Consider the following 62092-nt stretch of genomic DNA (forward strand, 5'->3'; position numbering starts at 1 on the left):
TTGTATGAAAAGGATTTTATGTTTGTTAGAAAAACTTTTTTGGGAACTAAATTGAATTCAAGACATGCGGTAAGATGTATATATTATGAATCAGGTGAAAAAGGTCTTTCGAATGAAAAACTAGTCAAACAGATATGGTTTAGTCCCAAAATATAGTATCTGACCCTTAGATATTTCCTCTGCTGCGAACTAGTTTTGTTAAAGTATTTTTAATAGTTCTTTAAGTTACTGGAGACAAAATGCGGCAACACTAATCAATTTGAAAGATTAGCAGATCGGCAAAGAGTCTTTTCTTCAAAATTTGGCCACACTGAACTTACGGCGATGGCTAGGCCAAAAGGCAATGAGCTATTATTTCAGGCTAGTTTAATTTATGTGCCAGCTTGAATGAGCAGCTCAGAAACACCAATGTTTCATCTTTCTATAGTAAAGTGCAAGGGTGTGAAACCATTCCAAGTAATCTCAACATTTGTCTCAACATTTTAATTACGTCAATTTTCTAGAACAGGGCTTCTTAAACTTTTGTAATTCCCGGCCCCATTTATGATTGCGAGTTTCTTAGCGACCCCAACAAAGATAAAAGAAAAATAAAATAATATTTTTTATGATATATTTATTAGGTAACAGTATACATAGGCTATGCATAGGAAAATATATAAATTTAGAATTCGTTTTGAAACATATAAAAATCTAAAATTGAAATTATAGCAATGTTTTCATTATAGTTTCAAAAACAAAAGTGGATTCTGACCGTCTTAATTAAACAGTTCGTCCTCCTACGAATTGTAGGAGGACCAGGCTCAATAGTAACCGAAACTCTAAAAAACGGAATTTTGATACCAATAGTTACATCAAAAGAATGACATTTTAATGCTGATTTTAAAATATATAAGTTTCATCGAGATTAGTCTTACCCATCAAAAGCTACGAGCCTGAGAAAATTTGTCTCATTTTAGAAAATAGGGGGTAAAACCCCCTAAAAATCCTACAATTTTGACAAAAATCAGACCATCAGATTCAACGTAACAGAGAACCTTAGTGTAGAAGTTTCAAGCCCCTATCTACAAAAATATGGAATTTCGCATTTTTTGCCAGAAGACACATCACGGATGCGTGTTTATTTGTTTTTTTTTTGTTTTTTCCCCAGGGGTGATCGCATCGACTCAGTGGCCCTAGAATGTCGCAAAACGGCTAATTCTAACGGAAATTAAAAGTTCTAGTGCCTATTTTAAGTGACCAAAAAAATTGGAGGGCACCTAGGCCCCCTCCCACGCTCATTTTTCCCCCAAAGTCACTGGATCAAAATTCTGAGATAGCCATTTTATTCACCATAGTCAAAAAACTCAATAACTATGTCTTTGGGGACGACTTACTTCTCCGCAGTCCCCGTGGGAGGGGCTACAAGTTACAAACTTTGACCTGTGTTTACATATAGTAGGCTAATGGTTACTGGGAAGTGTAGAGATGTTTTAAGGGGGATTTTTTTTTGATTTTGGGGGATATTTGAGGAAGGAGGGTTACCGGGGAGGATCTTCCCATGGAGGAACTTCTCATGGGGGAAGAGACTTTCAATGGAGGGGGCGTAGGATTTTCTAGCATTATTTAAAAAAAAAATGAAAAAATAAATAAGAAAAGTTTTTTCTACTGAAAGTGAGGAGCAGCATTAAAACTTAAAACGAAAAAAATTATTATTATAAAAAAGTATTACCTCCTCTATACTTTAATACTCAATACTTTACGCTAAAGTATTTTTAGTAATTTCAACTATTTATTCTACGGCCTTTGTGATTCAGGGGTCATTCTTAAGGTATTGGGACAACATTTAAGCTTTAATGTAAAGAGCGAGGTATCGACGAGGGGTGAGCCCCCTCATATACGCAATAAAAACATACGGATATAGAAGTTCGCTACGTAATTTAATTCGTTAGTTACGTACATTTTTACTTATGAAAACGTTCGTAAAAAAATATGTTATAGTTGCCTTTTTAAGTAATCAAGGAATTGGAGGGCAACCAGGCCTCCTCCTCCTTTTTTCTCAAAGTCTTCCGATTAAAACTATGAAAAAGCTATTTAGCCCCAAGAAAGTAATATGCAAATTTTGTTTTAATTATTTATGTGCGGAGAGCCAAGATCAAACCATGCATTAATTCAAAAACGTCCAGAAATTAAACAAAAAAAACAAGTTTTTTTAAATGAAAGTAAGGAGCGACATTAAAAGTTAAAACGAACAGAAATTACTCCGTATTTGAAAGGGGCTTTTCCTCCTCAACGCCCCACTCTTTACACTAAAGTTTTTTACTGTTTTAAAATTACTGTTTTAAAATGAGAGTTAAGAAAAAGAGTCAAAGTTTAGCGTAAAGAGCGGGGCGTTGAGGAGGAAAAGCCCTTTCACATACGAAGTAATTTCTGTTCGTTTTAAGTTTTAATGTCGCTTCTTACTTTAATTAAATTTTTTTTTTTTTTAATTTTCTCGAATATATCCAAGTAATGCGTGGTAAATATTAAATTAAAGTTTACGTTAAAAATTTAATGAGATGTATGTGCCTATTTTTTATTGGATAAGAAATCAAATCTTGGTGTAATGTTTTAAACTGCTGGACGTAAGACCTCTTCAACATTTTTTATCGCTGAACGATATTAAATAAAAAAAACAAGTGTTTTTAAATGAATGAACTTAATTATTAAATAATATATAAATAAATTATCTTAAAATTTCTTATATAAATAAATAAACTTATATATTTAAAATCAGCTTAAAAATGCGATTTTTTTGATGTAGCTATTGGTACCAAAATTCCATTTTTTAGAAGATGGAAAAAAATTCCATTTTTTTTTCCATTTTTGATTACTATTGAGCCGGGTCGCTCCTAGCTACAGATCGTTACCACGAACTGTTTAATTGGGATTTAATGTGTGTTAAAGCTGAGAAAGTAACGTCACATAAATATGTGGTATTGAATGGCAAAAGTACATTTAACTCCATATCAGCTTTGACATAAGCTTTGAAGATAACAGGTCTTTACCAGGAGACGGGCTTCATTCTTTTTTGGAGGAGAGGAAGGCATTTCCACAATAGAAAGACTAGGGCAGAGATATGGACACCATAGATCACTAATTATGGTCTCATTTATAAACTGATTTTTACATTTTACTGTTTTTTTTTAATTTGACTAGATAAGTAAATTATGAAGTACATAATGATAGCCCTAAAGTACTCTGTGTAGTTTTTCTAATATTTTTTTTCGTATAAGAAAACTAAAAAAGGATTTTTCCAATGAAAAAATCTCTCCGCAGACAAATTTCGCTTTGAATTTTCAAACTTCCGAATTCACTTTATCACATTTACACCAAAAATAGCACCAGAAAATACGAAGATAAATCTACGAACCAGGATTAGAATTTTGGAAGCTACAGGGACGACAATTGTCAATTATGGCTCTACTCTTAGCACACAAACCTTTTGACAATGAAGTTCAGTTTAGATTTTTAACCATGAACATGTTGTGTAGAACTAGTAAAGGCAATTTAAGTGCCACAAAAGCTGTTCTGCATTTTTGCGGGCTTTCATTGGCTGGTTCTTGTTTATAAGCGTTCCTTTACAAATATGTCTTAACAAGCTATCGCAAGCCAAGTACCTTTTCACCGTTTTTGGGATTTTTAGCTTGTTTATTTTTCCAAATGTTTGAACTCGCCCTAGATTTTTTCTTATATTATTTCGACACACGTCTGTCAGTCCAGAGTTAGTTTCTCCAAAGGTAGGATGAATGTTGCTTAAAGATAGGAGAAATTGAAGCTTCTTATGTGTTTTATCCTTCAGGATTGTATTTCTTATTTTTTTACAAATCCATTCACGGTCCAATGGAGAATTCTCACATCTTATCAAAAATTGTAACATTTCTATATCTTGCTTCTGTACGGCTTTGTCAGCTATATAGAGAAAGTTTTCCGCTTGTTCAACATTAAACTTTGCGCTTTTGTTGAACAGGTATTTGATTATATTGTACCGTTTAAAATGAAAAGCCATTACTAAAGGTGATTTTTGCCAATATTCACCAATTTTATAGGTGTCATCAACATCAGCTCCAAATGAAACAAGTAACTGACAAACTTTCGGCAAATTGTGTAAAACAGCCTGATGTAATGGTTTCCGACCATCCCGACTCTTATAATTTGCATTTGCTCCATTTTTCAGAAGGTATTCTACCACAGAAAAGTAGTTTGTGTAATATTCACGTCTTGACTTCAATTTGGGTCTCAGCTCTATCATATACAATAAAGGTGATTCGTCACATCCATCCACACCATTTATCTGTGCACCTGCCAGAACAAACAGCTCACAAATACCAATGCTACCTAGATTTTTTCTTATATCATTTCGACACATGTCAGTCAGTCCAGAATTAGTTTCTCCAAAGATAGGATGAATGTTGCTTAAAGATAGGAAAAATTGAAGCTTCTTATGTGTTCTATCCTTCAGGATTGTATTCCTTATTTTTTTACAAATCCATTCACGGTCTACTGGAGAATTCTCACATCTTATCAAATATTGTAACATTTCTATATCTTCCTTCTCTACGGCTTTGTCAGCTATATAGAGAAAGTTTTCCGCTTGTTCAACTTCAAACTTTGCGCTTTTTTTGAACAGGTATTTGATTATATTGTACCGTTTAAAATGAAAAGCCATTACTAAAGGTGATTTTTGCCAATATTCACCAATTGTATAGGTGTTATCAACATCAGCTCCAAATGATACAAGTAACTGACAAACTTTAGGCAAATTGTGTAAAACAGCCTGATGTAATGGTTTCCGACCATCCCGACTCTTATAATTTGCATTTGCTCCATTTTTCAGAAGGTATTCAACCACAGGAAAGTAGAATAAGTAATAATCACGTCTTGATTGCAATTTGTGTCTCAGCTCTATGATAGACAGTAGAGGTGATTCGTCACATCCGTCCACGCCATTTATCTGTGCACCTGCCTGAACAAGCAGCTCACAAATACCAATGGCACCTCCTCCAATGGCACCTCTTACGGCAGCTATTTGCAAGGGAGTCTTATTGAAGCCACCCCAAAAATTCCTTACATATTTCGTACAATATTCTATACTTCTAGATGTCGTCGCACTATCTACATTGCAAACTGGATCTATTTCAGCGCCGGCTTTAATGAGCAACTCACATCTATCAATGGCACCTGATAGTGCAGCTATATGCAAGGCTGTCGTAAAGTATCCACCACAAGAAGTCCTAACATTTGGGCTGGCTCCATTTTCTAGAAGGTATTTAACAACATTATCGCAATCAATAGATGTACAGCATGCTACAGCTATCCATAAAGCTGTTGCCCCATCTATCTTGCGTACTGAATTTATTTGTGCGCCAGCTTTAATGAGCAGCTCACAAATACCAATGTCGCCTATTTTTGCAGCTATTTGCAAGGGTGTCCACCAAAACCCAAACGAAAAAAAATGGGAATTTGAATTTGCTCCATTGTCTAAAAGGTACTTAACAACGTCATAATGACCATTTATTATAGCTATGTGTAAAGCTGTCTTATTTTTTCTGTCAAAAATATCTATTGGTGTTCCGGCTTGAATTAACCGCTTACAAATACTCACGCTACCATCTTTTGCCGCTTTATGTAAGTATGTAAAGTTAATTCTCCTCTTTTTAACACGCGTTTTTGACACCATTGTATTTTCACGAACGATCTACTTAAACTGTTCAGTTGACTTGACCAGAATACCTTTTATATTATTACAGACGTCATTACAACTGACGTCATCGTTTAGTTTTACTATAACATCTCTTATGGTGGTAACGTACGATTAAGACGTGATGCACCATTTTGTCCAACATTTTTTTATTTGTGTCTATAATGGGTTTTACTTTAAATGTTAGGATTTGGTACTTACAAAAGGAACTAGATATAAATTATGTTTATAACCTAACAACAAAATATCCTAGGCGTTGAAACCAGGACCCAAGGAACTGTAGCTGTCCTATAGCCTAAATGGGATTCAGCCATGGAAATTTTAAAGGGTATACCTTTCATTTAGTCCAACAGCATTCTTAGCGGTTTCAGGCTATTTATCTAAATTTGCTTAAAAACCTTTTCAAAGCAATCTTAATCCTTATATTTCAAAATGTCTAGGCTAATATAAATTTATTTATTACAGCTAAGCTATCTTTCATTGGAAGTGTCGCATTTTACGTTAAAGATTCTTCAATTTTAAAAATTTTAATAATTCGAACTAAACAGCCCTGATGTTTCAGGGCTTGCTCTTAAAAAGTTCTGACAAATATCAAGCTTTAATGAATTAAATAAAAAAGAACTAATTTTTTTAGCTGAAAGTAAGGAGCGACATTAAAACTTAAAACGATCAGAAATTACTCCGTATATAAAATGGGTTGTCCCCTCCGCAATCGCTCGCTCTTTACGCTAAAGCTTTTAATTGTTTTAAAAAGTAGAATTGTGGCAAAAAGTCAAACTTTTTGAATAAAAAAAAGAACTTGTGAATAAAAAACTTTTTGAATAAAAAAAAACTTTGAATAAACTTGTTGAATAAAAACGCATATAAGCAACTAGCTGTTGAGGTTTACTGACTTTTGAACATGCAACATAGAATTGTCCATTGGAAAAACAATCCGTATTCGGATCTATGCCTCATTATTCTAATGATTACTCTTGAGCTTGAATTTTTTTTTATTTAGTGATTCGACTTACAAAAAGTATTTCACTTTCTATTCTAAAGCTAAGCACTATGGACAAAAAAAAAAAAAAAGAAGAAAAACATGAAAGCAACATAATTCATTTACCACACATAGATATAAAATACACGAAACATATTATTGAGTTCAAAATTCCATGGTTCTAAAAGTCTAGGCGACCAATTTTATTAATAAAATTCATGAATAAACGACGTACATCCTTCGTATGCCACACCAAGTTTAGATCAAATGGGAAGCTTACTCTATAAAAAGTTAAATTTACTTGTAATGAAAATCTAGCTCGTATGTACAAGGGACAATCAAAAATGACATGATCCATAGTTTCATCTTTACCACAGACACATAAAGGGGAATCAATTTTCTTGATTTTATATAAAAATGAATTTAATCTAGAATGACATGTAATAACTTGTGTAAGCTTAAAAGATGGGGTTGTCTTTGCCGCTGCTTTAAAATCATTGACTGTTTTAAAAAAGTGTTTTGTCCACGGTTTGGCTGCGATTTGGAAGGCTGAAAACCATAGAGATAAAATTATATCATGTAATTTTTTCCTATCAAAGTTAGTAAATTGGTCACTTATATTTTCACAACTCGTAAATAATAATAATGCTTCTTCATCTATAAAAACACTATGCATGTTTGACCTGAAACAAATGCCAGAATGCCAGTTTTCTTGAATAGGCCAATAATTTGGTCTACCTTTTTTAAAATTGCACGTTGATCGAGAGGAAGACATCCGGCAATAGCTGTCACTGTATCTGTTTTCGCAGATCGAAAACCTGTTGAAATGGCTATCATTGACATTCTTTGTACGGATCTTAGTGCATTTTGAATAAATTTTTTCTTCACGGCTACTACCCATACAGGCGCGGCGTATGATATAGTGCTTTCAATGACACCTTTATATAAACTTCTTAAAGCTAGTGGTTTTAAACCCCATGTGGTTTTTGCCGCTGACATAAGTCGCAAGGAATACTGTTTAGCTGCATTAACTCTGGTAGTGACATGTTCGCTCCACGACAGCTTTCGATCCAAAATAACACCGAGGTACCTGACTTTTTCTTTAATTTCTACACGGGTATTCATAAACATTAGCGTTATATCTGGTACTTTATGTTTTCTTGTGAACAACAGCGCTTCTGTTTTATTTTCATCAAACTTAAGCTTATTATTGCCTGCCCATTCACAAAACCTCATAAATACTCCATTTGCCATATGAATGAGTTTCTGGGGAGTATCTGCAGAAATTGTAGCACAAATGTCATCAGGATAGGCCTGTATTACACAATGTCTCCCGAAATTGACACGCAGCAGGTCATCTATATTAATTAACTAAAGAAAAGGGGATAAAATACCTCCTTGTGGACAGGATTTTTCTAAGGACGTATTGAAAAAATCAGAACTATTACCATACATAGCACACCTATCGCTCAAATAACTTTCAATAATCTTAATCAACGATAAATCGAAACCTTTATCCACCAATTTATACAAAATTCCGGGGTGCCACGCGTTATCGAAAGCACCTTTAATATCAAAAAACAAACTTAATGTGTAACGCTTTGATTTTTGATCATTTTCAACTATCGTTACCAGTTTATCTAAAGCGTCTATTGTTGATCTATTTTTAACAAATCCAAACTGTTCATTTGATACCCATTCACTCTCAAGGTTTGTCTCAAAAACTCTATTCAATATTATTTTCTCTAAAACTTTTCCAAGGTGTGACAAAAGGCTAATAGGCCTATACTATGAAGATATACCATCATTTGATTTTCCTCTTTTTAAAAGAACGATTACATTCGCCTCCTTCCATGCTCTTGGAAAATACTTCAATGACAAACATGCAGTATAGATTTTTAACAGCGTTGGAGATAATACTCCAAAATTTTTCTGTATGACTAAACTTACAATTCCATCCGGGCCAGGAGCTTTTAATGGTTTTAAAGATTTTATTATATCCTCTAGTGAATCTAGCGCAATAGGTTCAGGAGCTCCTTCACATAAGTCTAATTTTTCTTTCACTTCATTTCTTATATTTTTATGATAGAAACTCTCGCTTTGCAAATCATCACTCGGAAACCACTTCTTTAACAGTTCTTCGCCAGCTTCAGCATACGAAGAGGTCTGAGACCCGTCAGTTTTTTGTATATGAATAGGTAATACAGGGGGAGGTTTTGAGCTACAAACTTTATGAATTGTATTCCAAGGGTCTACACTTGCCTGTTCAGCACAAAATCGTTTCCAATCATCAAATTTGGCTATTCTGATTGCATTTCCATATTTTTTTTTTGCATCTAACAATTTCGTTTCTAATTCGGGACTTCTAAATTTTTTGTAAGCTCTATCTGTTCTACGACAATTTCTACGGAGTTGGGTTAGGTCATAATTCCACCATCGTTTATAATTAGAAAATTTACAATAGCTCTTTCTGGGGGTTGAACTTTCTGTGAATTGTTGTATTAAATTTGTCAGGTTGGAAACTATAACATCTATATCTTCCCGTGAACAAACGGGTAAACTGTAAATACCATCTATATCTTGTAATAATACTGTGCTAAAAATATTCCAATCAGTCTTTTTATAATTATAGCGAACAGGGCCTGAATTATGTTGAAACTCAGCTTCTCCAAAATCGAGTGAGAATGCTATATAACTATGATCGGATAGTGAGGGGTAATCTAACACATTCCAATCACACAATTTTGACAACAGCCGAGATCCCAACACTGTGATATCTGGACTGGTACTACCAGTACGTCTATACGTAGCAACAGAAGGATTATTTATCACGACCAAATTATTACGAACTAAAAATTGTTCCATATCTCTACCCCTTTTATCGGCATTGTTAACTTCCAACCACAAGGGGCTGCGCGCATTGACGTCGGCACCAATCACTAAAGATGAACGGTTCTTCAACTTGTCAATTGATGAAACACTGTCACAGGGGGAGGCTCCTGACGGAGGACAATAGGCAGAACACACAGTTATTTTTTTCTTGCTTCTAAAATATATCGTCGCAATAACACATTCATTTGAAGATAAATGGGCACAAATATCAGATTTCAGATTTTTCTTAATTAATATAGCAGCACTAAAAAACTTTTTTTCTAAATCTATTTTATCGTAGCATATATAATTTTCAGGCACAGAAATAATTTTGGACTGCTTATTGACATATGGTTCTTGGATGAGTACCACATCGGGGTCCAATTCATCCATGATATTATATAATTCTAAAAGTGCTGCATATGAATGTTGTAGATTTATCTGCAAGAACTTCAAATGGCCAGTTGTCGAAGGAGTGTTAGTCATAAGAATAATCTATGCGGTTTTGCAAAATCTCTTTTAATTTTTGAGCAGTGGGACATTTTTTTATATCATAGGATGTATGGCCATCCGCTTTCAAACCCTTCACGTGACAAGAATGGCAGTATGGACGATTTGAATCGCATGTTCCGTACTCGTGGTTCCCCATACAATAAGAACAGACAGTAGTTCCTTTACATTTGGCACTTTTATGTCCATACTAGCTGTTGGGGTGGCGCTTCGCAGCACCCCAACACCTAGTTGGTGGGGGCGCTTCGCGCCCCCCCAAGCCCCCCCGCGCGTGTAAGTCGTTACGCGCCATATTAGTTACGCGCCATTGTAGTTGTGTCCCTATGTCCCACCTGTGAATATAGATATATATATATATATATATATATATATATATATATATATATATATATATATATATATATATATATATGTTTTTAACTACGTAAAACTTGCGAATATACAACATTCTTTGCTGTCCCATTGTCTGTGCATATAAATAGATTGTCAGGTTTACCGACTCTTGAACATGCAACATATAATGGTCAATGGGAAAACAATCCGTATTCAGATCTATACCTCATGATTCTAATGATTGCCCTTGAGCTTTGTTGATGGTGATTGCTAATCGACCATTCCCTGAGTCACCATCGTCATTTATATATCCCCCTGTGCACCCCGGCGTCCCCTTTGTAGTTATGTCCCTGTGTCCCGGTCGTCATTTATATTCCCTGTGTCCCGGTCGTCATTTGTGTCCCGGTGTCCCAGTCTCTGATTTCTCTTTGAGTGTCCCGGGCGTCATTTATATTCCTTGTGTCCCGGTGTCCCGGTCGTCATTTATATCCCCCTGTGCCCCCCACGTCCCCGTTGTAGTTGTGTCATTTATATTCCCTGTGTCCCGGTCGTCATCCCGGTATACATTCGTTTTTGAATTGGTATATGATGAAATAAATTTTTAATTTTTTCTCTTTTTTTCCTTTTAGTTTTTTTTATTGGTTTTGACCTTTTTTTAGGTTTTTAGTTTTTTCTTTTTTCTTTTTAGTTTTTTTTGAAGTTTTTATCTTTTTAGTTTTTTTATTTTTATTTATCTATATATATAAAAATAAGTTGTCTGTCTGTGGATGGATGGATGGATCAGGTGACGTCACCTGAAAAAACTGGATCAGGTGACGTCAAAACTGAAAAAACTAAAAAAAGGCAAAAACTACAAAAAAAACTAAAAACTAATAAAAAAAATAAAAAAGCTAAAAAACTAAAAAAACTATAAAGGTAAAAACCAATAAAAAACTAAAAAAAAAAAACTGAAAAAACTAAAAAAAGGCAAAAACTACAAAAAAAAACTAAAAACTAATAAAAAAAGTAAAAAAGCTAAAAAACTAAAAAAACTAAAAAAACTAAAAAAAGGTAAAAAACTAAAAAAAAATAAAAAATAAAAAAAAACTAAAAAAAAGGAAAAAACTGAAAAATAAGCTAAAATAAAGGTAAAAACCAATAAAAAACTAAAAAAAAAAAAGGAAAAAACTAATAAATGACGACACTCAAAGAGAAAGCGACCAGGACAAAAGGAATGTTCGATTAGCAATCAACAAAGCACCGGGACACAGGGAGTATAAATGACGACCAGGACATAAGTAAAAAAAAAAAAAATATCTATATATATAAAAATAAGTTGTCTGTGGATCTGTGGATCGTGGATCAGGTGACGTCACCTGAAAAAACTGGATCAGGTGACGTCAAAACTGAAAAAACTAAAAAAAGGCAAAAACTACAAAAAAAACTATAAAAAACTAAAAAAACTAAAAAAAAGGCAAAAACTACAAAAAAACTAAAAACTAATAAAAAAAATAAAAAAGCTAAAAAACTAAAAAAACTAAAAAAACTAAAAAAAGGTAAAAAACTAAAAAAACTAAAAACTAAAAAAAACTAAAAAAGGTAAAAACTAAAAGAACTAAAAAAGAAAAAAATAAATGACGACACTCAAAGAGAAAGCGACCAGGACAAAAGGAATGTTCGATTAGCAATCAACAAAGCACCGGGACACAGGGAGTATAAATGACGACCAGGACACAAGTAAAAAAAAAAATTAACAAAACTAAAAAGAAGGTAAAAACTACAAAAAAACTAAAAAGAAAAAAAAACTAAAAACTAATAAAAAAACTAAAAAATCTAAAAATCTAAATAAACTAAAAAAGAAAAAAAAAAGGAAAAAAATAAAGGAGAAAAACAAAACTAAAAAACGAATGTATATACAGACCGGTACACCGGGATACAAATGACGACCGGGACACAGGGAATATAAATGACGACCGGGACACAGGGACACAACTACAACGGGGACACCGGGGGAAACAGGGGGATATAAATGACGACCGGGACAAAAAAACTAAAAAGAAAAAAAAACTAAAAACTAATAAAAAAACTAAAAAATCTAAAAATCTAAATAAGCTAAAAAAGGAAAAAAAAGGAAAAAAATAAAGGAGAAAAACAAAACTAAAAAACGAATGTATATACAGACCGGGACACCGGGATACAAATGACGACCGGGACCCGGGACACAGGGAATATAAATGACGACCGGGACACAGGGACACAACTACAACGGGGACACCGGGGGAAACAGGGGGATGTAAATGACGACCGGGACACCGGGACAGGGAATGGTCGATTAGCAATCACCATCAACAAAGCTCAAGGGCAATCATTAGAATCATGAGGTATAGATCTGAATACAGATTGTTTTCCCATGGACCATTATATGTTGCATGTTCAAGAGTCGGTAAACCTGACAATCTATTTATATGCAAAGACAATGGGACAGCAAAGAATGTTGTATATTCGCAAGTTTTACGTAGTTAAAACCATATATATATATCTATCTATATTCACAGGTGGGACATAGGGACACAACTACAATGGCGCGTAACTATTATGGCGCGTAACGACTTACGCGCGCGGGGGGGCTTGGGGGGGGCGCGAAGCGCCCCCACCAACTAGGTGTTGGGGTGGCGCGAAGCGCCACCCCAACAGCTAGTATTTTTTTAATTTTCTTTTTCTCCTTTATTTTTCAGTTTTTTTCCTTTTTTTGTTTTTTTTTTCTTTTTAGTTCTTTTAGTTTTTACCTTTTTTAGTTTTTTTAGTTTTTTAGATGAAAATTTTTTTAGTTTTATTCCTTTTTTTCTTTTCAGTTTTTTATTGGTTTTTACCTTTTTTTTAGCGTTTTTAGTTTTTTTTCGTTTTTTCTTTTTACTTTTTTTTTAGTTTTTATCTTTTTATTTTTTTTTATTTTTATTCTTAATTTTTTTTTTATTAGTTTTTAGTTTTTTTTTGTAGTTTTTGCCTTTTTTAGTTTTTTCAGTTTTTTTTTAGTTTTTAGATTTTTACCTTTTTTAGCCTAACCAGGATTTGAACCTGGGACCTTCATTCTCCGTTCTGACACCCTCTCTCACCGAGTGACTACTCCAGCATGTTCATTTTGGTGTTTTAAATGGTATATTATTAACCAAATTAATGTGTTTTACAATATACTAAGCATCGTCATAACAAAAATGACGACAACTAATTTCATGACGTCAGTCAACACAGAAATTAAGTTCTGAAATTAAGTCATGAAATTAGTTGCCGTCATTTTTGCTTTGACGGTGACGTCATTTAAGTTATATAAGACATATGTTCACGTAGAAATCTATTAATGTTTAAGTTTACAATGACTGATGAAGATGCTCAAAGAGTCTATGCCAAAAAACTTGCTGCTGATAGAGAAAGTCAGAAAAGAAAGCGTGCCGAGGAACTATCAGCAGCAAGTTTTTTGGCATAGACTCTTTGAGCATCTTCATCAGTCATTGTAAACTTAAACATTAATAGATTTCTACGTGAACATGCGTCTTATATAACTTGAATGACGTCACCGTCAAAGCAAAAATGACGACAACTAATTTCATGACGTCAGCCGACACAGAAACATGACGTCACCTGACAACTAATTTCATGACGTCAGCCGACACAGAAACATGACGTCACCTGATCCACAGATCCACAGACAGACAACTTATTTTTATATATATAGATAGATAGATAGATAAGCAGCACCTACCACATCTCTGCAAATATATATAATCAGTACAATCATTATCATAAACCCGGTTTTGACACCTCTTTGATTTTTTATTTGATTCCTTATCTTCGGGGAAACTTCTAGTACAACGTCGGACGAGTCTTCACTTTTTCGAAGCAACGTAATTACTTTGAAAAATTCTCCTCGACTTTCCAATTCAGCTATAATTGTGTTGCTATTTAAAACACAGGTTCTTACTGGTTCAATATCTTTTGAACAAGAAAGATTTCTAACTATCATCCTTGGTCTTTTCTTTATTAGTTGCTTGGGGTTGTATCTGGTCAGTTCCGATTTCTCCTCAAATACTTGAACTGCTTTTTTTGCATCCTCTTGTGAGGATAATTCAAGGATTATTTTCCCATTCCTTCCAGGCATAGCATTCAAAACAGAAAAGCTTTTTCCACTATCCTGGATCTTTTTCCCCAGGTCAGAAACAATTTTTCTTACCTCACTTTTCGCAACTTTTTTTACACGATGGTTTTGACTCGCATTACATATCAGGGGCTCGAGAATAACCGAATACTTCTCTGGACCTTCAACAGAGCTCGCATATGAAGTGATATGCGATCTTAGTGCAATGGGTGAAGAAAAAGGAAGGGGATTTGACTTGAGAAGTAGGTTTTCTTTCTCTAGCCTTAAAATTTCAGAAAGTCTGTCATTATCTCTTCGCAGTAATGTTGCATTCTCTTCTATTAGAAAAGTATAAAGTTCACCGATCCTATCACAGGCAATGGAAGCATTTCTTTTACCGCCACTGACTCTATGCTCTTTGATTGCCTCTTTCAGATAGGCAAGCAATTTAGACACATTGTTTTCTTGAGTGAAAGTGATTTCGTCTGGGTCAGCCATACTTCCAACGGTCGTCTCAATTTCTAAAGATAGTCATTCACATTTAAGTCATCGAGATCATTTTAATCCTGGTCAAATTTTACATATTTTAACTTTTTCTTCAAATTTGATTTGGTCTTAACAACGACGTAAGCTATAGCAATTATGGTATATCCAATTATAACGGGTTTATCCTCAGGGTTTAGATGTTCACACTTTCACGCCGAGAATGAGACTCGCTCTTGAGCTTTGTTGATGATGATTTCTAATCGAACATTCCCTGTGTCCCCGTCGTCATTTAAATATCCCCTGTGTCCCCCGGCGTCCCTGTTGTAGTTGTTTCCCTGTGTCCCGGTAGTCATGTATATTCCCTGTGTCGCGGTCGTCATTTGTGTCCCGGTGTCCCAGTCTGCAATTTCTCTTTGTGTGTCCCGGTCGTCATTTATATTCCCTGTGTCCCGGTGTCCCGGTCTGTAATTTCTCTTCGAATATTCCCTGTGTCCCGGTCGTCATTTATTTATCCCCCTGTGTCCCCGTTGTAGTTGTGTCCCTGTGTCCCGGTCGTTATTTATATTCCCTGCGTCCCGGTCGTGATTTGTGTCCCGGTGTCCTAGTCTGTAATTTCTCTTTGAGTGTCCCGGTGTTCCGGTCGTCATTTGTGTCCCGGTGTCCCAGTCTGTAATTTCATCAGTTGACAAATATGACGTCAGTCGACAAACAACTTCATGACGACATACAGCTCAATCCTTATAATGACGTCAGTCGACACACAAACATGACGTCAGTCAACAGACAACCCCAACTAATATGGCGCGTAAGTCCTTACGCGCCATATTAGTTATACGCCATTGTAGTTGTGTCCCTGTGTACCACCTATGAATATAGATAGATTTATATATGTATTTTGAACTACGTAAAACTTGCGAATATACAACATTCTTGGCTTTCCCATTGTCTGTGCATATACAAAGCCTTATGTACTTATAATGACGTCATATACAAACGCTCTTTTTAAAAATATACACACAACTCGTTTTTATATAGATAGATAGATAGATAGATACAATACAAATTAACTGCGTAAAACTTGCTAATATACAACATTCTTCGCTGTCCAATTGTCGCTGTATATAAATAGATTGTCAGGTTTACCAACCCTCGAACATGCAATGTACAATTGTCCATAGGAAAAACAATCAGTACTAAAATCTATACCACATTTTTCTAATGATTGACCTTGAGCTTTGTTGATGGTGATTGCAAATGCTAATCGAATTGGGAATTGCAATCTTTTAAATGGAAAAGGCAGATCCGTTGGAATCATGGGAATGCGAGGAATGAGAACAGCCTCACCCTTAAAAGGCCCTGTCAAGACTGTGGCCTCTATTACGTTTTCAATTGTTTTTTTTTATGGCGAGTCGCGTGCCATTGCAAAGCTTTGGTGGGTTGATATTTCTTAAAAGTATTATTGGTACGCCTATTTTTAGCTGTAGCACGTGTGGTGGAAACCCTGAAAGATCCACGGAATTTAAAAATTCAGATGGATAATTAGCCGCCTCATTTGGTTCCTAAACTGTGTCGACTGACTTGTAAAGGACTGCCTGGTCTCGAATCTTGGTTAAAACAATATTGTTGATTTCGTGGACGTCTATATTTTTGGGTGCAAGAATCGCTCTTTCACTTAGCCATTTATTATTTTTATAATTGTTTAGAATATTCGGAAATACTTTTTCAATCAATTCATTTTTGGACGTCACTAAATTACAGAATTCAGCAGGTAGTTGTATACGTCCTGAAATTGAGTCTACTGGGAGCTTTCCGTTTCCAATTGTCAGCAGTTGATCTGAAAACGTTTGACCAGAGTCATCGTTATGCAATCGGACACTCATATTTGTAGTTAATTTTAATGTTTTTACGTGTGTCCATAAATTAGAATTTTTCAGGCAAGCATTCATTTCGTCTGCAGGGGTTGATCTAGGTATTATAGGTAATGTTTGCCTGAAATCTCCCGCAATGCCAGAATCAGTTTTATCACAAACGTTTTACCAGTACCTCTTGGCGCATCCAAAAAGAAAATTTCTCCAACGTTGTTATCGACACAATGTATTATCGTATTATAAATGTCTTTTTGTTCCAACTTTAACTTGGAAATGTTATCTTGTACATACAAAAATAGATCACTCGTACTGTAACTTTGTTCACGATCCAATTCTACGCATGTCGAAACAGCAGCGGTACGATTAGGTGAAGGCATTCCCAAATCCTGAAGAGGTTTGTTTGCCATACATACGCACAAATCTTCTATAATAACTATAGTGTAATTATAAATTTCTGATGTAAAATTAAAAGTCACATCTTTAAAAAAAATTAAAAAAAAGGAAAAAATGAGCGCGGGAGGGGGCCTAGATGCCCTCCAATTTTTTTGGTCACTTAAAAAGGGAACTAGAACTTTTCATTTCCGTTAGAATGAGCCCTCTTGAGACATTCTAGGACCACTTGGTCGATACGATGTCCCCTGGGGAAAAAAAACAAAAACAAACAAACAAATAAACACGCACCCGTGATTTGTCTTCTGGCAAAAAACACAAAATTCCACATTTTTGTAGATAGGAGCTTGAAACTTCTACAGTAGGGTTCTCTGATATGCTGAATCTAATGGTGTGATTATCGTTAAGATTATATGACTTTTAGGGGGTGTTTCCCCCTATTTTCTTAAATAAGGCAAATTTTCTCAGGCTCGTAACTTTTGATGGGTAACACTAAACTTGATGAAACTTATATATTTAAAATCAGCATTAAAATGCGATTCTTTTGGTGTACTTACAATCTCCTCTGCTCTGAGCTAACTGTCTTTGTGCTTCAACTTGTAGTGAATAACAGCTCATTTCGAATTTCTCATTTGTCTGGTGATAACACTCCAAGTAGTTCCAAGAATAGGAGCCTTTTTCCATTTCTTTGACCTTAAAGATAGGATTTTAAGTCCAGGGTGATAAAAAATGGGTTTGTTAAATAAGAAAATCACTAAGAACTGTAACAATGGATAATTTTTGGAGAATTTTAACTTAATAAAAGAACTATAGAGGTCATAATAAGCCAAAAAAGCCATTGCCCTTTTATTGTAATACAAGGATTTTGGATTTGTCAGAGAACCTTTAGTTCGGAACTAAAATAAATTCAAGATGTAAAACGATAAGATGTATATATTATGAATCAAAGAAAAAAGGGCTTTTAAATGAACAACTAGTCAAAAGGATCTGATCTATTCCCAAAAAATAGTTTATACCTCTTACTATCACCTTTGCTCTGAGCTATTTGTGTTTTTCCTCTGACTTGTCGTGAGTGACAGCTCATTCAAAGTGTCTTATCTGTCTGATAATAACCCTCCCCTTTTTCCCCTTTATGACAAAGAGCCTTGATCTCATTCTTTGACCTTAAAGATGGAGTTTTAAGTCCAGGGCAGCAAAAGACATGGTATTGATATATAAGAAAATCACAAACACCTGTAACAATGGTATATATATATATCTTCTATATATATAAAAATAAGTTGTCTGTCTGTGGATGGATGGATGGATGGATCAGGTGACGTCACCTGAAAAAACTGGATCAGGTGACGTCAAAACTGAAAAAACTAAAAAAAGGCAAAAACTACAAAAAAAACTAAAAACTAATAAAAAAAAAACAAAAAGCTAAAAAACTAAAAAAACTATAAAGGTAAAAACCAATAAAAAACTAAAAAAAAACTGAAAAAACTAAAAAAAGGCAAAAACTATAAAAAAAAATCTATATATATAAAAATAAGTTGTCTGTCTGTGGATGGATGGATGGATGGATCAGGTGACGTCACCTGAAAAAACTGGATCAGGTGACGTCAAAACTGAAAAAACTAAAAAAAGGCAAAAACTACAAAAAAAACTAAAAACTAATAAAAAAAAAATAAAAAAGCTAAAAAACTAAAAAAACTATAAAGGTAAAAACCAATAAAAAACTAAAAAAAAACTGAAAAAACTAAAAAAAGGCAAAAACTATAAAAAAAAACTAAAAACTAATAAAAAAAGTAAAAAAGCTAAAAAACTAAAAAAACTAAAAAAACTAAAAAAAGGTAAAAAACTAAAAAAAATAAAAAATAAAAAAAAAACTAAAAAAAAGGAAAAAACTGAAAAATAAGCTAAAATAAAGGTAAAAACCAATAAAAAACTAAAAAAAAAAAGGAAAAAACTAATAAATGACGACACTCAAAGAGAAAGCGACCAGGACAAAAGGAATGTTCGATTAGCAATCAACAAAGCACCGGGACACAGGGAGTATAAATGACGACCAGGACATAAGTAAAAAAAAAAAACTATCTATATATATAAAAATAAGTTGTCTGTGGATCTGTGGATCGTGGATCAGGTGACGTCACCTGAAAAAACTGGATCAGGTGACGTCAAAACTGAAAAAACTAAAAAAAGGCAAAAACTACAAAAAAAACTAAAAACTAATAAAAATAAACTAAAAACTAATAAAAAAGCTAAAAAACTAAAAAAACTAAAAAAACGGCAAAAACTACAAAAAAACTAAAAACTAATAAAAAAAATAAAAAAGCTAAAAAACTAAAAAAACTAAAAAAACTAAAAAAAGGTAAAAAACTAAAAAAACTAAAAACTAAAAAAAACTAAAAAAGGTAAAAACTAAAAGAACTAAAAAAGAAAAAAATAAATGACGACACTCAAAGAGAAAGCGACCAGGACAAAAGGAATGTTCGATTAGCAATCAACAAAGCACCGGGACACAGGGAGTATAAATGACGACCAGGACACAAGTAAAAAAAAAATTAACAAAACTAAAAAGAAGGTACAAACTACAAAAAAACTAAAAAGAAAAAAAACTAAAAACTAATAAAAAAACTAAAAAATCTAAAAATCTAAATAAACTAAAAAAGAAAAAAAAAGGAAAAAAATAAAGGAGAAAAACAAAACTAAAAAACGAATGTATATACAGACCGGTACACCGGGATACAAATGACGACCGGGACACAGGGAATATAAATGACGACCGGGACACAGGGACACAACTACAACGGGGACACCGGGGGAAACAGGGGGATATAAATGACGACCGGGACAAAAAAACTAAAAAGAAAAAAAAAACTAAAAAATCTAAAAATCTAAATAAGCTAAAAAAGAAAAAAAAAGGAAAAAAATAAAGGAGAAAAAATAAACTAAAAAACGAATGTATATACAGACCGGGACACCGGGATATTATATGTTGCATGTTCAAGAGTCGGTAAACCTGACAATCTATTTATATGCAAAGACAATGGGACAGCAAAGAATGTTGTATATTCGCAAGTTTTACGTAGTTAAAACCATATATATATATCTATCTATATTCACAGGTGGGACATAGGGACACAACTACAATGGCGCGTAACTATTATGGCGCGTAACGACTTACGCGCGCGGGGGGGCTTGGGGGGGGCGCGAAGCACCCCCACCAACTAGGTGTTGGGGTGGCGCGAAGCGCCACCCCAACAGCTAGTATATATATATATATATATATATATATATATATATATATATATATATATATATATATATATATATATATATATATATATATATATATATATATAGAAGAAAATCACAAAGACCTGTAACAATTGAGAACATATTGAATTATTTCCCACTTAAGTGTTTCTCAGTCTCACTCTTGTTTCCGACTTAATAAAAGCACTTTATAGGGCATAAGAATCCAAAGCAAGACCATAGCCCGCTTTTTTCTATGAAAAGGATTTTATGTTTGTTAGAAAAACTTTTTTGGGGACTAAATTAAATTTAAGACTTTTAAATGCGGTAAGATGTATATATTATGAATCAGGCGAAAAAGGTCTTTTAAATGAAAAACTAGTAAAACAGATATGGTTAAGTCCCAAAATATAGTATCTGACCCTTAAATATTTCCTCTGCTGTGAACTAGTTTTGTTAAAGTATTTTTAATAGTTCTTTAAGTTACTGGAGACAAAATGTGGCAACACTAATCAATTTGAAAGATTAGTAGATCGGCAAAGAGTCTTTTCTTCAAAATTTGGCCACACTGAACTTACGGCGATGGCTAGGCCAAAAGGCAATGAGCTATTATTTCAGGCTAGTTTAATTTATGTGCCAGCTTGAATGAGCAGCTCAGAAATACCAATCTTTCTATAGAAAAGTGCAAGGGTGTGAAACCATTCCAAGTAATCTCAACATTTGTCTCAACATTTGGATTACGTCAATTTTCTAGAACAGGGCTTCTTAAACTTTTGTAATTCCCGACCCCATTTATGATTGCAAGTTTCTTAGTGACCCCAACAAAGATAAAAGAAAAATAAATTAATATTTTTTATGATATATTTATTAGGTAACAGTATACATATGCGTATGGAAATATATAAATTTAGAATTCGTTTTGAAACATATAAAAATCTAAATTGAAATTATAGCAATGTTTTTATTATAGTTTCAAAAACAAAAGTGGATTCTGACCGTCTTAATCAAACAGTTCGTGGTAACGAATTGTAGGAAAAACAGGCTCAATAGTTACCGAAACTCTAAAAAACGGAATTTTGATACCAATAGTTAAGTGAAAAGAATGGCATTTTAATGCGGATTTTAAATATATAAGTTTTTGTATGAAAAGGATTTTATGTTTGTTAGAAAAACTTTTTTGGGAACTAAATTGAATTCAAGACATGCGGTAAGATGTATATATTATGAATCAGGCGAAAAAGGTCTTTCGAATGAAAAACTAGTCAAACAGATATGGTTTAGTCCCAAAATATAGTATCTGACCCTTAAATATTTCCTCTGCTGTGAACTAGTTTTGTTAAAGTATTTTTAATAGTTCTTTAAGTTACTGGAGACAAAATGTGGCAACACTAATCAATTTGAAAGATTAGAAGATCGGCAAAGAGTCTTTTCTTCAAAATTTGGCCACACTGAACTTACGGCGATGGCTAGGCCAAAAGGCAATGAGCTATTATTTCAGGCTAGTTTAATTTATGTGCCAGCTTGAATGAGCAGCTCAGAAACACCAATGTTACATCTTTCTATAGAAAAGTGCAAGGGTGTGAAACCATTCCAAGTAATCTCAACATTTGTCTCAACATTTTAATTACGTCAATTTTCTAGAACAGGGCTTCTTAAACTTTTGTAATTCCCCACCCCATTTATGATTGCGAGTTTCTTAGCGACCCCAACAAAGATAAAAGAAAAATAAAATAATATTTTTTGATGATATATTTATTAGGTAACAGTATACATATGCATATGAAAATATATAAATTTAGAATTCGTTTCGAAACATATAAAAATCTAAAATTGAAATTATAGCAATGTTTTCATTATAGTTTCAAAAACAAAAGTGGATTCTGACCGTCTTAATCAAACAGTTCGTGGTAACGAATTGTAGGAGGACCAGGCTCAATAGTAACCGAAACTCCAAAAAACGGAATTTTGATACCAATAGTTACATCAAAAGAATGACATTTTAATGCTGATTTTAAATATATAAGTTTCATCAAGATTAGTCTTACCCATCAAAAGCTAAGAGACTGAGAAAATTTGTCTCATTTTAGAAAATAGAGGGAAACACCCCCTAAAAATCATACAATCTTAACAAAAATCAGACTATCAGATTCAACGTAACAGAGAACCTTATTGTAGAAGTTTCAAGCCCCTATCTACAAAAATGTGGAATTTTGCATTTTTTGCCAGAAGACACATCACGGATGCGTGTTTATTTGTTTTTTTGTTGTTTTTTTTTTCCCCCAGGGGTGATCGCATCGACTCAGTAGTCCTAGAATGTCACGAAAGGGCTTATTCTAACGGAAATTAAAAGTTCTAGTGGCTATTTTAAGTGACCAAAAAAATTGGAGGGCACCTAGACCCCCTACCACGCTCATTTTCCCCCCAAAGTCACTGGATCAAAATTCTGAGATAGCCATTTTATTCACCATAGTCGAAAAACCCAATAACTATGTCTTTGGGGACGACTTACTTCCCCGCAGTCCCCGTGGGAGGGGCTGCAAGTTACAAACTTTGACCTGTGTTTACATATAGTAATGGTTACTGGGAAGTGTAGAGATGTTTTAAGGGGGATTTTTTTTTATTTGGGGGGATATTTGAGGAAGGAGGGTTACCGGGGAGGATCTTCCCATGGTGGAACTTCTCAAGGGGAAACAAACTTTCAATGGAGGGGGCGTAGGATTTTCTAGCATTATTTTAAAAAAAATGAAAAAATAAATATGAAAAGTTTTTTCTACTGAAAGTGAGGAGCAGCATTAAAACTTATAACGAATAAAAATTATTATGCATATGAGGGGTTTACCTCCTCGTAATACTTTACTCTAAAGTATTTTTAGTAATTTCAACTATTTATTCTACGGCCTTTGTGATTCAGGGGTCATTCTTAAGGAATTGGGACAACATTTAAGCTTTAATGTAAAGAGCGAGGTATCGACGAGGGGTGAGCCCCCTCATATACGCAATAAAAACATACGGATATAGAAGTTCGCTACGTAATTTAATTCGTAAGTTACGTACATTTTTTACTTATGAAAACGTTCGTAAAAAATTATGTTATAGTTGCCTTTTTAAGTAATCAAGGAATTGGAGGGCAACTAGGCCTCCTCTCTCACTCCTTTTTTCTCAAAGTCTTCCGATTAAAACTATGAAAAAGCTATTTAGCCCCAAGAAAGTAATATGCAAATTACGTTTTAATTATTTATGTGCGGAGAGCCAAGATCAAACCATGCATTAATTCAAAAACGTCCAGAAATTAAACAAAAAAAACAAGTTTTTTTAAATGAAAGTAAGGAGCGACATTAAAAGTTAAAACGAACAGAAATTACTCCGTATTTGAAAGGGGCTTTTCCTCCTCAACGCCCCGCTCTTTACACTAAAGTTTTTTACTGTTTTAAAATTACTGTTTTAAAATGAGAGTTAAGAAAAAGAGTCAAAGTTTAGTGTAAAGAGCGGGGCGTTGAGGAGGAAAAGCCCATTCACATACGGAGTAATTTCTGTTCGTTTTAAGTTTTAATGTCGCTCCTTACTTTAATTAAAAAAATTTTTTGTTTAATTTTCTCGAATATATCCAAGTAATGCGTGGTAAATATTAAATTAAAGTTTACGTTAAAAATTTAATGAGATTTATGTGCCTATTTTTTATTGGATAAGAAATCAAATCTTGGTGTAATGTTTTAAACTGCTGGACCTAAGACCTCTTCAACATTTTTTATCGCTGAACAATATTAAATAAAAAAAACAAGTGTTTTTAAATGAATGAACTTATATATTAAATAATATATAAATAAATTATCTTAAAATTTCTTATATAAATAAATAAAATTTATATATGTAAAATCAGCTTAAAAATGTGATTTTTTTTATGTAGCTATTGGTACCAAAATTCCATTTTTTAGAGTTTTGGTTACTATTGAGCCGCTCCTTGCTACAGTTCGTTACCACGAACTGTTTGATTGGGAATTAATGTGTGTACGCCATATCAGCGATTGTGGGAAATTCAGTTCTAGTTCAGATCCAGAATTCAGTCAAGGGTTTTTTTTTGGAATTGTAGTTTTAAGTGTGAGTCACACGAAAGCTCAGCAAATTCCTCTTGAGCTTAAGTTTTTGTAAATCAATATTTAATATAAAATATTTCCGGAACTGTATTTCTAGCAATTTTAAGTGATCTACAATAGTTTTTGCAATAAAAGTTTTACGATGAATTTTCTCAATTACAAAATTATCGACACCGGAAAACATTTCGAACGACTTTTTTTCGACCCTACTTTTCCAAATGCTGATCTTTTTAATAATTAAATAAAAAAAACTAATTTTATTAGCTGAAAGTAAGGAGCGACATTAAAACTTAAAACGAACAGAAATTACTCCGTATATGAAATGGGTTGTCCCCTCCGCAATCCCTCGCTCTTTACGCTAAAGCTTTTAATTGTTTGAAAAAGTAAAATTGTGGCAAAGTCAAACTTTAGCGTAAAGAGCGAGGGATTGCGGATGGGACAACCCATTTCATATACAGAGTAATTTCTGTTCGTTTTAAGTTTTAATGTCGCTCCTTACTTTCAGCTAAAAAAATTAGTTTTTTTAAATTTAATTTCTGAAAGTTTTTGAATTAATGCATGTTTGGTTTTGGCTCTCCGCACATAAATTATTAAAATGAAATTTGTATATTAATTCTTTTTTTGGCTAAATGGCTTTCTCTTAGTTTTGATCAGAGGATTTTGAGAAATAAGGGGTGGAGAAGGAGGCCTAGTTGCACTCCAATTTTCCGGTTACTTAAAAAGGCAACTAGAACTTTTAAGTTTTAAAGAACGTTTTTATTAGTAAAAAATATACGTAACTTAAGAATTAACTTACGTAACAAACTTTCATAGTCTTATATTTTTATTATATATACGAGGGGGTTTGTACCCTCGTTAATACCTCGTTCTTTACAGTAAATCGTAAGTTTTGTCCCAATTCTTTAAGAATGACCTTTGAATCAGAAAGGTCGTAGAATATATAGTTGAAATTACTAAAAATACTTTAGCATAAAGAGCGAGTTATTTTTCTCCTTCTAAATACCTCGCTCTTTATGCTAAAGTATTTTTAGAACCCCTCATATGCGTAATAATCTCTGTTCGTTTTAAGTTTCAATGCTACTCCTTCCTTTCATTTGAAAAAACGTTTTCATGTTCATTTTTCATTGTTTTCTTATAGTAATGCTAGAATATCCTGCGACCTTTTTCATTGAATTTTTCTTCCCCCATGACAGATTCCTCCAAGGAAAGATCCTCCAACACAGCTCCCTCCCTTAAGCCCCACCCCCAAGCAAAATAAAATCCCCCTGAAAACGTCTGTACACTTCCCAATTACCATTACTATTTGTAAACACTGGTCAAAGTTTGTAACTTGCAGACCCTCCCCCAGGGATTGTGGGGGAGTAAGTCATCCCCAAAAACATAGTTATTATGGTTTCCGACTATGTTGAACAAAATGGCTATCTTGAAATTTTCATCCGTTGACTTTGAGGAAAAATGAGCGTGGGAGGGGGCCTAGATGCTATCCAAATTTTTGGTCACTTAAAAAGGGCACTAGAACTTTTTATTTCCGTTAGAATGAGCCCTCTTGCGACATTCTAGGACCACTTGGTCGATACGATGACCCCTGCGAAAAAAACAAAAAACAAAAAACAAAAAAATAAACACGCACCCGTAATTTGTCATCTGGCAAAAAATACAAATTCCACATTTTTGTAGATAGGAGCTTGAAACTTCTACAGTAGGGTTCTCTGATACGCCGAATCTGATTATGTTATTTTGTTAAGATTCTACGTCTTTTAGGGGGTGTTTTCCCCTATTTTCTCAAATATTGCAAATTTTCTCCGGCTCGTAACTTTTGATGGGTAAGACTAAACTTGATGAAACTTATAATTTAAAATCAGCACTAAAATGCAATCCTTTTGATGTAGCTATTGATATCAAAATTCAATTTTTTAGAGTTTTGGTTACTATTGAGCCGCGTCGCTCCTTAATACAGTTCGTTACCACGAACTGTTTGAAACTTTCAATTTTGTCGTTTGAAGTAAATATATCGCAATTGTTTCCTTGAAGAGACAAGTTAAGATCGTTTAACTGCGCAAAAATATCTGATAAAAAACACAGCTTGGATAGCCCCAAGTCATTTTGAAAAAAAAAACAGCAAATTCACATTTTAGTTCAGTTAAAAATATTTCGATCTCGTCCTTCAATAACAATAATCTTTTCAAACTTTGACCTCTTGACAACCGTCTTACTTCTGCATGTAATAACCAAGTTGTGTAGTTGGAATTCGTATCCTTACAGAGATTTGAAAATAAGCGACTGTTAAGGGCATGGTTCTTAATCAAATTTATGACCTTAAGAGCAGTCTGAAGCACATCGTTCAATTCTGGTGCTATTAATCAAACAGTTCGTGGTAACGAACTGTAGTAAGGAGCGACCCGGCTCAATAGTAACCAAAACTTTAAAAAATTGATTTTTGATATCAATAGCTACATCAAAAGAATTGCATTTTAATGCTGATTTTAAATATATAAGTTTTATCAAGTTTAGTCTTACCCATCAAAAGTTAAGAGCCTGAGAAAATTTGCCATATTTGAGAAAATAGGGGAAAACACCCCCTAAAAGTCATAGAATCTTAACGAAAATCACACAATCAGATTCGGCGTATCAGAGAACCCTAGTGTAGAAGTTTCAGGCTCCTATCTACAAAAATGTGGAATTTTGTATTTTTTGCCAGAAGACAAATCACGGGTGCGTGTTTATTTGTTTGTTTTTTGTTTTTTTTCTTTTTTCTTTTTCCCAGATTAAGTTTTTCTATTTTAAGATTCGATGTGATCATCCCTGTCGCTTATCTTCTAACCATAGATTTCTTCGTTCATTATCTTCATTTGGGATTCGTTGTGATGTTTATTGTGGCATGTCTTCTAGCCGCATATCTTGCTGTGTTTCATTTTCATGCGTTATTACTTCAGACATTTTCCATGCCCTTTGCTTTAGCTGTTTGGATTCATTCAAAATCACTTGTAGTTTCATATGATGCCATATAGACCAAAAACAATTCTTTCCCAGTTTCACTCCAGTCGTTGCATTCTGGTATAATTGTGTTGTTGCATAATTCGAAACAACCAGGAATGTTCCGATGCCTGTGCCTTGTCAAATATCTAAATTACCTATTGGCATAATTATAGCTTTGTTTTTTACTTTCAAATCATAGGACGGCAATTCAACAATTTCAGTAGAATTAAGACCATCTTGGTGTGATCTCAACTCCGTTTTCCTGTTTGTTTCTTACAGATGCTAAAATAGAATGTTTCCTTCGCAAATTAATTTCAAAAACGAAGTTTTTCTTAGGAAAGTAAAGAGCAAAGTTGAAACTCAAAACGAACAAAATCATTACTTCACGGCCTATCTAACACACTTCGAAAAACTAGTGCAAATAAACCAACTGGTGATATTAGACTGTATGATTGTAGGAAAACTAGCACTTAAATGGGAATACTAAAGCCAACTATAGAAAACAATAATATTGGTTTGGGAATCAAATGTGAGCAAACATAGCCTCAAAATAAAAAAATATTGCCTTTAACGTTTTTCGTAGTCGTATACGAGCTGTGATATCAGTAGCTTTCAGTATACAATTAAAATCATCATAAAAGCTTAGGCAAAAAAACAAATATTACCTTAATAAGTGCAAAGTCATTAACAGGATACAAATGTAATGTATTGATTTATCAGGTAATATTTTGGCTTCACCTAGTATCACTCGAAATGCAGAACAAATAAACCGCAATATGAACTCTGGAAATCCGGTTATTTGTCTATATAGTGGAGAATTTTAAAGTTTGTTCACTTGGAACTTGTCTACAAAATAGTAATAAAGTGTACTTTTCAGATGTAAGCCGACAGTTAATGATTGGACTGAACTCATTGTGCAAAAGTAATGCAGAGGTCAACAAAAATATGACGAAGCAATACTAAAATGCTTTTGTTTTCATATTGCTAAAAGTCCTTAAATGGTTTGCTTCATCCAAACTCTGTTTTGTGTTCTGAGCAAAGTGCTATATTGTATAATCCTACAAACATAGGGAAATATCCCCATCTGGTTTATTTGCACTAATTTTATCGATATATGTTAGATAGGCAGTGAAGTAATAATCTTTATTCGTTTTAAGTTTTAACATCGCTCTTTGCTTCCCTCAGAAAAAAAATTGTTTTTTAAATGAATCTTTTAATTTAAATCAAGAAAAAACATATAGAAGGCACAACACTATAATAAAAAAAACTCATATCGATGCACCTGTCATCCATACGCGCGATAACAAAACGCCTTATACCGATAAACCCGATACCAACTTCGCTGTTTACATCTCTTGAAAAACTATGACCTTGAAAATAGCAAGTAATCATAATGATAATCAAACCATCGAATTTAGCATATCAGAGAGCCCCACTGCATAGGTTTTGAGCTCCTATTCTCAAAAATGTGATAATTTGTATTTTAACCAGGAAGAAAAATACCAAATGTATTTAATTTTCTTTTTCCTTAATGAATTGATTTTGACAGTAATAATGCCCAAATCAGTTGGTAAAAATCGCCTGCCCTGTGGTGAGTTATTTTAAGTTAAGTAATTTTAATAATAAAATTTCCCAGCTAATCAGCAAAATCCATCACCCCATGAACCATCTCCAGTGACGTCGTTAATTTGCCCTCCCCCAATCATTTCGAGAAAATTGATTTATTAAGTAGCTTTAAAATTGTCTGAAGATAAATTCAACCTTCTGGACAAAAATAGTGAATCGAATGAAATGGTCCTTATAAATTGATTAATCATTTATATTTTATTTATTATATACCACTTCAATGTAATACCTAAAAAAACGAGAGCTTTATCTTTCTCTTGTTTTTGGTAAATTAGTGAAATTTTCCATGCCTAGGGCCCGAAAGCACATGAAGGTCATGATAACACCAATCGCTTCATCTTAGCATAGAAAATACCAAGGTCCAGACAAAAACACCTAAGAAGAACATTCTGCTAATTCTGATTAAAAAAAACACACTAAAATTAATTACAAGAAATTCTAGTAACTTCAAAAAAGTGCTCCACACCCGGAGGTGTTTTCTTTTTCTTTTCCCCAACACTAGGGTAGTAACACCAAATATAGTTTCCAAGGGGACATAGCCACTACTCTTTTCTTCATTACTATTTTGTGATGTAGAGAGCAAGTGTCTTCCTACACTTTCCTAAGAAACTACAATTTTGGAGAATTTTCTAGAAGAAATTTTACATGGGAAGAAGAAGATTTTCTAGCATAATTTGAATAACGATTAGAAATTAATTTTTTTTTTTTTAATGAGAGAAGGACAAACCTTAAAATTTGCAACGCACAGAACTTACTCTTTATATGAGAGGGGCTATCTTCTCTGCAATGCTCTGCTCTTTACATTAAAGCTTGAAATTTTGTCAGAACTTTTTAAGAGCAAGCCCTGAAACATCAAAGATGTTTAGTTAGAATTATTAAGATTTTAAAATTGAAGAAACTTTAGCTTAAAGAGCAGGGCATTTGGGAAGGGACTGCCACTTTCATATGGAGAATACTTCCTGTTCGTGATAAGCTTTAATGGTGCTGCTTAATTTCAGCTGTTAAAACTTGTGTTTTTATTTAACTATACTACTCTTGCGACGGATCCAAGGAAAGATAGCTTAGCTGTAACAAATAAATTAATATTAGCCTAGACATTTTGAAATATAAGAATTAAGATTGTTTTGGAAAGGTTTCATTTATATGATTTATACCTAGTTCCTTTTGTAAGTACCAAAGCCTAATATTTAAAGTAAAACCCATTATAGACAGAATAAAAATCTTGGACAAAATGGTGTACCACGTCTTAATCGTAGGTTACCACTATAAATGATGTTATAGTAAAACTATACGATGACGTCAGTTGTAATGACGTCTGTAATAGTATAAAAGATATACTGGTCAAGTCAACTGAACAGTTTAAGTAGGTCGTTCGTGAAAATACAATGGTGTCAAAAACGCGTGTTAAAAAGAAAGAAATTAACTTTACATACTTGCATAAAGCTGCAAAAAAACATGGTAGCGTGAGTATTTGTAAGCGGTTCATTCAAGCCGGAACACCAGTTCGCATAATTGTTGACAGAAAAGATATGACGGCTTTACACAAAGCTATAATATATGGTCATTACGACGTTGTTAAATGGCTTCTAGACAATGGAGCAAATTCAAATTCCCTTTCTTTTTCGTTTGGGTTTTGGTGGACACCCTTGCAAATAGCTGCCGTAAGAGGTAACATTGGTATTTGTGAGCTGCTCATTAAAGCTGGGGCAGAAATAGATGCAGTTCGCAAGGTAGATGGAGCAACAGCTTTATGGATAGCTGTAGCATGCTGTCGATTTATTGATGGCTATAATGTTGTTAAATGCCTTCTAGAAAATGGAGCCAACCCAAATGTAAGGACTTCTTGTGGTGGATACTTTACGACAGCCTTGCATATAGCTGCAGAATCAGGTAACATTCGTATATGTGAGTTGCTCATTAAAGCAGGCGCAGAAATAGAAGTAGCTTGCAATGTATATAGTGTGAAAGTCATATCAATTAGGACAGGTGGTAGCCGCTCTGAAGTTGTTAAAGGCCTTCTCGAAAATATAGCAAACCCAAATAGAAGGATTTTTTGGGTTGGCTTCTTAAGGACTCCTTTGCAAATAGCTGCAGTAGCAGGTAACATTGGTATTTGTGAGCTGCTTGTTCGGGCAGGTGCACAGATAAATGGTGTGGATGGATGTGACGAATCACCTTTATTGTCTGTCATAGAGCTGAGACCCAAATTGAAATCAAGACTCGAATATTACGAAAACTACTTTTCTGTGGTTGAATACCTTCTGAAAAATGGAGCAAATGCAAATTATAAAAGTCGGGATGGTCGGAAGCCATTACATCAGGCTGTTTCACATAATTTGCCTCAAGTTTGTCAGTTACTTGTTTCATTTGGAGCTGGTGTTTCCAGACCTTTAGTATGGGCTTTTCAACTTAAACGGTACAATATAATCAAATACCTGTTAAAAAAAAACACAAAATTGAACAAATTTGAAAACGTAAATAAAGATGAACTAGATGAAAACTTTCTCAATTTAGCTGACAAAGCCGTACAGAAGGAAGATATAGAAATGTTACAATTTTTGATAAGATGTGAGAATTCTCCATTAGACCGTGAATGGATTTGTAGTAAAATAAGGAATACAATCCTGAAGGATAGAACACATAAGAAGCTTCAATTTCTCCTATCTTTAAGTTATACTCATCCTACCTTTGGAGAAACTAACTCTGGACTGACAGCCGTGTGTCGAAATAATATAAGAAAAAATCTAGGGCGAGTTCAAACATTTGGAAAAATAAACAAGCTAAAAATCCCAAAAACGGTGAAAAGGTACTTGGCTTCCGATAGCTTGTTAAGACATATTTGTAAAGGAACGCTTATAAACAATAACCAGCCAATGAAAGCCCGCAAAAATGCAGAACAGCTTTTGTGGCACTTAAATTGCCTTTACTAGTTCTACATAACATGTTCATGGTTAAAAATCTAAACTGAACTTCATTGCCGAAATGTTTGTGTGCTAAGAGTAGAGCCATAATTGACATTGTAGCTTCGTCCCTGTAGCTTCCAAAATTCTAATCCTGGTTCGCAGATTTATCTCCGCATTTTCTGGTGCTATTTTTGGTTCAAATATGATAAAGTGAATTCGAAAATTTGAAAATTCAAAGCGAAATTTGTCTGTGGAGAGATTTTGTCATTCGACAAAACCTTTTTTAGTTTTCTTATACGAAAAAAAAATATTAGAAAATCTACAGAGTACTTTAGGGCTGTCATAATGTACTTCATAATTTACTTATCTAGTCAAATTTATAAAAAGCAGTAAAATGCAAAAATCAGTTTATAAATGAGCCCATAATTAGTGCTCTATGGTGTCCTAGTCTTTTTATTGTAGAAATGCCTTCCTCTCCTCCAAAACAGAATGAAGCCCGTTTCCTGTTAAAAACCTGTTATGTCAAAGCTCGATTTTTAAGCATATTTGGAGCTGCTAAACAGACTTGGAGGGAGAAACCCTGGATCGTAAATACAATCTGAAAACCTGTTATTTCATGGTTTAAAATAAATCAGTGAAACACGAGAGTATGGGAGAACCCCCTTGTAAAAAGTTCGTGAATCCTTTCTAAGTTCAACGATTGGCACATTTGAAGAAGTTATCTCCTTTGGGATTGTAAGAACATCGCATTTGTTTTGACTTTGAAGGGGTAGGAAGACATTTGCTCTCTGCATCACAAAATAGTAATGAAGAAAAGAGTAGTGGCTATGTCCCCCTTGGAAACCATATTGGAAGTTACTACCCTAGTGTCGGGGAAGAAAAAAAATAAAGGAAAACACCTTCGGATGTGGAACACTTTATTGCAGTTACTAGGATTTCTTGTAATTAGTTTTAGTGGTTTTTTTTAATCAGAATTAGCAGAATATTCTTCTTAGATGTTTTTTTTTTTGTTTTTAATCTGTTTTTAAGATTTTGTCTAGCATGGACCTTGGTATTTTCTGTGCTAAGATGAAGATATTGGTGTTATCATGACCTTCATGTACTTTCGGGCCCTAGGCATGGAACATTTCACTAATTTACCAAAAACAAGAGGAAGATAAAACTCTCGTTTTTTAGGTATTACATTGAAGTGATATATCTATCTATATATATAAAAATAAGTTGTCTGTCTGTGGATGGATGGATGGATGGATCAGGTGACGTCACCTGAAAAAACTGGATCAGGTGACGTCAAAACTGAAAAAACTAAAAAAAGGCAAAAACTACAAAAAAAACTAAAAACTAATAAAAAAAATAAAAAAGCTAAAAAACTAAAAAAACTATAAAGGTAAAAACCAATAAAAAACTAAAAAAAAAACTGAAAAAACTAAAAAAAGGCAAAAACTATAAAAAAAAACTAAAAACTAATAAAAAAAGTAAAAAAGCTAAAAAACTAAAAAAACTAAACAACTAAAAAAAGGTAAAAAACTAAAAAAAATAAAAAATAAAAAAAAAACTAAAAAAAAGGAAAAAACTGAAAAATAAGCTAAAATAAAGGTAAAAACCAATAAAAAACTAAAAAAAAAGGAAAAAACTAATAAATGACGACACTCAAAGAGAAAGCGACCAGGACAAAAGGAATGTTCGATTAGCAATCAACAAAGCACCGGGACACAGGGAGTATAAATGACGACCAGGACATAAGTAAAAAAAAAAAACTATCTATATATATAAAAATAAGTTGTCTGTGGATCTGTGGATCGTGGATCAGGTGACGTCACCTGAAAAAACTGGATCAGGTGACGTCAAAACTGAAAAAACTAAAAAAAGGCAAAAACTACAAAAAAAACTAAAAACTAATAAAAAAAAACTAAAAACTAATAAAAAAGCTAAAAAACTAAAAAAACTAAAAAAAAAGGCAAAAACTACAAAAAAACTAAAAACTAATAAAAAAAATAAAAAAGCTAAAAAACTAAAAAAACTAAAAAAACTAAAAAAAGGTAAAAAACTAAAAAAACTAAAAACTAAAAAAAACTAAAAAAGGTAAAAACTAAAAGAACTAAAAAAGAAAAAAATAAATGACGACACTCAAAGAGAAAGCGACCAGGACAAAAGGAATGTTCGATTAGCAATCAACAAAGCACCGGGACACAGGGAGTATAAATGACGACCAGGACACAAGTAAAAAAAAAATTAACAAAACTAAAAAGAAGGTAAAAACTACAAAAAAACTAAAAAGAAAAAAAAACTAAAAACTAATAAAAAACTAAAAAATCTAAAAATCTAAATAAACTAAAAAAGAAAAAAAAAGGAAAAAAATAAAGGAGAAAAACAAAACTAAAAAACGAATGTATATACAGACCGGTACACCGGGATACAAATGACGACCGGGACACAGGGAATATAAATGACGACCGGGACACAGGGACACAACTACAACGGGGACACCGGGGGAAACAGGGGGATATAAATGACGACCGGGACAAAAAAACTAAAAAGAAAAAAAAAACTAAAAACTAATAAAAAAACTAAAAAATCTAAAAATCTAAATAAGCTAAAAAAGAAAAAAAAAGGAAAAAAATAAAGGAGAAAAAATAAACTAAAAAACGAATGTATATACAGACCGGGACACCGGGATATTATATGTTGCATGTTCAAGAGTCGGTAAACCTGACAATCTATTTATATGCAAAGACAATGGGACAGCAAAGAATGTTGTATATTCGCAAGTTTTACGTAGTTAAAACCATATATATATATCTATCTATATTCACAGGTGGGACATAGGGACACAACTACAATGGCGCGTAACTATTATGGCGCGTAACGACTTACGCGCGCGGGGGGGCTTGGGGGGGCGCGAAGCGCCCCCACCAACTAGGTGTTGGGGTGGCGCGAAGCGCCACCCCAACAGCTAGTAATGAATAAAATATGAATGATTAATCCATTTATAAGGACCATTTCATTCGATTCACTGTTTTTCACCTCCGACAAAACGGGCTGAATTACATTTATCGTTGATCCAAGAAGGGTTGAGCTGGATACGGCTGGTTTGAATGCGGGTTGAGACAGAAAGGTTTGGATTAGACTAGGTTAATTTTAAATGATGACTAAGATTAATGATAGTTTGGAGTTCTTATAAGTGTGGATTGAGTCCTACGAAGGTTACATTACTCGGAGATTGAATTAAATGAAAGTTGAGTTCAATGGATATTAAGTTAAGGGAGACTTGAGTTGTACCTGGATCAAGCTGAACGAAGTTTTAATTAAAAGAGGGTTGAGTTGTTCGAAGGTTCAGTTAAATGGTGTTTAGTTACATGAGCGTTAATTTCAATGGGATATGAGTTCCACGAGTGTTCAGCTGTATTGGGGTAGAGTTCCATGAAGGTTTACCTGCACAGGGGCTAGGAATATGGGTAAAATCATTGGAGGTAAAATACTCTGACGGGAATGTTTCGTGGGGGAGAATTTTCTAGGATGAAAATGCCTTGTCCAGAAGGTTGAATTTATCTTCAGACAGTTTTAAAGCTACAAGTTAAAGAAAGATGGGTGGAACATTTTGAGAATGTGCTAAACCGAGATACAGTTGCAGGAAAAGATATAGATGAAAATAAAAATGTTTGTGATACCTTGGATGTGAAGGAAGATTTGTTTAGTGAGGAAGAATTAGCGACAGTACTAGAAGGATTAAAAAATAATAAGGCCCCAGATGCTGATAGTATGATTAATGAGTTCCTTAAAGGCTCTTTTATTGGCTCTGAGGTTAGGAATAAGCTACTGAAGATTATGAACATGATTTTTGAAAAAGGGGAAGTACCCAATGATTTTAGGAAAACCTTAATTAAACCACTGTATAAGAAAGGTGACAAGAGTGAGTGTCGTAATTATCGAGGCATTAGTCTGGTCTCTGTAGGTAACAAATTACTGAGTAATATGATACTTTTTAGACTGAGACATGCTGTAGACAAAGTTTTAAGGGAAGAACAATGCGGTTTTAGAAAAGGTAGAGGATGTGTCGACCATGTTTTCACTCTTAGGTTAATAATTGAGAAGTCCCTTCGTTGTCAAACACCTTTGGTCCTTAGTTTTATCGATTATGAGCAAGCTTTCGATTCTGTTGATAGAACAGCGTTAACAAAGGTCTTATCGTTATATGGTATACCAGAAAAATACATTAAAGTGATTTGCGCTATGTACGAGAATAATACTGCTGCGATTAAGGTAGGAAATGAGGTTAGCAACTGGTTTTGTATTAAATCAGGAGTTAAGCAGGGTTGTGTTCTATCCTCCTTTATATGGATCATTTTGATGGACTTCGTCTTAAGGAGCACAGGAAAGGCAATTGGAGACCATGGAATCAAATGGGGAGGAAGAACGCTCCTGGACTTAGATTATGCTGATGATTTAAGCATATTAGATGAAAGTGTGAGCAAAATGAATGAATTTTTAGAGGTTTTACGAGTTCAGGGTGCTAAAATAGGCTTGAAAATTAATGTTAAGAAAACTAAGTCACTAAGGCTAGGAATAAGGGAAGATGAACAGGTGACATTAGGTAACGAAAAGATTGATCAGGTTGGGAGCATCAGTTACCTTGGTAGTATTATTAGTAAAGATGGTGGGAGCAGTGAAGATGTTAAAAGTAGAATAGCTAAGGCTCAGGGTGTTTTTTCACAGTTAAAAAAAGTTTGGAAGAATAGAAAGATAAGTCTACAAACCAAGATTAGAATATGGAAGCTACAGTGATGACAGTGGTCAAATATGGCTCTGAAGCATGGGCACACCGAAAAGCAGATGAAAATTTACTAGATGTTTTCCAGAGAAATTGCCTACGGATTGTTTTGGGTACCCGGCTGACTGACCGTATTTCAAACAGTAGGTTGTACGAAAAGTCTGGTTCAATCCCGCTTTCTGGGGCTATAATGAAAGAAAGGTTGAGATGGCTAGGCCACGTTCTACGGATGAAGGATGACAGATTACCGAAGATTGTCCTTTTTGGCCAACCGTCTGGGGCTACACGGAAAGCATGTCGTCCTTGTCTGGGTTGGGAGGATGTCATAAATAAAGATTTAAAGGAAATGGGAATTTCCTGAGAGGGTGTAAAGAGGGAGGTTTTAAATAGATTAGGTTGGTGAAGGAGCGTGCGTAGCTGTGTTGGCCTCAGGCTGCTTGGTGCTGCAGTGAGTTATTAGTAGTAGTAGTAGTAGATTTGGGCATTATTACTGTCAAAATCAATTCATTAAGGAAAAAGAAAATTAAAATATATTTGGTGTTTTTCTTCCTGGTTAAAATACAAATTATCACATTTTTGAGAATAGGAGCTCGAAACCAAAGCAGTGGGGCTCTATGATATTCTAAATTCGATGGTTTTATTTTCATTATGATTACTTGCTATTTTTGAGGTGTTTGACGTATTTCTTGAAAATCAGGTAGTTTAATTTAAGTTTGTGGCGTTTAATCTGTAATATTAAACTTAAAAAACTTTATGTATTTGAAATCAGCATAAAAATATACCATATATTTTTGTTATATTGATAAGATTATATATTGATTTTTCAGCAATTAAAATCGTTATATATCAAATATCCAGTTTTATTTTATTATTCCTTTCCAAAACTTTTCAAGGCACATAGTTGATCCTCAGCAGCTTTGGAGGAAAGTTTCAAAGTTGACGTCAAGTTTTCTTCGCAATCTAACCCTATCGATGTGGCTTCATGGGAAAAATATTTTTCTGATGATCCTTCTCCCATTGAAGGTACTTATAAACATGCCCTCCTCCACCAAATTTCAAAACTTGACCACCGGAGGAACTTTGTAATTGTTACACCTTCAGCTGTCCAGACCTAAATTTGTCTAATGAAACCTGGTAAAGCCCCATGATACGATGGGGTGCAAACTGTGCACTTCCTATACGCTACCCCACTTCCTATACTGTATTTGTCACTATTCTTTCACGTTTGTATTTCTCAGCAATATATTCTAACTACTCTTTCGGGAGGTCATGTTACCTGTGTCTTTAAGGAGGACAAAAACCCAAAGGCTTGTGAATCGTACATACTATTTACTATTTGTTCATCAATTGGTAAGATTTTTGAAAAGATGATGAAATAAACACAAACTACGAACAGTTCGGATTTCACGAAGGCTTGGGAGTGCAAAACGCACACACAACTTTTTTGGCAGATTTAGATTGCTATAGAATGCTAAAAAAGAACCTGTATATTTGTTCAATCGACATTTCAAAGGTGTTTGACTCTATTATACATTCACATGCTATTTTTTCTCTATTGAGAAGTGGAATAAACTCTTTTCTCTGCCGTCTCTTTTATAATCAGTATGGTGATGCATCCATACAAGGGCGACTAGGTAACCAGCTGAGCAAATCCATACCTGCACCGAAAGATGTGAAACAAGGCTCTGTGCTTGGTCAAATTCTTTTCAATAATGCCATCCAAACCGTTGCCTAAAAATATTCCTTCATTTCTAATTGAGCCTCATATTGATTATAGCAAAGTTTTTTAAGTAGGGGATATCCTTCTTTTATCAGATGATCTTCAGGCTCTCCAAACACAGTTCATACAGTTTGTTCAAGTCTTAATGAGATGGGGCTTCAAGTCGCCTCCTCTAAAACTGAGCGTCTCGTCTACGGTTTGTCTCAAAAACCTTCTGTTACTATTAATGTTGGCGCAAAAACTATTTCGGCATCGTATTCTCCAAAATGTTTAGGTCTCCCGTTTGTATCAAGAGTTAAAACTTCTGAAACACTTGTTTATCTTAGGTTTGAATAAAAGCTTAGAAAATCGTAAGGGCTCCTTGCTAGAAATGAAGGCCAGTCTCGCCAAATAGCTCTTGGCAGAATTTACTACGCTTTTTTTCGCAGCGCATGACTTGTTGGTCCTTTTGTGGAATTTTTCACAACATCTGAGTGTAAGAAAATTAGATCTTTATTCTTCCGTTTTGCAAATATCTCTTGCAAATGTCGCTTTGGACAACCGGTACCAGCTCATGGACTGGTTCCGTAAGTGTCAAAAATATTTTCGAAATTCCACTTAATTGTATAGCTTAGTCGTGTTGCTTAAGTAGCTCAGATTTTTTTTTTTTTGTGAGTTTTAACTGTTGTTTCTACAGCTCGTTACCAGAAACTTTTATTTTACGCTCTATATTGTGTATTTATATTTTACAATGGAATGTGGCTAACATTTCTTATGTCTTCTTTCCTTAATTCTGTAGATTAGATTTGTCTTAATTTCCCTTAGGCTGCTCGTTTTAAATTTGGAGACAATTCACTGAGGGAAATTGTCGGGGTGGGTTTTTTAGGAGAAAGCTTCTCTGGGGAAAATATTTTTCGTGGGGAGTAGCATTTTAGAGACCTAAGATTTATCTAAACACTGGAGAAATATAATAAAATATTCTCTTTTTAATTCGCACTATCTGCTAAGAATTCAAACCCAGGAATATGGACTGAATTTTTTTTGTTTCAACCTTTATTCGTAATCTGAATATGTTTAAAAAAAATATTTATATTTAAGAAAAGACCCTTATAGATGGCAGTTTCTACTAAGCATGAAACCAACTTATTTGATTGAACAAATTTACTTTTGTTAACATGATCACTTTCATTTTCCAAATATTATCAATTCATTGCCTCAGTTCAATCCATTATATCTATGGTGACCCCCTCATGTAAGGTCTGAACTATCGGCAGGGGTTCCGGCTGCAAATTTTTCATTAATTAATCATTTTTTTCCCTCAGCTTCCTAGTCTGGGGTAATATCATTTTACTGACTATGCGGGCATTTTGTTGGTAATACAACCTAAACTTTCTACTAAACTTACAACCTAAATATTAATTCTTTTATTTCAAAATGTCTAGGCTATTGCTAATTTATTTATTAGAGCTACGCTATCTTTTATAGGATTCCACGTAAGAGTAGTACAAATAAATAAAAATACAAGTTTTAACAGCTGAAACTCGGAGCAACATTAAAACTTAACACCAACAGACAGTATTTCCGATATGAAAGTGGTTGTCCCATTCCGAATACCCTGCTCTGTACGCTAAAGTTTCTTCAATTTTAAAAATCTTCTAATTCTAACTAAACAGCCTTGATATTTCAGGGCTCTCTCTTAAAAAGGTTCTGACAAAGTTTCAAGCTTTAACGTAAAGAGCAGAGCATTGTAGAGAAGATAGCCCCTTTCACATAAAGAGTAAGTTCTATGCGTTGTTTTATGGTTAGTCCTTTCTTTCATTAAATAAAACAACAAAATATCAATTTAACTTCTAATCGTTATTCAAATTATGTCAAAAAATCCCCTTCCTCCCATGTAAAATTTCTTCTAGAAAATTCCCCAGAATTTCTTATCCCCGTAAAAACTATCACTCACCTTAAAAAAAAACATTTTCAGCCAGAAAATATACCCTTGCAATAAATTCCCGACTTCAAAAAATTCCTAAAATTCCAGATTCACGATTTGTTCTGGACTAGTCTATAGCTTAATTTTAGTATATAGCTTAATTTAATTATAGCTTAAAGCTTTTAATTGTTTTAAAAAGTAAAATTGTGGCAAAGAGTCAAACTTTAGCGTAAAGAGCGAGGGATTGCGGAGCGGACAACCCATTTTATATACGGAGTAATTTCTGTTCGTTTTAAGTTTTAATGTCGCTCCTTACTTTCAGCTAAAAAAATTAGTTTTTTTTATATTTAATTTCTGAACGTTTTTGAATTAATGCATGTTTTGTTTTGGCTCTCCGCACATAATTTATTAAAATGAAATTTGTATATTAATTCTTTTTTTGGCTAAGTGGCTTTCTCTTAGTTTTGATCAGACGATTTTGGGAAATAAGGGGTGGAGAAGGAGGCGTAGTTGCCCTCCAATTTTTCGGTTGCTTAAAAAGGCAACTAGAACTTTTAATTTTTAACGAACGTTTTTATTAGTAAAAAATATACGTAACTTATAAATTAGCAACTTACGTAACAAACCTTCATAATCTTATATTTTTATTATGTATACAAGGGCGTTTCTATCCTCGTTAATACCTCGCTCTTTACACTAAATCTTAAGCTGTGTCCCAATTCTTTAAGAATGACCCCTAGATGCCCTCCAATTTTTTTGGTCACTTAAAAAGGGCACTAGAACTTTTCATTTCTGTTAGAATGAGCCCTCTTGCGACACTCTAGGACCACTTAGACGGTACGATGACCCCTGGGAAAAAGAAAGAAAAAAAAAACAAATAAACACGCACCCGTGATTTGTCTTCTGAAAAAAAAAAAAAATACAAAATTCCACATTTTTGTAGATATTATCTTGAAACTTCATTTTTGTAACTTGCAGCCCCTCCCCCAGGGATTGTGGGGGAGTAAATCATCCCCAAATACATAGTTATTACGGTTTTCGACTATGCTGAACAAAATGGCTATCTCAAAATTTTGATCCGTTGACTTTGGGAAAAAAATGAGCGTGGGACGGGGCCTAGATGCCCTCCAATTTTTTTGGTCACTTAAAAAGGGCACTAGAACTTTTCATATCCGTTAGAATGAGCCCTCTTGCGACATTCTAGGACCACTTGGTCGATACGATGACCCCTGGGAAAAAGAAAAAAGAAAAAAAAAAACAAAAAACAAACAAACAAATAAACACGCACCCGTGATTTGTCTTCTGGCAAAAAATACAAAATTCCACATTTTTGTAGATAGGAGCTTGAAACTTCTACACTAGGGTTCTCTGATACGCTGAATCTGATGGTGTGACTTTCGTTAAGATTCTAAGACTTTTAGGGGGTGTTTTCCCCTATTTTCTTAAATAAGGCAAATTTTCTGAGGCTCGTAACTTTTTATGTGTAAGACTAAACTTGATGAAACTTATATATTTAAAATCAGCATTAAAATGCAATTCTTTTGATGTAGCTATTGATATCAAAAATCAATTTTTTAAAGTTTTGGTTACTATTGAGCCGGGTCGCTCCTTACTACAGTTCGTTACCACGAACTGTTTGATTAATAGCACCAGAATTGAACGATGTGCTTCAGGATGCTCTTAAGGTCATAAATTTGATTAAGAGCTATGCCCTTAACAGTCGCTTATTTTCAAATCTCTGTAAGGATACGAATTCCAACTACACAACTTGGTTATTACATGCACAAGTAAGACGGTTGTCAAGAGGTCAAAGTTTGAAAAGATTATTGTTATTGAAGAACGAGATCGAAATATTTTTAACTGAACTAAAATGTGAATTTGCTGTTTTTTTTTTCAAAATGACTTGTGGCTATCCAAGCTGTGTTTTTTGTCAGATATTTTTGCGCAGTTAAACGATCTTAACTTGTCTCTTCAAGGAAAAAATTGCGATATATTTACTTCAAACGACAAAATTGAAAGTTTCAAACAGTTCGTGGTAACGAACTGTAGTAAGGAGCGACCCGGCTCAATAGTAACCAAAACTCTAAAAAATTGAATTTTGATATCAATAGCTACATCAAAAGAATTGCATTTTAATGCTGATTTTAAATTATAAGTTTCATCAAGTTTAGTCTTACCCATCAAAAGTTACGAGCCTGAGAAAATTTGCCATATTTGAGAAAATAGGGGAAAACACACCCTAAAAGTCGTAGAATCTTAACGAAAATAACACCATCAGATTCGGCGTATCAGAGAACCCGACTGTAGAAGTTTCAAGCTCATATCTACAAAAATGTGGAATTTTGTATTTTTTGCCAGATGACAAATCACGGGTGCGTGTTTATTTGTTTGTTTTTTTTTCGCAGGGGTCATCGTATCAAATGGTCCTAGAATGTAGCAAGAGGGCTCATTCTAACGGAAATAAAAAGTTCTAGTGCCCTTTTTAGGTGACCAAAAATTTGGAGAGCATCTAGGCCCCCTCCCACGCTCATTTTCCCTCAAAGTCAACGGATCAAAATTTCAAGATAGCCATTTTGTTCAACATAGTCGGAAACCACAATAACTATGTCTTTGGGGATGACTTACTCCCCCACAATCCCTGGGGGAGGGTCTGCAAGTTACAAACTTTGACCAGTGTTTACATATAGTAATGGTAATTGGGAAGTGTACAGACGTTTTCAGGGGGATTTTATTTTGTTTGGGGGTGGGGCTGAGGGGAGGGAGCTATGTTGGAAGATATTTCCTTGGAGGAATCTGTCATGGGGGAAGAAAATTTCAATGAAAAAGGTCGCAGGATATTCTAGCATTGCTATAAGAAAACAATGAAAAATAAACATGAAAACGTTTTTTCAAATGAAAGGAAGGAGTAGCATTGAAACTTAAAACGAACAGAGATTATTACGCATATGAGGGGTTCTAAAAATACTTTAGCATAAAGAGCGAGGTATTTAGAAGGAGAAAAATAACTCGCTCTTTATGCTAAAGTATTTTTGGTAATTTCAACTATATATTCTACGACCTTTCTGATTCAAAGGTCATTCTTAAAGAATTGGGACAAAACTTACGATTTACTGTAAAGAGTGAGGTATTAACGAGGGTACAAACCCCCTCGTATATATAATAAAAATATAAGATTATGAAAGTTTGTTACGTAAGTTAATTCTTAAGTTACGTATTGTTTTACTAATAAAAACGTTCGTTAAAACTTAAAAGTTCTAGTTGCCTTTTTAAGTAACCGGAAAATTGGAGTGCAACTAGGCCTCCTTCTCCACCCCTTATTTCTCAAAATCGTCTGATCAAAACTAAGAGAAAGCCATTTAGCCAAAAAAAGAATTAATATACAAATTTCATTTTAATAATTTATGTGCGGAGAGCCAAAACCAAACATGCATTAATTCAAAACCTTTCAGAAATTAAATTTAAAAAAACTAACTTTTTTAGCTGAAAGTAAGGAGCGATATTAAAACTTAAAACGAACAGAAATTACTCTGTATATGAAATGGGTTGTCCCATCCGCAATCCCTTGCTCTTTACGCTAAAGTTTGACTTTGCCACAATTTTACTTTTTAAAACAATTAAAAGCTTTAGCGTAAAGAGCGAGGGATTGCGGAGGGGACAACCCATTTCATATACGGAGTAATTTCTGTTCGTTTTAAGTTTTAATGTCGCTCCTTACTTTCAGATAATAAAATTAGTTTTTTTTTATTTAATTATTAAAAAGATCAGCATTTGGAAAAGTAGGGTCGAAAAAAAGTCGTTCGAAATGTTTTCCGGTGTCGATAATTTTGTAATTGAGAAAATTCATCGTAAAACTTTTATTGCAAAAACTATTGTAGATCACTTAAAAGTGCTAGAAATACAGTTCCGGAAATATTTTATATTAAATATTGATTTACAAAAACTTAAAGCTCAAGAGGAATTTGCTGAGCTTTCGTGTGACTCACACTTAAAACTACAATTCCAAAAAAAAACCCTTGACTGAATTCCGGATCTCAACTAGAACTGAATTTCCCACAATCGCTAATATGGCGTTAAATGTACTTTTGCCATTCAACACCACATATTTATGCGACGTTACTTTCTCAGCTTTAACACACATTAAATCCCAATCAAACAGTTCGTGGTAACGAGCTGTAGCAAGGAGCGACCCGGCTCAATAGTAACCAAAACTCTAAAAAATGGAATTTTGGTACCAATAGCTACATAAAAAAATCAAATTTTTAAGCTGATTTTACATATATAACTTTATTTATCTATATAAGAAATTTTAAGATAATTTATTTATATATTATTTAATATATAAGTTCATTCATTTAAAAACACTTGTTTTTTTTTATTTAATATCGTTCAGCGATAAAAAATGTTGAAGAGGTCTTACGTCCAGCAGTTTAAAACATTACACCAAGATTTGATTTCTTATCCAATAAAAAATAGGCACATAAGTCTCATTAAATTTTTAACGTAAACTTTAATTTAATATTTACCACGCATTACTTGGATATATTCGAGAAAATTAAACAAAAAATATTTTTAATTAAAGTAAGGAGTGACATTAAAACTTAAAACGAACAGAAATTACTCCGTATGTGCAAGGGCTTTTCCTCCTCAACGCCCCGCTCTTTACACTAAACTTTGACTCTTTTTCTTAACTCTCATTTTAAAACAGTAATTTTAAAACAGTAAAAAACTTTAGTGTAAAGAGCGGGACGTTGAGGAGGAAAAGCCCCTTTCAAATACGGAGTAATTTCTGTTCGTTTTAACTTTTAATGTCGCTCCTTACTTTCATTTAAAAAAACTTGTTTTTTTTTGTTTAATTTCTGGACGTTTTTGAATTAATGCATGGTTTGATCTTGGCTCTCCACACATAAATAATTAAAATGTAATTTGCATATTACTTTCTTGGGGCTAAATAGCTTTTTCATAGTTTTAATCGGAAGACTTTGAGAAAAAAGGAGTGAGGGAGGAGGCCTAGTTGCCCTCCAATTCCTTGATTACTTAAAAAGGCAACTATAACATAATTTTTTACGAACGTTTTCATAAGTAAAAAATGTACGTAACTTACGAATTAAATTACGTAGCGAACTTCTATATCCGTATGTTTTTATTGCGTATATGAGGGGGCTCACCCCTCGTCGATACCTCGCTCTTTACATTAAAGCTTAAATGTTATCCCAATTCCTTAGGAATGATCCCTGAATCACAAAGGCCGTAGAATAAATAGTTGAAATTACTAAAAATACTTTAGCGTAAAGTATTACGAGGAGGTAAACCCCTCATATGCATAATAATTTTTATTCGTTTTAAGTTTTAATGCTGCTCCTCACTTTCAGTAGAAAAAACTTTTCATATTTATTTTTTCATTTTTTTTAAAATAATGCTAGAAAATCACAGGTCAAAACACAGGTCAAAGTTTGTAACTTGCAGGCCCTCCCACGGGGACTGCGGGGAAGTAAGTCGTCCCCAAAGACATAGTTATTGGGTTTTTCGACTATGGTGAATAAAATGGCTATCTCAGAATTTTGATCCAGTGACTTTGGGGGAAAAATGAGCTTGGGAGGGGGCCTAGGTGCCCTCCAATTTTTTTGGTCACTTAAAATAGCCACTAGAACTTTTAATTTCCTTTAGAATAAGCCCTTTTGTGACATTCTAGGACCACTAAGTCGATGCGATCACCCCTGGGGAAAAAAACAACAAAAAAACAAATAAACACGCATCCGTGATGTGTCTTCTGGCAAAAAATGCAAAATTCCACATTTTCGTAGATAGGGGCTTGAAACTTCTACAATAAGGTTCTCTGTTACGTTGAATCTGATAGTCTGATTTTTGTTAAGATTGTATGATTTTTAGGGGGTGTTTCCCTCTATTTTCTAAAATGAGACAAATTTTCTCAGTCTCTAAGCTTTTGATGGGTAAGACTAATCTTGATGAAACTTATATATTTAAAATCAGCATTAAAATGTCATTCTTTTGATGTAACTATTGGTATCAAAATTCTGTTTTTTTGGAGTTTCGGTTACTATTGAGCCTGGTCCTCCTACAATTCGTTACCACGAACTGTTTGATTAAGACGGTCAGAATCCACTTTTGTTTTTGAAACTATAATGAAAACATTGCTATAATTTCAATTTTAGATTTTTATATGTTTCAAAACGAATTCTAAATTTATATATTTTCATATGCATATGTATACTGTTACCTAATAAATATATCATCAAAACATTTTATTTTATTTTTCTTTTATCTTTGTTGGGGTCGCTAAGAAACTCGCAATCATAAATGGGGTTGGGAATTACAAAAGTTTAAGAAGCCCTGTTCTAGAAAATTGACGTAATTAAAATGTTGAGACAAATGTTGAGATTACTTGGAATGGTTTCACACCCTTGCACTTTTCTATAGAAAGATGTAACATTGGTGTTTCTGAGCTGCTCATTCAAGCTGGCACATAAATTAAACTAGCCTGAAATAATAGCTCATTGCCTTTTGGCCTAGCCATCGCCGTAAGTTCAGTGTTGCCAAATTTTGAAGAAAAGACTCTTTGCCGATCTGCTAATCTTTCAAATTGATTAGTGTTGCCACATTTTGTCTCCAGTAACTTAAAGAACTATTAAAAATACTTTAACAAAACTAGTTCGCAGCAGAGGAAATATTTAAGGGTCAGATACTATATTTTGGGACTAAACCATATCTGTTTGACTAGTTTTTCATTCGAAAGACCTTTTTCGCCTGATTCATAATATATACATCTTACCGCATGTCTTGAATTCAATTTAGTTCCCAAAAAAGTTTTTCTAACAAACATAAAATCCTTTTCATACTAAAAGTGGGCTATGGTCTTGCTTTGGATTCTTATGCCCTATAAAGTGCTTTTATTAAGTCGGAAACAATAGTGAGACTGAGAAACACTTAAGTGGGAAATAATTCAATATGTTCTCAATTGTTACAGGTCTTTGTGATTTTCTTATATATCAATACCATGTCTTTTGCTGCCCTGCGCTTAAAACTCCATCTTTAAGGTCAAAGAATGAGATCAAGGCTCTTTGTCATATCAAAAAGGGGAGGGTTATTATACGACAGATAAGACACTTTGAATGAGCTGTCACTCACGACAAGTCAGAGGAAAAACACAAATAGCTCAGAGCAAAGGTGATAGTAAGAGGTATAAACTATCTTTTGGGAATAGACCAGATCCTTTTGACTAGTTGTTCATTTAAAACCCCTTTTTTCTTTGATTCATAATATATACATCTTATCGTTTTACATCTTGAATTTATTTTAGTTCCGAACTAAAGGTTCTCTGACAAATCCAAAATCCTTGTATTACAATAAAAGGGCAATGGCTTTTTTTGGCTTATTATGACCTCTATAGTTCTTTTATTAAGTTAAAATTCTCCAAAAAGTTATCCATTGTTACAGTTCTTAATGATTTTCTTATTTAACAAACCCATTTTTTATCACCCTGGACTTAAAATCCTATCTTTAAGGTCAAAGAAATGGAAAAAGGCTCCTATTCTTGGAACTACTTGGAGTGTTATCACCAGACAAATGAGGAATTCGAAATGAGCTGTTATTCACTACAAGTTGAAGCACAAAGACAGTTAGCTCAGAGCAGAGGAGATTGTAAGTAGTCAAAAACAATTCTCTTGGACTAAACAATATAAGCGTGTCCAGTAGCTCATTTTAAAGCCTCATTTGTCTCACCGTGTTTAATTCTTGAATTCATTTTAATTCCCAACTAATGTTTTTGTGACAAATCAAAAACCCTTGTATCAAACAGTTCGTGGTAACGAACTGTAGTAAGGAGCGACCCGGCTCAATAGTAGCCAAAACTGTAAAAAATTGAATTTTGATATCAATAGCTACACCAAAAGAATCGCATTTTAATGCGATTCACTCGCCTCACTGAAAATTACTTTGCATTCGCTTAGTTTTACCAACAAGGTGGCGTATCAGTAGCTACAAGTCTGAAAAATAACAAATATATGCATATTCTCGCAAATGAATATACTTGGGTTTCAATGCATGCATGTTGTCGTTTTAAAGTAGAAAGTTTATTTTTAAAGTTTTGTTTTTAATTTTGAAGAAACTACTAGATTTGTGTTGAATTTTGTTTTTATGATGAAACGTACGCTTTGAGGCAGTTTTTGGTAAGAGTTCTACGTTCAGTTTCTTTCGAGACATTGTGAAACTTAAAAAATTCTATTTAACTTATGGACTCCTTAGTAAGTTCTTAGACTGTTCTTTACACTCTAGTAATCTATCTTCCTTTCTTTTTTGTGGGGAACTGAATAATTTTGTTCTCAAATACTGCCTCTTTTTCCTTTCTTTTTGACCATTCCATTGTAATCTAGTTTGTTATAGCAATGTTAACTTTAGCCTTGTATTCATCAATGTTATTAATAAAGATCGGTTGTTTCTTATGCACTGATTTCTTTGCCATGTTTCAAAATTGGCTTTATTATTTGGCCAGATTCAACCGACATCTTTGTAATTGTTTATAGTTCAATAACAATTATGTGTCCAACATCTACTATAGATTTATAATTTGTTTGGATGAAAAAGCACATTTTTGAAAGTTGCTACGTGGAGGATATTTCCCCAAACTAAATTGCTCAACTGATCATGTGAAAGTAATATATGGGTCGTAAAAATATTTCAATAGGAGCCTATAAATAAGGCCTACAAATGCCTGTAAAGGATTGATTATTTCATTAAAGCCTTGTGAAAACTTTGGACATTATACAGAGCCTTGGGACTGATGGTGAATAGCACAAACGAATTAGAAGAGTTCGTATGTATGTTAAGTGATACTAATCAAACACAACAACCATTAATAAACTGCAGAATAGGTTGACGGAGTATTCTACTTTAATTTATTTTCTCTAAAATAATGAGGCTTTTTTTGGTTATTCCATAAGTTTTTGTGACGGAATATCTTGGGAGCGCCTTTAATGTTTTTATTTTTATTTATTTTTTGTTTTGATCAGCTCCTAATGGAAAATAACATTTTAAACTCATTTATTCATTTTGCTCTTTGTAAAAAGTATCTAACATTTTTTTTTGTTTTGAGAAGTATAGAACACACGAATCTAATTTCTTAACCTAGTAGTTAAGAAATTATAAAGCGATTTTAAAAAGTCGCTTTCTTATTAAAAAAAAGCGACTCATTTTTCCTTTGTAGCCAAAAAGGACATAAAAAAAAAAAATAATAACAATCCGAAAAATGTCAATTTTGCAGTGAAGAAAACTGTAAAAAATCCCATAAACCTACCACGGAAAACAATATCTCTTGGAAGGAGGAAAAAAAACTTTAAAATTCGTAGGAATAGCTTTGGGATGCAATTGCTCAAGATCGATGCGTTGCTCACGAGGAATACTCTCCCCTTCAAATAAGTTTGTTCCATAAAATTACGGCTAGACTGGACCATGATTTTCCAATCAGTTGGAAAAAAATTGCCCAGTTGGAAAAAAATATTAGCTCTAATTTCACTTTATTAATTTGAATTACCAAAGACATTAAAATAAAAACATTTTGTAATCCCTGAACCCGTCTATCCATACCTGAGATCAGCGATTGTATAGAGTTCATCTTTCGCAATTTTGAGAGTTTTAGAGGAGTACTATTGGTAAAATTGAAGTTAAAATTCAGAAGATAAACCTACTCGGTGCTATTTAAAAATAGCAAAACTCATCAACTAGAAATTGACTTTCTCTTAATTGATCGTTTCAACTGAACAGAAAGTTGTTGGGGTGAAACATTTTTTTTTAAAGCTATAAAAAGGGCTGTCTGGCAATATAGACAGGTGATTCAGAGAATTGCATCGAACCGCAAACGAAAAGGACACGCAATTAAATCTGTGGTTAGAAGATAAGCAACAGTAAGAATCATAATAAACCCCTGGAGAATACAAATTCTATAAAATATATGGTTTTGAGAAGGATAAATATAAAGGAGGAATTAAAATCAGGCCAGTTTCTTGATTCAGTTGAAATTGCTGACTTGCCACCTCATGACTTTAAACTAAAACATAACACATTAATTATGCTATTGTGTAATTCTAGAATCACATATTTGCAAACCTGCAGCTTGCCTAGTGCCAAGAACTAAGCTTAAGTGCTAATTTAGTGCCATTGAATAAGAATTAAGTCAATTAATGCTGAGATAGTCGGTCGTCTCCCTAGAGAATAATAAAACTTAAACAAGTTATATCTATATAAAGAATATCGTGATTTAACTCTTGAAACTTGGGATTAATACGATAATAAAGCTAATACGTAATTTAGATACAAAAGAGAGCAAATGCAGTTGAACTTACTTGGTTGTTACTAAATTGTATAACAACGTATTTAAAACAGCAATATAGTTTTTTTTAAAGAGCTGGAAAAGAAATCTCTGGTATCTATACATCATGTGAAATTATACAAGATGATGAATAAATCCAAACACCTAAAGCAAAAGGAAAAAATGTCTGAGGTAATGATGAACGAAAACTTTCCACAACGAAGTCTGCGGTTAGAAGACATGGCATAAGAAGCATCACAATCAATTAATTGTATATGAAAATGATGGAAAAAGAAGTCTGCAATTGGAATACGAGTGACCGCGTGAAACATATCGAATCGTAGACAAAATGACGCGCAAAAAAGTTTGCGGCTTGAAGAGAAGTAACAGCAAGAATCATAATGGTTTCTATTAAATTCTATTAAATGTATGATTCTGTATAGAATAAACATGGAAAAGGAGTTGACGCCCAAATTTTGTAATTCTATTGAAATTGCTGATTTGCCACCTAATGACAAAAACTAAAGAATGGGATGAGAATTAGGCTAATTTTTAGTTCGAGAATCACATTTATACAAGTCTGCCAGGGGCTCTGTGCCAGGGATCGATCGAAAGTCCGTCTTCTATAGCTAGATATATAGTACCAAGAAAACAGGGCCCAACACTTGGCACGAGGCAGGCTTGTATTTATTTTATCCTCTAATTAAACATTAGCATAATCATCGTGTTATTCGATAAGAAATCTGGCGTGATTTCAGTTCCTCCTTTCTTTCAAGACATCAAAGAATTATTCATTTTATAGGATTTGTTTTTTCTTGGGGAGTCGTTGTGATTCAAACTGTTGCTTTTCATCTCACTGTACATTTCGTTTAAGATTCGATGTGATCATCCCTGTCGCTTATCTTCTAACCATAGATTTCTTCGTTCATTATCTTCATTTGGGATTCGTTGTGAGGTTTATTGTGGCATGTCTTCTAGCCGCATATCTTGCTGTGTTTCATTTTCATGCGTTATTACCTCAGACATTTTCCATGCCCTTTGCTTTAGCTGTTTTGATTCATTCAAAATCATTTGTAGTTTCATATGACGCCATATAGACCAAAAATAATTCTTTCCCAGTTTCACTCCAGTCGTTGCATTCTAGTTTAATTGTGTTGTTGCATAATTCGAAACAACCAGGAATGTTCCAATACCTATGCCTTGTCAAATATCTAAATTACCTATTGGCATAATTATAGCTTTGTTTTTTACTTTCAAATCATAGGACGGCAATTCAACAATTTCAGTAGAATTAAGACCATCTTGGTGTGATCTCAACTCCGTTTTCCTGTTTGTTTCTTACAGATGCTAAAATAGAATGTTTCCTTCTCAAATTAATTTCAAAAACGAAGTTTTTCTTAAGAAAGTAAAGAGCAAAGTTGAAACTCGAAACGAACAAAAATCATTACTTCACGGCCTATCTAACACACTTCGAAAAACTAGTGCAAATAAACCAACTGGTGATAGTAGACTGTAGGATTGTAGGAAAACTAGCACTTAAATGGGAATACTAAAGCCAACTATAGAAAACAATAATATTGGTTTGGGAATCAAAAGTGAGCAGCCTACGTAGCCTCAAAATAAAAAAATATTGCCTTTAACGTTTTTCATAGTCGTATACGAGCTGTGATATCAGTAGCTTTCAGTATACAATTAAAATCATCATAAAAGCTTAGGCATAAAACAAATATTACCTTAATAAGTGCAAAGTCATTAATAGCATACAAATATAATGTATTGATTTATCAGGTAATATCTTGGTTTCACCTAGTATCACTCGAAATGCAGAACAAATAAACCGCAATATGAACTCTGGAAATCCGGTTATTTGTCTATATAGTGGAGAATTTTAAAGTTTGTTCACTTGGAACTTGTCTACAAAATAGTAATAAAGTGTACTTTTCAGATGTAAGCCGACAGTTAATGATTGGACTGAACTCATTGTGCAAAAGTAATGCAGAGGTCAACAAAAATATGACGAAGCAATACTAAAATGCTTTTGTTTTCATATTGCTAAAAGTCCTTAAATGATTTGCTTCATCCAAACTCTGTTTTGTGTTCTGAGCAAAGTGCTATATTGTATAATCCTACGAACATAGGGAAATATCCCCATCTGATTTATTTGCACTAATTTTATCGATATATGTTAGATAGGCAGTGAAGTAATAATCTTTATTCGTTTTAAGTTTTAACATCGCTCTTTGCTTCCCTCAGAAAAAAAAATTGTTTTTTAAATGAATCTTTTAATTTAAATCAAGAAAAAACATATAGAAGGCACAACACTATAATAAAAAAAACTGATATCGATGCACCTATCATCCATACGCGCGATAACAAAACGCCTTATACCGATAAACCCGATACCAACTTCGCTCTTTACATCTCTTGAAAAACTATGACCTTGAAAATAGCAAGTAATCATAATGATAATCAAACCATCGAATTTAACATATCAGAGAGCCCCACTGCATAGGTTTTGAGCTCCTATTCTCAAAAATGTGATAATTTGTATTTTAACCAGGAAGAAAAATACCAAATGTATTTAATTTTCTTTTTCCTTAATGAATTGATTTTGACAGTAATAATGCCCAAATCAGTTGGTAAAAATCGCCTGCCCTGTGGTGAGTCATTTTAAGTTAAGTAATTTTAATAATAAAATTTCCAAAATCATTACATAAACATGGTGAGCTAATCAGTAAAATCCATCACCCCATGAACCATCTCCAGTGATGTCGTTAATTTGCCCTCCCCCAATCAATTCGAGAAAATTGATTTATTAAGAAGTTTTAAAATTGTCTGATGATAAATTCAACATTCTGGACAAAAAGAGTGAATCGAATGAAATGGTCCTTATAAATTGATTAATCATTTATATTTTATTTATTATATACCACTTCAATGTAATACCTTAAAAAAACGAGAGCTTTATCTTTCTCTTGTTTTTGGTAAATTAGTGAAATTTTCCATGCCTTAGGGCCCGAAAGCACATGAAGGTCATGATAACACCAGTCGCTTCATCTTAGCATAGAAAATACCAAGGTCCATGTTAGACAAAAACACCTAAGAAGAACATTCTGCTAATTCTGATTAAAAAAAAAACACACTAAAATTAATTACAAGAAATTCTAGTAACTTCAAAAAAGTGCTCCACACCCGGCGGTGTTTTCTTTTTCTTTTCCCCAACACTAGGGTAGTAACACCCAATATAGTTTCCAAGGGGACATAGCCACTACTCTTTTCTTCATTACTATTTTGTGATGTAGAGAGCAAGTGTCTTCCTACACTTTCCTAAGAAACTACAATTTTGGAGAATTTTCTAGAAGAAATTTTACATGGGAAGAAGAAGATTTTCTAGCATAATTTGAATAACGATTAGAAATTAATTTATTTTTTTTAATGAGAGAAGGACAAACCTTAAAATTTGCAACGCACAGAACTTACTCTTTATATGAGAGGGGCTATCTTCTCTGCAATGCTCTGCTCTTTACATTAAAGCTTGAAATTTTGTCAGAACATTTTAAGAGCAAGCCCTGAAACATCAAAGATGTTTAGTTAGAATTATTAAGATTTTAAAATTGAAGAAACTTTAGCTTAAAGAGCAGGGCATTCGGGAAGGGACTGCCACTTTCATATGGAGAATACTTCCTGTTTGTGATAAGCTTTAATGGTGCTGCTTAATTTCAGCTGTTAAAACTTGTGTTTTTATTTAACTATACTACTCTTGCGACGGATCCAAGGAAAGATAGCTTAGCTGTAACAAATAAATTAATATTAGCCTGGACATTTTGAAATATAAGAATTAAGATTGTTTTGGAAAGGTTTCATTTATATGATTTATACCTAGTTCCTTTTGTAAGTACCAAAGCCTAATATTTAAAGTAAAACCCATTATAGACAGAATAAAAATCTTGGACAAAATGGTGTACCACGTCTTAATCGTAGGTTACCACTATAAATGATGTTATAGTAAAACTATACGATGACGTCAGTTGTAATGACGTCTGTAATAATATAAAAGATATACTGGTCAAGTCAACTGAACAGTTTAAGTAGGTCGTTCGTGAAAATACAATGGTGTCAAAAACGCGTGTTAAAAAGAAAGAAATTAACTTTACATACTTGCATAAAGCTGCAAAAAAACATGGTAGTGTGAGTATTTGTAAGCGGTTAATTCAAGCCGGAACACCAGTTCGCATAATTGTTGACAGAAAAGATATGACGGCTTTACACAAAGCTATAATATATGGTCATTACGACGTTGTTAAATGCCTTCTAGACAATGGAGCAAATTCAAATTCCCTTTCTTTTTCGTTTGGGTTTTGGTGGACACCCTTGCAAATAGCTGCCGTAAGAGGTAACATTGGTATTTGTGAGCTGCTCATTAAAGCTGGGGCAGAAATAGATGCAGTTCGCAAGGTAGATGGAGCAACAGCTTTATGGATAGCTGTAGCATGCTGTCGATTTATTGATGGCTATAATGTTGTTAAATGCCTTCTAGAAAATGGAGCCAACCCAAATGTAAGGACTTCTTGTGGTGGATACTTTACGACAGCCTTGCATATAGCTGCAGAATCAGGTAACATTGGTATATGTGAGCTGCTCATTAAAGCAGGCGCAGAAATAGAAGTAGCTTGCAATGTATATAGTGTGAAAGTCATATCAATTAAGACAGGTGGTAGCCGCTCTGAAGTTGTTAAAGGCCTTCTCGAAAATATAGCAAACCCAAATAGAAGGATTTTATGGGTTGGCTTCTTAAGGACTCCTTTGCAAATAGCTGCAGTAACAGGTAACATTGGTATTTGTGAGCTGCTTGTTCGGGCAGGTGCACAGATAAATGGTGTGGATGGATGTGACGAATCACCTTTATTGTCTGTCATAGAGCTGAGACCCAAAATGAAATCAAGACGTGAATATTACGAAAACTACTTTTCTGTGGTTGAATACCTTCTGAAAAATGGAGCAAATGCAAATTATAAAAGTCGGAATGGTCGGAAGCCATTACATCAGGCTGTTTCACATAATTTGCCTCAAGTTTGTCAGTTACTTGTTTCATTTGGAGCTGGTGTTTCCACACCTTTAGTATGGGCTTTTCGACTTAAACGGTACAATATAATCAAATACCTGTTAAAAAAAAACACAAAATTGAACAAATTTGAAAACGTAAATAAAGATGAACTAGATGAAAACTTTCTCAATTTAGCTGACAAAGCCGTACAGAAGGAAGATATAGAAATGTTACAATTTTTGATAAGATGTGAGAATTCTCCATTAGACCGTGAATGGATTTGTAGTAAAATAAGGAATACAATCCTGAAGGATAGAACACATAAGAAGCTTCAATTTCTCCTATCTTTAAGTAATACTCATCCTACCTTTGGAGAAACAAACTCTGGACTGACAGCCGTGTGTCGAAATAATATAAGAAAAAATCTAGGGCGAGTTCAAACATTTGGAAAAATAAACAAGCTAAAAATCCCAAAAACGGTGAAAAGGTACTTGGCTTGCGATAGCTTGTTAAGACATATTTGTAAAGGAACGCTTATAAACAAGAACCAGCCAATGAAAGCCCGCAAAAATGCAGAACAGCTTTTGTGGCACTTAAATTGCCTTTACTAGTTCTACATAACATGTTCATGGTTAAAAATCTAAACTGAACTTCATTGTCGAAATGTTTCTGTACTAAGAGTAGAGCCATAATTGACATTATAGCTTCGTCCCTTCAGCTTCCAAAATTCTAATCCGTAGATTTATCTTTGTATTTTCTGGTGCTATTTTTGGTTCAAATATGATCAAGTGAATTCGAAAATTTGAAAATTCAAAGCGAAATTTGTCTGTGGAGAGATTTATTCATTCGACAAAACCTTTTTTAGTTTTCTTATATGAAAAAAAAAATATTAGAAAATCTACAGAGTACTTTAGGGCTGTCATAATGTACTTCATAATTTACTTATCTAGTCAAATTTATAAAAAGCAGTAAAATGCAAAAATCAGTTTATAAATGAGCCCATAATTAGTGCTCTATGGTGTCCTAGTCTTTCTATTGTAGAAATGCCTTCCTCTCCTCCAAAACAGAATGAAGCCCGTTTCCTGTTAAAAACCTGTTATGTCAAAGCTCGATTTTTAAGAATATTTGGAGCTGCTAAACAGACTTGGAGGGAGAAACCCTGGATCGTAAATACAATCTGAAAACCTGTTATTTCATGGTTTAAAATAAATCAGTGAAACACGAGAGTATGGGAGAACCCCCTTGTAAAACGTTCGTGAATCCTTTCTAAGTTCAACGATTGGCACATTTGAAGAAGTTATCCCCTTTGGGATTGTAAGAACATCGCATTTGTTTTGACTTTGAAGGGGTAGGAAGACATTTGCTCTCTGCATCACAAAATAGTAATGAAGAAAAGAGTAGTGGCTATGTCCCCCTTGGAAACCATATTGGGTGTTACTACCCTAGTGTCGGGGAAGAAAAAAAATAAAGGAAAACACCTTCGGGTGTGGAACACTTTATTGCAGTTACTAGGATTTCTTGTAATTAATTTTAGTGGTTTTTTTTAATCAGAATTAGCAGAATATTCTTCTTAGATGTTTTTTTTTTGTTTTTAATCTGTTTTTAAGATTTTGTCTAGCATGGACCTTGGTATTTTCTGTGCTAAGATGAAGATATTGGTGTTATCATGACCTTCATTTACTTTCGGGCCCTAGGCATGGAACATTTCACTAATTTACCAAAAACAAGAGGAAGATAAAACTCTCGTTTTTTAGGTATTACATTGAAGTGGTATATAATAAATAAAATATGAATGATTAATCCATTTATAAGGACCATTTCATTCGATTCACTGAGAGAAAGCCATTTAGCCAAAAAAAATCAATATACTAATTTCATTTCAATAATTTATGTGCGGAGAGCCAAAATCAAACATGCATTTATTCAAAAACGATCAGAAATTAAATAAAAAAAAACTAGTTTTTTTAACTGAAAGTAAGGAGCGACATTAAAACTTAAAACGAACAGAAATTACTCCGTATATGAAATGGGTTGTTCCCTCCGCTGTCCCTCGCTCTTTACGCTAAAGCTTTTAATTGTTTTAAAAAGTAGAATTGTGGCAAAGAGTCAAACTTTAGCGTAAAGAGCGAGGGACTGCGGAGGGGACAACCCATTTCATATACGGAGTAATTTCTGTTCGTTTTAAGTTTTAATGTCGCTCCTTACTTTCAGTTAAAAAAACTAGTTTTTTTTATTTAATCCAATATGAGATTAGCTTTTCTCACCAGGTTCTTCACAGATGAGGCAAACACAGTTAAAATGGTATTATCAGCAAACAGGATAAGACACACGTCTTTCAAATAAAAATGCATGATATCAACATAGATGGGGTAAAGCAGCGGACTTAACACTGAACTTTGTGGTACTTCACACATCACTGGAATTGCTGCTGAGCGCACATCTTTCAACTTTAATTTGAGGGATATCCCTATGAGATAACTTTCCAACCACTGTAAGCACTTTCCGCTGACACCTAACGACTACCCGACTTGGTAGAGTTTGAAAATCAACTATATCGAATGTTTTGCGAATATCTATAAACACAGATAAATGTGTTTCACCTCCGTCCATACCAGCATTAATTGATTCCATAAGTTATTGCAAAGCATTCGTCGTCGAGTGCCCTTTGCGAAATCCGTATTGGGTCTCACTCAGCCAACTATTAGCCTGTATGAAACTCTATAGACGTTTATGAACAACTTTTTCTATTATTTTTGAAAGCAATGGAAGGATCAAAATTGGTCTCCAATTCTCAATTTCCTTTTTCGGGCCACCTATTCACTTTTACGACTTTGAGTTGATCAGGGAAAATGCCCTTTTCGAGTGACAGGCTTATAATACAAAGGATACACGATAGAATATATTGCATTATTGCCTTAAACGCTCGAATAGATAAGCTGTCCACTCCTGCAGAATTTGATTTAAGAAATTATATTATTTTAAGTACTTCATCACATGTACACGGATCAAAGGCTAATTCAAAACTCTCACCTCTATTATCACGTATAATGTATTCTTGAACATTTTAACATCTGTTTTTTACACTATTTTGAACTTTAATAACAAAATTAGAGAAAAATTCCCCAAATTATTTGCAATTCCAGATTTATCATCAGGGGCAAACCCTTCAAGTTGTACTTGATTCCTTCCAATTTCAGCATTTCAACTGGTCATATCATTTATCAGTTTCCATGTTTCTTGCATATTTCCTTTACTGTTTGAAAACTTTCAATCATAATATTTGGCCATAGCTTTGTGTCGTAATTCGTTCACTAAATTACGCTGTTTTTAAAACAATTCATACGAACCATCATTTGTATCGAATCGTTGGTAAAGCTCAATCCTTAGGTTTCTTTCTTCCAGTATTACACTCGTTATCCATGGCTTACGGGGTTCCTGTTTCGTCACTTTCATTACCTTAATAGGACACCCACTATCATAAATGGTAGAATAACAGACATTAGATTTTCAAGTGCTCTCGTAGTGAATTCTTCTTCAGAAAACACAGGGGTCCAATCGACAACACTAACCTCCTCCACAAACTTTTGAAGGTTCTCTTTTTTCATTAACCTTGCCTTTATTTTCTTTTTCTGCAACTGACATTTCATTCTGGAAGTGTCAGATTATTTCTGGAAGATTCTTCGATTTATTTGTTTGCCTGGACCTGGCTTTATATAGCCCCGTCTATCTACTATTTTAATTCTTGTTTTTTTAAGGTTCATTATCCTCGTTGTGGTAGCAGCGATATATTATACTAGTGTAATCTGTCCCGATTTTTCCAATGTTCAAGTTTACCTGTACACAGAAATAGCATTGCAAATAGTGACGACTGGGATAGTTATTTGCACTGGATTCTACAGCACGAAAGGGACAATTTTTGAAGCTAGAGCTAGAGAAAAGGTCTCAACATTTTTATATGCAAGGTAAATGAAAATGACATTACTTTGTAGTCTTAGGATGCTGGGTGTTGCTTTTGTTGTGTTTTAAGCGTTTTTTTTTTGTTTTCTTTCTATCTTTTTTCCTTTTCTTTTTTTCATGGATGGTCATTGTGTAACTACTCCTGACCAGGCTGACTTATCCAAAAGGAAATCAAAGTGAAGAAAAATAGTCAAATTAGTGGATATGAGGAATATTTGAATTTAGGCTAAAAATTACTAGCCAAGAAGAATAAAAATAAGAGAACCGAAGCAGGAAAATTTACTGTTACTTCTTTTTCGTATAAAGAAGTTTTGGATGAAAAGGAGAATGTTTCAGTTACTTTTTGCAAGGCTTGAATCTTCTTTCGTCATTTGACTTAGTTGACGCCATTGATAATACCCTAGAAAGTGGGAAGACTTTGATGACTAGTTTTACAGATTTTAGAAAGGTGTTTCATATGGTGGATTTTTAATTTCTATTATTTAGACATGGCAATTTGAGTATTAGAGTTAATTACCCTTAGTAGTTTAAGTTGTATTTGAAAGCAATGGCAACGCAGGGTATTGTTAATGATGCTGCATATGCTGGATCCCCAGTAAATCGAGGAGTCCCACAGGGATGCATTTTGGGGCCTTGATTGTTTCTAATATATGCTGAGGATTTTAGATTTTATCTTCCTGGTGTGAGAATTACGATGTTCACAAAAACCGAAATAATAGTACCGGAGGTGAGCCTAAATGATCTCATAACTTGTAAGAAAATATGCCTAAGTAAAATTGGGTAGATTCGCTAATCTCAGTTTTCTGTGAGACTATTTCCTCATTTTAATCAAAACAGAAAAATTGTTTTGGTCTTGAGATACGATGAGAGTAGGCTGTTGCTGAATATCATGGCTCATTTGTTTTTCTTCATTGAAGTTTTCCAGTTCTACCTTTTTTTCTGTTTCTTTATTTACGTTTTGCTAATATAAGTAGTGTGATTTTCTTATTTTAGCTAGTTGAATTATTTTAATTTTCCGTGTACAATAATAAGACTTAGTCAGCGCAAGTGAAGAAAACACAGACATTATGACGAGAAGCTACAAACAATGATATCTTCAGAGAAACAAACACTCGACAAGAAAACAAAACCAAAAAAATAAAAGTAAAATTGTAATGGAGGGAAAAATTGCAAACATACAAATGAGCCATTCATTAAAGCTATTCCTGACTAAATGAAAGTAAGATCCAAAAGGCGACAGAGTTACTGTGGATGTAACCCGAGTAACTAAGTTGTATACTTAACTTAGCTTTATTGTTGTTACTTTGTAGATTGGTTGCAATTAGCCCCATTGCACACCGAATTGACTTGTAATTTGGTCAGACGTAACCCTATTGTGTATTTGGTTAACATATCCAGGATTTTTTACCCTGACTTCGGTCCTCCTTTTATTGATCGGTTATGTAGGTAATATGTCTCCCATCTATTTTTCTTCTGTAGATTCACTGCGCTAGGCCTATTTGTTTGCAGATCTATTTTTCTTCTGTAAATTCACTGCGCTAGACTAGTTCTATTTGATCTTCTTCTTTTTTCTTTTTTTTTAATTTGGTCACAGTTTGTTCGGCTTGTATTTGTCGGCTTGTATAAATCTTGTATTTGAGATAGCCTAGTTAATCCTAAATATTTGAAGAATGAAAGACCAGGTTCTATCAGTAGTGAGCTAAGCTTAGAGGAAGAGAGAGAAATATATATCTTGTCTCTTTAAACGAGCAATAATTGTATATGTATTTATTTATGTATTTTTTTTTTGTCGAAAACAGCTTCATATTTTGGGGAAAATTGGCATCCCGGGATTTTCTGGCTTAAAATAATGATTTATATAGGTCATGAGTTTGAAGAGCTTCATAAAGAGCCTTAATTTCGGTAAATAAAATCCTGAGTGATGTCATATTTATGAATATCTTTCTAGAGCATACATACGTCATATTTGCCTGAGTTTTGGTTGTATCGTTTTTAGTTTTTATGATGGAGGCAAAATTACACTAGAAATGTAGCTAAGTATAAGACATTTAAGCTGAGTATAGAGGATATAAGGTTTTTACGGAAGAGGTGGCCGTATGAACTTTTAGAGGAAGCTCATTTGATTGGCAATAGGAATTATTTTTCTTTTAAAGAGTCAAAAATGATTGGAAGGCAAATAGTTTAAAGGCCAAATAACTATGCCTCCAAGGTAAACCTCCCCAGCCACTGGAAAAGGGCTGTGAGTTATTCAAGTTGCTTATTATTACTTCACTATTTCGTTT

General features: G+C 33.7%; 3 protein-coding genes across 3 annotated transcripts; 2 read left to right on the forward strand and 1 right to left on the reverse strand.

Moving 5' to 3' along the window:
* Nucleotides 1-3511: 3511 nt before the first annotated feature.
* LOC136039104 (ankyrin-1-like) lies at nucleotides 3512-5695 on the reverse strand. The gene has a single exon (XM_065722588.1). It carries the CDS (start codon nucleotides 5693-5695, stop codon nucleotides 3512-3514), a length of 2184 nt encoding a protein of 727 aa, XP_065578660.1.
* A 24887-nt stretch (nucleotides 5696-30582) lies between these two features.
* Nucleotides 30583-32127, forward strand: LOC136039105 (ankyrin-2-like). Its single transcript, XM_065722589.1, has one exon. It carries the CDS (start codon nucleotides 30583-30585, stop codon nucleotides 32125-32127), a length of 1545 nt encoding a protein of 514 aa, XP_065578661.1.
* A 22792-nt stretch (nucleotides 32128-54919) lies between these two features.
* Nucleotides 54920-56464, forward strand: LOC136039106 (ankyrin-2-like). The gene has a single exon (XM_065722590.1). The coding sequence runs from the start codon at nucleotides 54920-54922 to the stop codon at nucleotides 56462-56464; it is 1545 nt and encodes a 514-aa protein (XP_065578662.1).
* The last annotated feature ends 5628 nt before the right edge of the window (nucleotides 56465-62092 follow it).

The sequence above is a fragment of the Artemia franciscana genome, chromosome 19 (genome assembly GCF_032884065.1).
Source record: "Artemia franciscana chromosome 19, ASM3288406v1, whole genome shotgun sequence".
Lineage (NCBI taxonomy): Eukaryota > Metazoa > Arthropoda > Branchiopoda > Anostraca > Artemiidae > Artemia > Artemia franciscana.

Bases quoted from the DNA above. Each gene is read 5' to 3' on its own strand.
- LOC136039104 (XM_065722588.1), bottom strand. From the start codon at position 5,695: ATGGTGTCAAAAACGCGTGTTAAAAAGAGGAGAATTAACTTTACATAC.
- LOC136039105 (XM_065722589.1), top strand. From the start codon at position 30,583: ATGGTGTCAAAAACGCGTGTTAAAAAGAAAGAAATTAACTTTACATAC.
- LOC136039106 (XM_065722590.1), top strand. From the start codon at position 54,920: ATGGTGTCAAAAACGCGTGTTAAAAAGAAAGAAATTAACTTTACATAC.